At 37.4% G+C, this 72,089-nt stretch overlaps 2 protein-coding genes across 2 annotated transcripts; one reads left to right on the top strand and one right to left on the bottom strand.

The window, feature by feature from the left end:
- The first annotated feature begins 20,590 nt into the window (after positions 1-20,590).
- LOC101430697 (olfactory receptor 2T10-like) lies at positions 20,591-21,529 on the top strand. The gene has a single exon (XM_004465236.2). The coding sequence runs from the start codon at positions 20,591-20,593 to the stop codon at positions 21,527-21,529; it is 939 nt and encodes a 312-aa protein (XP_004465293.2).
- Positions 21,530-46,408: 24,879 nt separating this feature from the next.
- Positions 46,409-47,347, bottom strand: LOC101431140 (olfactory receptor 2T10-like). The gene has a single exon (XM_004465237.1). The coding sequence runs from the start codon at positions 47,345-47,347 to the stop codon at positions 46,409-46,411; it is 939 nt and encodes a 312-aa protein (XP_004465294.1).
- Positions 47,348-72,089: the final 24,742 nt, after the last annotated feature.

The following is a 72,089-nucleotide window of genomic DNA, read 5'->3' as shown; positions in this document are numbered from 1 at the left end:
TTTGTCTTAACTTACAAAATACTGTGAGACAGAGTGTAAAGTACAATGTAGACTATAATCCAAGTTAGTGGTAATGCTTCAATGTGTGTTCATCTATTGTAACAAATGTATGACACTAATGAAGGATGTTGTTAATGGGAAAAGTGTGGGAAGTGTGAGGAGTGGAGCATATGGGAATCCCCTATATTTTTTATGTAACATTTATGTAATCTAAAATATCTTTAAAATAAATTTAAAAATATACTTTAAAAGTTGAATAATTAAGTCTATCAGCCTGGTGGTGTGAAGGTTCAGTTTAATTTATTGTTGTGTGTTTTTAATATTTAGGATTATGAGGCAGTATTTGTGTGATGTTCTTTTGTTTGCTGAAGATTAATCGTTCTCCCATGATACTTTCCCTTTTAAAAGCACATATTTACTTTTATCTTCTATTCAATGTAATTTTTTTTGCAGCTATGTATACTGCAAAACTGCTTATGTCTTGGTCATGGAAAATTATATTTCTTGACCAAATGTTTGTTATTGGAAACTGAATTTGTTAGAATGTTTGTTGTAGAAAACATATAGAGCCATCTAATTTGTAATGTACTTTATGACCACCATTATTTAATCTACAAATCCACTGTTTGGTAAATGATTTTACTGAAACTAAGTCTCTTTGCCTTGGCTTTCTACCTAGAGAGCTATGGAGGAAAATTACATTATTTTAATTAAAATTTTAATATATTTTAATATAATTAAAATTACATTAAATTGATGCTAAAATTCATTTCTAAAGAGAAAGGAAATGATAATTTCCCTGTCATTATTATTTAAGTTATTTTTGAATTACTAATGCCTCTTGGAGCTAGATATTTATGTTATTTCTCATTCTTTGCTATATGATATACTGAAATATATAGCTTTTTTTTAAAATTATTTATTATTTTTTTTTAAATTACATTATGAAAAATATGAGGTCCCATTCAACCCCACCGCCCCCGCCCCCCACTCCCCCCACAGCAACACTCTCTCCCATCATCATGACACATCCATTGCACCTGGTAAGTTCATCTCTGAGCATCACTGCACCCCATAGTCAATGGTCCACATCATAGCCCAGACTCTCTCACGTTCCATCCAGTGGGCCCTGGGGGGATCTATAATGTCCCGTAATTGTCTGTGAAGCACCACCCAGGACAACTCCACGTCCCAAAAACGCCTCCGCATCTCATCTCTTCCTCCCGTTCCCCACACCCAGCAGCCACCATGGCTACCGTTCCCACACCCATTCCACATTTTCTCTGTGGACATTGGATTGGTTGTGTCCATTGCACATCTATGTCAAGTGAGGGCTTAGATTCCATATGGGTACTGGATGCACTCCTCCCGCTTCCAGTTGTAGACACTCTAGGCTCCATGTTGTGGTGGTTGACCTTCTTCAACTCCATGTTAGCTGAGTGGAGTATGAAATATATAGCTTTGAAGATAAATTTTTATTCACACCTTTGTTTTTTTAAAAAATAGGTGAAAAATTCCGGATCAATGTGTATGCATAGATTTAAGCATTCACGATGCTGTCCATTTGTATAATTTAAACAGCAAACTGGAATTATATATCTCATAGTATATCTACGATCTCACATAATTTGGAAAACAATTTTAAGATATATTTGCCATTGCATTAGAGAAAGTTTTTTCTCTTTGTTGGTTTAATTGGAATCCTAACTTTACTGTACAAGTAATTTGTGCTATTAGTAATAAACTTTGAAAAACTTCCTTTTTATGTTCTTTGCTTGGGTTCTAACTTTAATTTTCAAGCTTATTTGCAAAAACATTTTATATATTAAGCATACCAACTCTTTGCTACTCACATATATTGTGATTTTTTTCATACTTTTAATATACCTTTCAATTTGTTTAGGGAACCTACAAAATCAGCTTTTTTTCATTTTGTATGGATAATTCTAGATTTCCTCTCTTTGTTTTATGTTTTTGTCTTCTAAGGAAGACTTGCATTTAACCTTATATTCTTCTTTTCTGTATCATTCTTGGAGGGGAACTTATTTTTAGTTTAGATATAAAAAGGGAGAAACAGTATATATGTCACACCATAAGGATGATTTTGTGAATTGACCAAAACTATTGCAATCTCTCTCTTCATTAAGGGCTCAAGTTGATAAAAATAATTTTACTTTAAAATTCTAATTGACCAAATAAACCCTACAAACCAAAGAAATGTATAGGAAAATAAAAACATATTAAAAAACACTTTAAATTTTTTAAAAACTTAAGGAATTTAGATGCTGTTTTCTCAGTGCAAAATTGTCAATAAACAAAAAGACTAGAAAATAAAGTATAGACAAGATCAACACATACATAACCATTTGTTTTTTATAACAAGGTTGATCCTTCAATCAAGTAGAGAAAGGAAGGTCTTGTTAAAAAATGATTCTGATTCTACTGTATATAATAGAGAAAAAGTGAATCTTGATCTCCACTTCACATCATAAAGAAAAATATCCTGTACAGAAGGATTGCAGATAAAAGTATAAAAATATAGGAGAAATATATTTCTGATGATGGGGTTTGATAATCCTTCTTAAAAAGGTATGAAAGTACTAATCTTAAAGGAAAACATGATAAATTGGACCACATTAAACTTAAAATCCATCAAAACATGGAATTAATATTGTGAGAAAGCAACTCACAGACTGAAGGACAATATTTGCATTGAATATCTCTATGAGGTGTTCATGCAAAGAATATATAACCATTCCAACAGATCAGTAAGAAATCAGCTGAAAACCCAATACAAAAATGAGTAAGACTTGAGTAGGAACTTCAGAGAAAAGATAGTGATGTTTCCAATAAAGGTATGAAGAGGTTCTCAAATAGCTAGTCATAAGAAAATCCACTTTAAAACTAAAATGAGGTAACACAGCACATCCCTCATTATAGTTATGAAGATGTAAAACATAACTAACAGGATATATAAGTATAAAATAATACAAGCCCTCTGGAGAGCAGTTTGACAGTGTCTGCTAAAGCTGAACATCTGTTTATTCTAATACCCAATTAATCCATCCTTATCATATAACAAACAGAAATGCAAATATATGTCCTCTGAATTATATGTTATTTCATGTTTTATGGTGGTATTATAATAGTCAAAAATAAAAAAGAAACCAAGTCCATTACCAATTAAATAGAAAATTAATTGATTTTTATTCATATAATGGAATATTATACAATGTGAAAATGAAAAACCACAAGCCAAATCTGTCAACATGGCTGTATTTCAGGAAGTCAGAGACAAAAAAATGTACATTTGATGACTCCATTTACATATATTTCAAATCCAGGCAAAAACTAATCTGTGATATTAGAAATCAGAGCAATAGTTGTTTTGATGGAGGGTATTGTGACAGGGTGGCAGAATTCAGGGTCTACTTGGGTTCTGTAGAAGTACCTTGCAAGGTGTACCTTGCAATAATGTGTGTTCAGTATGTAAAATCTCCTTGAGATGTGGACTGATTTTCTTTTTTTGCATATAGGTTTCCCTCATTCACTAAAAATGTTCAGGTTACAATATAATTAGGGGATTTTATTGGACTGTTATCAGGAATTTCAACTATAGTTAGTGCAGAGCATGGTTTTGGAGGCATATTTGGGAGCTAAGTTAGTTAGTTGCTCAACTCTCTGATGCTGGGAAAGTTAATTTAAGTGTTTTGTGCCTCAGTTTCTTCATCTGCACTATAGGGTAAAGTGGATGTTGATTATGGTCTCCAAAGATGTCCATGTCCTAAACCCCAGAACCTGTCAATGTTATGTTATATGGAAAAAAGACTGCAGGTGTGATAAAGTTAAGGATTTGGGGATGGAGAAGATTATAATGGGTTATCTGAAGTCCAACATAATCACAGGGGTCCTTATAAGAAGGAAGCAGGAGGAGTCAGAGTCAGAAGAGAAGGCCATGCAACAACAAATGTAGGGGTTGGAGTGATGCATCTTGGAAATGGAGGAAGGGGTCAGAAGCCATGAAATACAGAGCCATTAGAAGCTGGAAAATTTTCAAGGAACCACACTATCCCTTAGAGCTTACACAAGGAGCCAGACCTTCCAATTCGTTGACTTTAGCCCAGTGAAAATGATTTCACATTTCTGGTGTTCAAAAACTGTAAGATAATTAATTTGAGTTGTATAGTCACTAAACTTTGGTAATTTGTTAAATGGCAATAGGAAAGTAATACAGGGAGTCTTATTACATTCCCTTCATAGCTGCTGAGAGGATTAATAACTGAACAGATGCCATATATTTGGAAAATATCTGTCCATGATAGTCATGCATACATTTGAGTTTGCTTCATTTTAATAATAGAGGCATAATAAAAATGTTTATGATAGTAGTTAAGCATAATAAAACATACTACTTCATTGCATATTCAATTTCTGTGGATATTTTCTAGATTTAAAAAGATGTACTTACAAATTTTCTAATATAAATATATTATTTTTGAAACCATAAATATTATAATGTTTTTATAGTGGTGACATATTTAAAGTAATTTACTTGAATTTTTAAGAGAGCCTGGATTGTGGAATTTCAGATTTTTAATTTAATGAAAATAAAGCTGTGGTACAGACAAGACTTTCCACTGAAACTTCATTCACATTAAAAAACTTGGGAATGTGCCATGATGATGAAAGGGGTTGTTGCTGTGGGAGGAGTGGGGTGAGGGGGGTGGGGGCTATATGTGGACCTCATATTTTTTTAATGTAACATTTTAAAAAACATTAAAAAAGAAAGAAGGAAGGAACGAAGGAAGGAAGGAAGGAAGGAAAAGAAAAGAAAGAAGAAAGACCAGGAAAAAAAAAAACTTGGGAAACACCATGAAACTTTGACAACACAAGAACAGCAAGAATAACAGGAACAACACAAGAAAGTCTCCTAATTTGTAGTTTGTCCAGGCAATGCACTGTATCTATTAATTATTTCAGAATCATCTGAGAGTTCAAAATTCAAATACTACCATACATTGAATTAAGATGTGATCACAAAATACTATTTTCAAATTCAAGTGAAACATAAGGACAAAATTCTATAAAGACACTGGTATTAATGATATTAAGGGGTAAAAATGGCTAAAAGGGAAAAATCCAAACTATTTGTTATCTTGGAATTCTGGCACATGAATTATTTTCCTTTTTATAATTGCAAAAAATCTCCAATTAGTCTACAATGCTCAGTTATTACTAATAAAATTAGGAAACATTTATAAATATATACAGTTTATTAAGCTTATTATCTCTAGTCTCATTTAGACTTGAGTTTCTCTAATTTCCCTCACAACAAGATGATGAAATAATTCCATGTTTGAGAAGTGATTTTACTGACATGGGATCCCAATTCTTTTTCATCAGAGAGACAAACTGTCTGCGAAACTTTTTGGTAAAGATATGGTAGACTATTAGGCTATTAGAAACTTCTTTGGAGGGTTATGAGATTTAGATAATTAGAAATGTCTAAAGAATCTTGTCCTGCAATTGATCAAAGACTAAAGACTGACTCCTCCAGGACTCTGCCTATGGAGGCCATCACAGTCCTCTGAGGGGATTTTGTGGAGAACATCATCCTTCAAGTTCGTCATCACCAGAACACACATGTTCAATTCGTCTGCATCTGCTGCTCTTCAAGAAAGCCTGTAAATGGTACAATTTCGTATTTTTTTGGCAGAAAAATAACCAGAGCTTCACTGTTTGTAAAATAAAAATAACAAGTTTGTAATTCAGTTAAAAGACTGTAAGAAAAGCACTGCAAATAGAGTTCTTTCTTGGAGTGTCACATATATCTTCCTTTGCTCTGGTAAGAAAGCAAAATTTTAGACATTGTATTTTTCATCACTGTAAGATCTGTTTTATATGTACAGTGGTATTTTCTTCTTTATATTCTTCCAGTGTCTTATTTTTTTTTCCATTTTATCTTCATAACAGCTTTAGAATACAGAAAATTCACATAGAGAATATAGGGGAATTCCATATACCCAACGCCTTCCCCCCTTTCTCCTCTTCCCTATTAGTAACATTTTACATGCAGATGGTACATTTGTTATAATTGATGTACAAATATTGGAGGATTGCTAACTACTAACCATGGCCAATGGATTACATTTTGGAGTGTACACTTTTATAGGTTTTGATGAAATTTGACATGGCCTGTATCTGTTATTGCAAGATCATGGTGAAAAATTCTAATGCACTGAAAATGCCCAATGTTCCACCTATGAGCAATGGGAGACGGTAGAAAAGGTATAGTGTGAGGACATTTTGGGAACATTGGAGTTGTCCTGCATGACATTGCAGTGACAGTTACAGGCCATTGTATATTTTGTCATAAGTTACAAAATTGTGTGGGACAGAGAGTAAACTATGAGTAAACTGTATTCCATGACTTGTAGCAATGTTTCAATATGTGTTCATCAATCATAATAAATGTACCACACTAATAAAGGATGTTGTTAATGTGGGACAGTGTGGGAGGGGGAGGGAAAGGGCAAATGGGAATTCCTTATCTATTTAGTGTAATACTTATATAATCTAATGCTTCATTAAAAATTTTAAAAAATAATTATAAAAGAAAGATAAAAAGTAACTTCAGATCTTGAAGATTTTCCTATGGGTAGTGCAATATTCCATCCATACCATTTCTCCAGGAAAGTCTGATTTTCAAACATGATTTTTCACTTTCTTCCTCTGAAAATTTGAACCATGTTTTATATGACAATGTTTTCCTTTTTTCCCTTCTCTTTTCTCCCCTTCATTTCCCTTCCCTTCATTCCCTTCCCTTCTCTTCTTTTCCCTTCCCTACCATTCCCATCCCTTCCCTTCCCAACTTCCCTTTCATTTCTTCTTCTTCTCCTTCCTTCTCCTTCTGCCTCCTTCCCTCCAACCTTCATCCCTCCCTTTCTTCCTTTCATCTTGTATAGGTGCAATCCATAATCCATACCTGTATTACCTGTTTCCTATAAAAGTACAATATTGATTTGGTTAAAGAATTTTTTGCTGGTGTTTATTATGGATTGTTATTATCTTTGTTTCTGTGCCTGTGAGGAGGTGCATCATGGAAACTGAACTTCTGTTTGTCTTTCTCTCTAGTCCACCAAGTCAAAACTGTACGTTGAACTACATAGTCAAGAAATGCCATATCCACTATTGATTTCATTCTGGGGATAATTCTTAGTTATAATAAGCTTTCATAGTGAATATCCATCTCACTATGAATTTACATAATCACACTCCTTATAAATGCTCTATTAATTGTTTTGGTCCAGGAATAGGTCTCAATTACAAACACCCACATACTATTGCTTTCACAGGCACAAGTCTTATCACTGTCGAAGTTCATAAATGGGGTATATTTGTGGGTGGGCATAAAATATGTCTAATTCTTTCTCTAAGGAACCACGTATTGATGCCTGCTATTCTCCTATCAATTTTGAAAATTCTCAATTTGCTTTCCTTCATCCATTTTCCAGATTTCCCTTTGAGACACGTTGGGATATCAATAGATGGTTCTCATTTAGATTGGGCACTTGTGTGTTTTGTTTCTGCACTCAGCATTAGTCCTGGTGTATGATGATCTTCTCATTATTTAGTTTCCTATTTTGCTTTCTTTCTCATTTGACTGGAGCAAGGTAGATAGTGAATTTTTGAAGCAGTTTATCTGAACTCTCTAGTTTCTAAATTTTTGGATATCTGACAAGACCTTCCTTTTAGATAGATGTAATATTCCTGGGCCACACAATTTCCTTTCAAAATTTCTAGGTATTGCTTCATTGTGTTTTGAGGAATTTTAGAGAATGTTAGCAATTCTTTATTTTGTCTTTATATAATTAGAAATTTATTTTCTGCCCTAAGAAATGTTAGACATTTAGATATTTGTCTAGTTATTTATTGAATACCATATTTTAGTTACCATTAAGTTGATCTCCCTTTTATTTTGGCCAGTGATGTAATGTTTATTTGTAAAGAATCAAAAGAGAAGAATTGATTGGTTCATGCCTTGAACAACTGAGATGGCATACAAAGGGACAGGTCTTTGATAGAAGCATGGACAGTTCAAGTAAGTTACCAAAAGGGAAGGTAGAGGTTATGGATAGGTACAGGTAGGTTGGTGGGAACATGTGGAAATTTTCTTCTGATTCTTTCATTCTTACCAGGAAAAAAGTCTCAGGGACAGATGCAGGACACTATATATCCCATAACCCACTGAATGGACTGGGAGAGAGTATAAGCTTACAACATAACCTATAATCCATGCTGTGTAGCAATGCTCCAAAATGTATTCATCAAATGCAATGAATGTACCACACTAATGAAATAAGTTGTCAATGTGGGAGGAGTGGGGGTTGTGGGGAGTGGAGTATATGAGAACCTTTTATATTTTTTAATGTAACATTTTGTGTGACCCATGTATCTTTTTTAAAAAAAGATAATAAAAAATTGAAAAATTTAAAAAAGGGGAGGTGGTATGAGACTTTTATGAAAGAGGTGAAAGAACAAGCTTTTCATCTTGGAAGGTAAAAATGTGAATAGAATAGGGCCATAGCAAAATTGCCTGGTAGCATTTGGGGCCACTTGAGTTTAGGAGTTACATATCTGATGAAGCAGCACCAGTAAGAGTGGTTTGTGGCTTTCCCTTTACTCTGTTGATAGGACATGCAGGAACAGAGTAGGCAGAAAGATGGGTTTGTCTAAGATTTTGGTTTGGCTAAGGAAGTGAGCAAGGGGAAAGGGAGTCTATGTAAGGGAAGAATTATAATTACTGAATATAGCATTTAATTTCACTAAATTGAGGAATTACATTTTCAAGGAGGTGAGAGAGAGGTACAAATTTGTAAGGTTAATGGATTGGAGGACTTAGGTGAGAAGAGGGAGAGCTGCAATTGGAGGACTGGAGAGGGGAAGATAAAAAACAAGAGGAGGTAATCGGCAAGTGGAATGCATATAAAGATTCTAAGCTCTTTCTCTGTGGGTGATGTTTTCCTTTCTCATGTTCTATAGCATTTTAATATACATGTTATACACAAACACTAGTAGTTGTTTATAATTACGCTAAAAAAATCAAAGCCAAGAGTAAAAGCATACTTCTTTCATACCCTCTCCCATCTCCACATAATTCATGGGAGGTTCAGCATACTCTTTACTCAGAAATACTTCCTAGGCTAATTTGATGAGGGTGTATTCTGTTTTAGGACTTTGCTTTGGTGGATTATGTTTGCATGGTGCTCTGGCCTGATGTCCTATTGTCTTGTAGTGTGTTTCTCCCCTGCACTGCTTCTCCAGCTCCAGCTCCCACCCTGATGATGACTATGGGACAGCTGCTCCCTGGAGAATGTGCTCCACTCTTTAGCTGGCAGCAGATTCTGCCATCAGCTTCTCCTTTTTTCACTTTCTTTCTTCCTTGTAAAGCAGAGACTCTCAGCTTTTACTTCAAGACTTATCTTGCATGCCAGGAGCACTTCCTTAGCAAACTCATCCTGTTTTGTTGAGAAAGTTGTTCTCTAGGCACTGGGGCCCAAAGCCATGGAGGAACCAACATTTCTATAAATAAGTCTTTAATGAATGAACCAGATAATTGCTCTCTGGTATTCTCTGATATTTATATTTTTTACCTCTGAATTTAGGGTTAATGTGAAACTATCTCAGTGATAACTTCTCATATCTCTGTGTAACCTCCTCATCATTGGGCTGAAATTCCTTTTCTTAATGTATCAATTTTGATCACCTTGCTACTTTCCTAAAATTACTTCTTTGTTAATAAAACCTTAGTTTAAAATTTTTTCATTTGTTTATGAGATTGCTATTTGTTTTGTATTTTCCATTTATTTTTAATTTTGAGGTGAAACAAGGTATGCAATTATATGCTGTCTGTTATCTTGATTCAGTATCCTTCATTGTCAAGAATGCTGATAAATGAGGTATAGATTATACAACACAAGTGGGTACAATTATAGTTAAAAGGCAATGTTTTAGGAAAATTTTATTTTAAGCTACAACAATGTAAAATTAATTTCATAATGTTAACTTTATTTAGGAATGCAAAATATATTTGAGTATAAAAGAAAAACTTTTCCAGCTCCATTTCCAAAGTGATCAATATAACATTATTGTACCAGGTGCCAATGCAGAAAGTCTGAATATTTGAAAGGATCTGATATGCCTATACAATGCATCAGACTTTTTACTTTTTGTCTATTTTTTTAGCAAATCAATTTTATTGGTACACATTAATAAAGTATAAATCCAAGTGTACAATCAGTGGTGTTAGGTATAATCACATTGTACATTTATCACTTCTATCATTTTAAAGTATTTTCATTATTCCAATAATAAAAAAAGAAAAAACAATTATACGATCAATGGCATTCAGTGTAATCAAATATTTGTGTATTTGTATTGTCAGTCATTCTTAGAGCACTTTCATTATTCAAATAATAATAAACAACAAATAAAATTCATCACCTTCAATCTCTCTATGCTTCCCCTGATGTACATAGTTGTTATTCTTCTTCCTTCCATGTAGTATAATCTTATTTATATTTAGTTAAAAAGAGACAAATATGCAATATTTCCCACATTTGTGTTTTACATGAGGATTTACTATCTCACACTATCCCATGTTCCAGTTTTTAGCTGTCCTTCTAGTAATATACATGACCTTAGACTTTCTCTTTCAACCACTGTCGTTCCCACGTAATAGGTGTGTTAGTTACAGACTCCAGATGTGCTTTCACCATTTTTCTTCATTTCCAAACAACTTTTTAACAATTCTGAAATTTTTTTTTTTTAATTTTTTTATTTTTTATTGACTTTGTAATAATATTACATCAAAAATATATATGTGAGGTCCCATTCAACCCCACCCCCCCACCCCCCCTTTCCCCCCCCCCCCAACAACACTCGTTCCCATCATCATGACACATCCATTGGATTTGGTAAGTACATCTTTGGGCACCTCTGCACCTCATATACATTGGTTCACATCATGGCCCATACTCTCCTCTATTCCATCATGTAGGCCCTGTGAGGATTTACAATGTCCGGTGATTACCTCTGAAGCACCATCCAGGGCAGCTCCATGTCCCGAAGACGCCTCCACCTCTCATCTCTTCCTGCCTTTCCCCATACCCTTTGTCCATTATGTCCACTTTTCCCAATCCAATGCCACCTCTTCTATGTGGACACTGGATTGGTTGTGTCCATTGCACCTTTATGTCAAGAGGAGGCTCAGATTCCACCTGGATGCTGGATGCAATCCTCCCATTTTCAGTTGTAATCACTCTAGGCTCCATGGTGTGGTGGTTGTCCTTCTTCACCTCCATCTTAGCTGAGTGTGGTAAGTACAATAAATCAGATTGTAGGTGCTGGAGTCTGTTGAGGCTCAGGATCTGGCTATCACATTGTCAGTCCAGAGATTCAAATCCCCTAAATATATCTTAAACCCCAATTTAAACTAACTCTGTAAGTTTAGACAATATATTTAGTTCATAATAGCACAATCATACAGTATTTGTCCTTTTATGTCTGGCTTGCTTCATTCAACATAATGCCTTCCAGGTGCATTCATGTCGTCATATGCTTCATGACTTCATTTCTTCTTTCTGTTGAATAATATTTCATTGTGTGTATATACCCATAATTTGTTTATCTTTATCAATTCAGAAATTGATGGACACCTGGATTGTTTCCACATTTTGTCAATTGTGAGTAACAACACTATGAATATTGTTGTTCAGATGAGTTTTTGTATCTCTGCTCTCATATCATCTGTGCATATACTTGGTAAGAGTAGTTCTGCTTTTGCATTGTCATATAGGATTTGGAATGTTCTGTTTCCATATTCATCCATCTTAAGATATTTGCTGAATTCCCTGCAATTTTTCCTTTTACCCATGGATAATTTAAGAGTTAATTTTTCATCTCCATATGTTTATGAATTTTCCTTTTTCCCAATCATTGTTCATTTCCAGATATATTCAGTTATTATCAAAGGAAGTGTTCTCTATAATTTCAATCTTTTTAAAATTTTTGAGACTTGTCTTGTGATGTAACATATGATCTCTCTTGGAGAAGGACCCAAGAGCTGTTGGAAAGAATGCATATCCTGCTGCTTTGGGGTACAATGCGCTATAGATGTCTGTTAGATCTAGTTCATTTATTATATTATTTAAGCTCTCTGTTTCCTCATTTATCCTCTTTACAGATGGTCAATCCAATATTGAGAGTGGTGTATTGAAATCTCCAAATATTACTGTAGAGACATCTATTTCTCCTTTCAGATTTGCCAGTTCATGCATCATGAATCTAGGAGCACTCAGGTGAGGTGCATAAATATTTAGTATAGTTCTTTCTTCTTGGTGAATCGTCCCTTTTATTAATATGTAATGGTATTATTCATCCTTTATAATATTTTGCATTTGAAATATATTTTTCACAATATTAATATTGCTAATCCAGCAAATATGGTTACTTTTTACATGGAAAATATTTTTCCAACTTTTCATTTTTAAACTGGTTCTGTCCTTACCTTTGAGGTGAGTCTCTTGTAGACAACACATATATGGCTCATAATTTTTTAATCCACTACATAGCTATGTCTTTTAAAAAAATTATTGAAGTATGTCACTCATACATAAATATACATAAACAATATGTGTATAGTAATAGTTGTGAACTTTCAGAACAAACATATATAACATCATGCAGAACTCTCATACCTCATCCTACCACCAATAGCTTGCATTGGTGTTGTTAAACACGTAACTAATGTTGTTGAACACTTTTAACTAATGATTAAAGAGCACTGTAAAAATATTACTACTAGTGAAAGTATTTCCCCCAACATACCCTATTAGTATTATTACAGTCTTTATATCATTTATATATGAACTTACATAAGCAATAAGTGTGGTAAAAGTTGTGAACTTAAAAACAAGCATGCATAACATCATACAGGGGTCCCATACATCAACCCTCACCCAACACCTTGCATTGCTGTGAGAATTTTGCTACATATTATGAAAGAATAGTGGCAAAGTCTTACTACTAATTATAGTCCTTATCTTATATTTGGTGTATTTTCCCCCAACCCGTCCTGTTATTTTTTAAATATATTTTTATGACAGAAGTTGTAAACTTACAAAACAATCATGCATGTTTGAATTCTCAAACAACAGCCCTCTATTAACACACTACACTGTGGTGGAACATGTTACAGATAAGATAATATCATGTGATTGTTATGATGTCCATAGTGTACATTTGGCACACGTTTTCCATATTGCCCCATTATCAACACAGTACATCCTTGGCATAGATACAAGAATAGTATCTTATTACTGCTGACCACAGTCCATAGGTCACTCCAAATGTATTTTTCCCATGCTTCTCCACATTCTCATCACTCCACATTAGTGATGAACATTTGCTCTAGCTACCAAAGGACACTCTTGCATCTGTACCATCAACCACAATTCTCATCCACCTCTTGGTTTCTTATGCTATTCAGTTTCTGGATTATTCTCTAACTTTCAGTCTATTGGCATTTCCATACATAGACTACTATTTTCAGCCACATTCCCACTTATAAACTAGTTGTTACTATGTGTTACCATGCACTCTATACATTTCCACACTTTTACAGTAAGGCTAATACTTCTACATACATTAATCATCAGTAGTCCATCTCAGTTCTCTTATCTCCTTTAAGACTCCACCACCTACCAACAGGTCTTGAAGATATTTTCCTACAATTTCTTCTAGGAGCTTTATGGTTCTTACATTTATTTACATTTTTGATCCCTTTTGAGTTAATTTTTGGATAAGATGTGAGATAGGGATCCTCTTTCCTTTTTCACCCATGGATATTCAGTTCTTTCAGCACCATTTGTTGAATGGACTCTTCTGCCTGAGCTGTGTGGGTTTGATAAGCTAGTAAACAATCACTTAACCATACATGTGAGGGTCTGTTTCTGAACCATCAACTTGGTTCCATTGGTTTAAGTCTCTGTCTTTATATCAGTACCATGCTGTTTTTACCACTATAGCTAGGTAATATGATTTAAAGACTGAAGATGAGAGTTTGCTTTTCCTTTTAAAGATGTTTCTGACTATTCAGAACCCTTTACCCTTCCAAATAAATTTGATAATTTTGTTTTCAATAAAAAAATCCTGATGGGATTTTTATTGGGATTGCATTGAATCTGTATACCAATTTGAGTAGAATTGACATCTTAATGATATTTAATCTTCCAATCCATGGACATAGAATGTTCTTCCAGTTGTTTAGGCCTTTTTTTATTTCTTTTAACACTGAATTGCAGTTTTATAAATACAAGTGCTTTATATTATTGGTTAAGTTTATTCCTGTCTATTTGAGTTTTATCTGTCGTATTTTATTTTCACCACTCTTTTTACAATTTTAGTTATTTTTATTGATATAATCTTCATTTCTAGACTCTCTTCCAGGCCTCTCTCTCCTGCCTTTTGTTTACAGACTGTAGCACACCATTTAATATTTCCTTAAAATCTGGTGTCTTGGTTAGAAATTCTCTCATTTTTTGTTTATCTGTGAATATTCTAAACTTGCCTTCATTTTTGAAAGAACAGTCTTGCCAGATATAAGATTCTTGGCTGGGATTTTTTTCTCTTGCAGTATCTTAAATATATCATACCACTGTCTTTTTGCCTCCATGGTTTCTGGTGAGAAATCAGTGTTTAATCTTATTGGTTATCCCTCATGTGACATGCATTGCTTTCTCTTGCTGTTCTCAGAATTTTCTCTTTGACTTTGGCATTTGACATTCTGATGAGTATGTGTCTCAGAGTTGTTCTATTCAGATTTTTTTTCAGATGGGAGTATGTTGTGCTTCTTGGACATGGATATCTATGCCCTTCCATAGGGTTGGGAAATTTTCTACCATTATTTCTTTAAATATTCTTTCTGTCCCTTTTCCATTATCTTCTTCTGGGACATCTTTGACACATATGTGTGTATGTCTTTTGCTGTCATTTAAATCCCTGAAACCTTGTTTGATTTTTCCCAGTCTTTTCTTCATCTGTTCTTTTATGTGTTTACTTTCAGAGGCCATTTCTTCAAGCTCACCAATCCTTTCTTCTGCCTCCTCAAGTCTGTTATTACACGATTCCAATATTTTTTAAAATTTCATGTATTGTGCCTTTCATTCCCATAAGGTCTGCTATTTTTCTACATATGCTTTCAAGTTCTTCATTGTGCTTATCCAATGTCTTAATATCCTTGATCTCTTTAGCCATCTCATTGAATTTATTAAGGAGACTTGTTTGAACATCTGTGTTTAATGGACCCAACTCCATTATGTCATCTAGATTCTTATCTTGTTCTTTTAACTGGGCCATATCTTCCTGTTTCTTGGTGTGGATTGCAAATTTTTTGTGGTTGTCTTGGCATCTGGCTTACTAGAGTATTCTGGGTGCAGATTTCTTTTTAGTTTAGGCCTTCCTGCCCTTTCTCCCTTGCTGGTTGTGCAGTGGGGGCCAAGGATGTAGTTGGTGTTATAAGCTGTGGAGGCTCAAGCTGCCCTCATTGCCTCAGGGCCCAATGAAGTTTTTCCCAAGGGTAGGGACAGGATGACAGCTGTGCGGAATAATACAAGTTGTGTAGGCCTAGTCTGTAGTAACCCAGAGAGACTGATGAAGCTCCCTTTATCCCCTACCTGGGGCAAGGATGGAGCTGCAGGTTTGGGCAGCAATCTATGCAGATGTTGATGACCAACATGACCACAGTTGCCCCAGTAGACTTCTGACTATTCAGACCATGCAGCGAAATATACCTGCAGTTACCTGGATAGGCTGGTGCAGGGTCTGCCAGCCTTATCCCTGCCAGAGGTGGGGCTGAAGCCTAGGCTAGGGCTGCAGGCTGATCTGGGTGAAAGAAACTGATACCTACTGTCACTGTGATTTTCCATCAGCCTGGCTTCCCCTCATGCTGGGAGCAGAGTTTAATGGCAGCTACTGGCCACTTTCCAACTTAGACATGTTCAAACTTTAGCTGTTCTTAGGGTTATATGTTAGTCAGCTGAATTTACCAATCAGTAGCTGAAATCAGTGACCAAACATCTCTTCCTCCCCTGTTTTGGGGAAATGGAGCTACAAATTCCAGTCACAGAATAGCTCCTGGGGTGGCTTGTGCCTGCAAAATAGGATAATCACTGTCCTCTGTGTCTTGGTCAGTAATTTCCTGGAAAGATCCCCCAGCTTCCTCCCTCCTGGAGGTGGGGCTGAGCCTTAGGTTAGAGCTTCAATATGGCCTGGATGCAAAGAAGCTGGTGCTTATCAGCACTGTGATTTTCAGTCTACTCTGCTTCCTCCCATGCCAGGCATGGAGTTAAGATGGTGACTACCAGCCTCTTTCTGACTTGGACAGTCTCAAGCTTTAGCTGTTTTCAGGATTATACTGTAGCCCACTGAGTTTCCTCATCAATAGTTAAAATTGATGTCCAACCATCTCTTCCTCCTCCATTTTGGGGAAGTGAAGCTTTCAATTCCAGCCGCAGAACAGCTCCCGAGGTGGCTTGTGCCTCCAGTGGAGAATGGGCACAAGCCTCTGTGGTGTGGATCACTCTACTTATGAGTCTTCTCTGCAGATGGGCAGTGTCCTACTTCAAAGACATTGCAGAATGCTCTTCTGACCTCCTGGAGCCTCCAAACAGGTGCTTCAGCTAGCTTCAGAGAGCTCTGGGTGTTTGCTAACTGCCCTGTAGCAGGAGCTGACTCTAGGAGCTCCTTACTCTGCCACCATCTTGCTGGCTAGCTGTTGGTTCTAGTGTTTTTTTAAATCTCATTCATTATGTTTTTCATTTCTGTAAGGTCTGTTAATTGTCATTGTTCTTTATGGTCACCCAGTATCTTCTTAATATCCTTTGTCTGTTTATTCATATTTTCTTTAAATTCTTTGAATTGATTTAGGAGATTTGTGTGATTATCACTGATTAATTGATCAAACGCAGTATCTCTTCAAGATATTTGGTTTGCTCCTTTGGCTGGCCCATCTCTTCCTATTTTCCAGTATGACTTGTAATTGTTTGCAGATATCTAGACATTTTAATATGTTGGTGAATTTTCTCTACTGGCTAATTTCTTTCTCTTGCCTATAGCTTTTTTCTCCACAGCTCTTTCATATTGGGTTCAACATATATTAAGCCCTTAAAATTGCCCACCTTAAGTTATCAAAATCAGGCCAGTCATATTCTAATGGGGCACAGATTTTTTTTATTGGTTAGGGTACAGAGAAAAACGTTTTTAGTCATGCAATTGCAAGACAGTCCAGCAGATAGCACTCATTGATTCATCTTTCCACTGAGATGTTTCAGTATAGGATTTCCTGTGTTTCTGTGTTGAATCTCCAGAACAGGGATTCAAGCTGGCTCTGCTGGCCAAATTTACTGAATAAATCTTTCCCAGTACTACTCCCTTTTCCCTTGAAACACTAACAGTGAAGAAGATGTCTGACCACTTTCAGTTAGCTGCTGTGAACCAGGGTTTTTAGCCCAGCTTATTATCTTGGGGTTGAGGGAGGGAAGCTGTTCCTGGCCACTGCAGGGGTTTGGTAAACTCATTTTTGCACTCTTCATCACTCTCTGTCCCTCACCACCTTGGGAGTTGTGTAGCTGTCCTGGTTTGCTGACCCCTAAAGCAGGCCCCTTGGACAGCATATTTCTCTTTCTTTAGTCTTTTTGTGAGAGAATTGAGCTCTGACTGCTAGTCTCATGTCATCTTCCTTCAATCCTCAGTGTATAAATTTTATGCAGATTTTAGTGTCTCATAAAAGGAACCTGATCCTTATCCAGGAGCTAATTATGTATCTTGGATCAGGGAAGAGAGGAAGGAAATAACAAAAATCAGACTGGTGATAAATGAAGTAGAAAAAAATAGAATCAACAAAGCCTAAAGTTGGATTATTAAAAAGATCAACAAAGTTGACAAATATTTGCAATGATGGAAGAGGTTGTTGATGTGGAAAAAATAAAAAAATAAAGTGTTGATAGAAAAAAGAGAGAGATGATATATAAAAAGTAAAAGGGGGACATTATTTCTTGGCCAGATCCATAGAGAACAGATATACTTTTCAAATTATTTAGAAGTATTGCTTCTAAACATTTCAAAGATACTCCTACTGGCTAGGCAGAGAAATTTTGAAATATCAAACAGGAAATGTAATTACTGATTTCAACAATTCTGTCTATAGGATTATGATTTAATAGTAATACTGAGGAAAGAAGAGTTCATATAAAGTATATCAAAAGGAATTTGCAATGAACAAAAAGGGAGAAGCTAATGTATATTTGATTTTTAGGTTGACAGTATGTTGGAATGAGTTAACTTATCAACATTTTTTTCTTAACTTTATACACTTTTTGAATGATAGAAATGTCTTTATGTAACTAGGGAAGAAGAGATAACAGTTAATTAGGAGTGAACCACTAAATTCTGCAAAAAGAGAGAACTAGAGCTAAGAAAAGGAAGGACTGATTAGAACCCATTGGTCCTACAAAATAATAATTTAGAAAAGTTTCCAACAGTCTGTTGCAAGGTGATGATTGAACAAATTAGAAGAAATTGGAATTTAGAGACTCTATCTTTCATCTACTGGGAGAAAAGTCAGAACAACCCTCCCCCATATAATGATATAGCAATATGCTATCATAAAGTAAATATATTAATAAATATAAGTATAGCAGTTTGGTATTATTTATGAATTTCAAAAATAGATATTGGATTATGTTCATAAATTGGTCTATTCCTCTAGGTACATTAGATTGTATTGGATTCAGAGGTTTAACTCTTACTTGATTAAATTATGATTATGACTTTGGGCCATGCCAGTAGGATGTTGAAAATGAAAAGGCAGAGGAGTTAGAGTTTTGGAGTTGGAACTCTGGGAAATAAATACACAGAGAAGCAGAAACATGGGGAGAGAGAGATGGCTCCAATAGACATGGCAGAGGCCCCAAGAAAAGAGATGAGCCATACACTTGGTAATTTACAGCTGGCCTTGTGGAGTGAGCAGAGCAGCTAAGCCTGTAGAGAATTGAGACCTGGGGAGGAAGAAAAAGCTTAGAGAGACTGAAATCCTGCAGCTGACCTTGTGGAGAGAACAGAGCAGCTGAGCTCAGAGAGAAAAAAGCAGCAGGAGAGAGGTAAGACTTATCCCAGCATACAGCTGATATTGGAAGAAGGTGGGACCATGGAGCCTTAAGAGGAAGAGGAAGGCTGAACCTTGGTAACTATCTTGCTCCAACATGTGACAAGAGACTTTTGTGAAAGAAATAACTTACACTTTATGGCCTGGTAACAGTAAGCTTCTAAACCAAATCAATACCCTTTATAAAAGCCAACAGTTTTCTGGTATTTTGCATTAGTACCCCTTTGGCTGACCAACAAAATAAGTAATTCTTTCTCTAAGATTTCATGAGAAAAATGGGGAAGTTACAAGAAATGTGGGATTGCAAAATACCATTAAAATTTTAACATAATTTTGGACATGAATAAAATGCAGTCTGAAAGATTCTATGGTCTAAATCACCCAGGAGAACCTGCAGACTAAATATCAATTGGTATATACAAATTTCATTGGCCCGAGGAAGACAAAATTTTCTTTTAGTTCTTGAATGATTGCCAAAATTTTAAAGGATTATATGGTCTTTATAAAGTTCATGAAAATATGAATAAAACTCACAGAATCTTTTAAATATTTGACGTGGGAGTGAGAAAATTATTTTCCTAATCATTTGTGCCTAAAACTATTTACATCATTTGGGAAAAATTGACAAATTGCATTAGCATCTTTAATGACATATTTTCATGAAATTGACTAAAAAATTTACTTTTTATAGATGTTTGTCAATCTCATGTATAAAATTTGTTTTGAATTATTACTTGCATATATGGTGTTTAAATTTCAAGAAAACTAACACATCAGAAATTCTTATATTTAAATTACTGAAAATTTTAAAAAATATTGCTATCCTTTCCTGCAAAAATGCCTGTTGAAAATCAAAGATATTCCAACAATTATAATATTGATGATTAGCTCTGCAAGATCTAATGAAAGAAGAATTCAAGCAGTAAGTGTACATACTCTGTATTATAGGTACAAACCTATAACTGCGTGTAAAATAAGGGAAAATGATGATTTTGAGTGCAATCTTCTGTAGGAAGTATTTTAACTTCAGTTATATGAAAACTTGCATTGAATATATAAATACTACTTTACCATTTTAGATGGAAAATCCATTTTCATCTAATATCCTGATTCTTTCAGTGCAATTTCATTTCTGATGCATGTACTCATTCTGACGGCAGGTAAAGATTGCCTTAACTAATTATGAATGATGTGTATTTATAAAGCATATATGTATATATTCATATATGTGTATATCAATACATAATATATATGAAATCAGGGACATGTTCTCATGTGCTATATATGGATATGTGCACAAGTGTATATAAATTTAATAAAGCTTCCCTTTGTTTCCCAGGTAGACTAATTCCAAGCAACCCTCCAAATATGTGGCTCACTAATCAAACCCTGGGTGGTAACTTCTTCCTATTAGGAATCTTCAACCGAAGCTCACACCCCGGCCTGCTCTGTTCACTCATTTTTGGATTATTTTTGATGGCTGTGACTGGGAATATCATCTTGATCCTTCTGATCCATACTGATCCCTGTCTGCAGACTCCTATGTATTTCTTTATCAACCAGCTCTCCCTCATGGACCTGATGTATATTTCTGTCACCGTGCCCAAAATGCTGGTGAACCAGTTGGCCAAAGTAAGGACCATCTCAGTCCTTGGGTGTGGGACCCAGATGTTCTTCTATCTACTGTTGGGAGGTGCAGAGTACTGCCTTTTGGGTGCCATGGCCTATGACCGTTATGTGGCCATCTGTCATCCTCTCCACTACTCTGTCCTCATGAACTACAGGGTCTGTCTCCTCCTAGCATCTGCTTGCTGGTTTGTTGGTTCCTTAGATGGAATCATGCTAACTCCTATCACCATGTCTTTCCCCTTCTGCCAATCCAGAGAGATCCGTCACTTCTTCTGTGAGGTTCCTGCCATGTTAAAGCTATCCTGCTCAAACACTTCACTATATGAGATTCTTATGTATTTTTGCTGTGTCCTTATGCTCCTTATCCCTGTGACAGTCATTTCAAGCTCTTACTACTTCATCATCCTCACCATCCACAGGATGAAATCAACAGAGGGTCGGAAGAAGGCCTTTGCCACCTGTTCCTCCCACATTATGATTGTCACCATCTTTTATGGAGCTGGCATCTACACCTACATGCTCCCCAACTCCTACCACACCCCTGAAAAGGACATGATGGTGTCCTTCTTCTATACCATCCTTACACCTGTGTTGAACCCTATCATTTACAGCCTCAGGAATAAAGATGTCACAGGGGCTCTGAAGAAAATGCTGAGAGCAGGCAAAGTTTCATACTAATGCATGAAGTGATCCAAATGTTTCCTTTTTTATTGCCTCCCTCTTCACTTTAGTTGCCATTTACCAAAATGCCAGTATTTTATGGTGATATCTATGTCCTTGAGTTGACCTTGCAGTGATTTCAGGTAATTTTCCTCTCTCACATACTCAGTATCTCTTACTTGAGATTATGCTCATGTTTCCTTCTTTTCCTTTCTTTTGATTTTTTTTTTTTTGTTAGAAAAGTCATGGGTTTATAGAACAGTCATGCATAAAATATAGGATTCCCATTAACTGCCTCACCTTCAATACCTTGCATAGGTGTGGAATGTATGTTAAAATTGGTATAGCACTTTTTAAATAATTGTACTATATTTTCTCTTAGCCCTTTTATTTTTGGTAAAACTTTTATTGAGATATAATTCAAATACCACGTAATACATCTATATTAATCAGCCAAAGTACCAGAAATCTATTGGCTTTTATACAGGCTATTCATCTAACAAGAAAGATTATAGTTATAAGGCCCTAAAAGGTCCAATTCAAGGTTACTCCCTTACCAAAATCTGTTGCATCTTGTTGAAGTAAGAAGGTGGGTGACATCTGTGAGGGTTCAACCTTCCTCTTCCCTCTTAAGCCTCTGTGGGTCCAGCATCTTCCAGTCTCAGGTGTAGGCTGGCACAGGGCTCATCTCTCTACCCAAGGCTCATATATTTCTAGGCTCAGTTGCTCTGTGCCTTTCATAATGTCAGCTGTAAACTATCAGGTATGTGGCTCATCTCTCCTCCTGGGGCTGCAGGATCAAAGATCATTCCTCTTCCATGGCTATGGAGCACTCTCTATTTCTGTGTATCTGCTTCTGTGTTCTTGATTGAGTGTCCTTTTATATATCCCACCAAAAAGGTGGGGACTCAACCCTGCACAACCTAATGACACGAGCAAATCAAGCACTAATCTTGACTGAAACCTTGTAAATGTAAAGTCTTTGAATTTAAATCAATCAAAGGGTATCACGCCCAGAAGAACAGACCACTTTACAAACATAATTAACATCTCTTTTTGGAATTCATAAATAATATAAAACTGCCACAAAATCCAATTAAAGTGTACGATGTAATTTTTAAAATATATTCACAGGGTTGTGGATCCATTATGAAAATGTTATAAAATTTCATCACCTCAAAAAGAAAACTTTTATGTTTTAACTCTAACACCCCAACTTTGTAACAAACCCTTGCCAGACCTAATCTACTTTGTCTCTCTGTATTTTTACTATTTTTAACAGTAGTAGCCAGCGCTTATTGATGGAGTCTATGTTCAAGGCACTGTGTGAAGCAATTTACATGGATAAGCTCATTAAAACCCTAATAAACAGGACTGTGAAATATGTCATAAAATAATAACAATAATTTTTTATATTAGAGAAGTTATAGGTTTACAGAAAATTCTGGAAAAGTACAGCATTCCCATATATCCTCTCTATTGTTGGCACTTTGCATTAAGATGGTATGAGATGAAACATTATTAAAATCATTATGATAATTATTGTTTAGTATAGATTAAATGCATTGTTCTCATATACCGTCCTATTGTTAGTATGTGGTATCAGTAGGGTTCATTTGTTATATTAATGAAAGAACATTCTTATAACTGTACTATTAACTATACTCAATTGTCTTCAATATACAGTTATACAGTTATAAATGTTATCACTTATTTTTAAAATATATTTTTATTAGAGCAGTGAACTTATAAAACAATAAAATAAATGTACAGAATTCCCATACAGCACCCCTCCACAAACACATTATATTGTTGTGGAACATTTGTTATACAGACGATAGCCACTAATTATGGTCTATAGTGTATATTCAGTGTACATTTTTTCAATTCCTGTTATTAACACAGTACTTTTTGACATTGATGGATGAATATTACAATATCAATGTTAATTATAGCCCATAGGTTACATTAATGGTATTTTCCTATGCATCTCCATACACTTACCACTTTTTTGTCTTTATTATTTTAATGTTACATTAAAAAAATATGAGGTTCCCATATACCCCCCACCCGCATCATCCTTCCTTATCAGCAACATTTTTCATCATCATGGGACATTCACTGCATTTGGTGAATACATTTTTGAGTGCTGCTGCACCACGTGGATAATGGTTTACATTATACTTTACACTTTCCCCCAGTCCAAACAGTGGACCATGGCAGGACATACAGTGTCCTGCAACTGTCCCTGCAGTACCACCCAGGACAACTCCAAGTCCTGAAAATGCACCCACATCATATCTCTTCTTCCTTCTTCCTACCGTCAGCAGCTACCATGGCCACTTTCTCCACATTAATGCTACATTTTCTTCTATTACTAATCACAATAGTTCCAGAGTAGAATATCAGTAAGTCCACTCTATCCATACTCTATTCCTCCATCCCGTGGATCCTGGGATGGATACGTCCACTCCATCTCTATACTGAGAGGGGACTTAGATTCCACATGGATGATGGATGCAATTCTCCTGTTTTCAGTTGTAGGCACTCTTGGCTCCCTGGTGGATGACTTTCTTCACCTCCCTGTTAGCTTGGTGGGGTAAGTCCAAAAACCCAGAGGGTAGGAGTTGCAAGTCTGTTGAGACTCCGGGCCTTGCTATCACATGGGTGGTCCAGAGATTCAGGTACCCTGCATATACACCAAACCCCAGTGCCAACCACAGGGTTGTGAACAGGAGAGGCTTGTGAACAAAGATCACATCTGAGTCCAACTATATTACACTCAGGAACACAAACTCCAAAGTAGGGTCAACTGACACGGCACTGAACTCCACCTGCCATGACCATAGAACCTATGAGTCTCTGTAGGTTTCAGAAAAAACAATACCTGGGCTTCTATCTACTTTGACTGTCTCTGGGATTCTGCTGAGGCTTGCGTAAGGGCAACCCCACTGGTGACCTCCCAACTCTTTTTTGGAGACTCATAGCCATATAAAATCATTTGTCCTTTCCATTTCCCCCCTTTTATTCAAGGTCAAAAAACATTTTTAACACCTGATATGACATGTAGGCTGAGATATTCTGCTGGTCTGAGTTGTTTTCTAGTTACATCATCAGCTGGTACTTGGTACTAATCCCTCAGTGCCAGGGGGGCTTATCCCCAGAGTCATGTCCAATGCTGTCGGGAAGGTAATGCATTTATCCTGAGTTTGGCTTAGAGAGTGGCCAAATTTGAGCAACATGGAGGGTCTCAGGAGGTAACTCTTAGGCACCCTGCAGCTCTAGGCCTAGTTCTTATTTCAGGTGCACAGGCTCGCAACAATAGTCATTAGTATCAAGGGCTCATTGCATCCAGCATCCATGTGAAATCTAAGCCCCCTCTTGATATAGATGTGGAGTGGACACAACCATTCTAAGGTCCACAAGATGGAGGAATAAAGTATGGATTAGAGTGGACTTATGATATTCTATTCATGAACTATTGTGATTAGTAATCAAAGAAAATGTGGCAATGGTGTGGAGAAAGTGGACATGGTGGCTGCTGGAGGTAGGGAGTGGGAGGAAGAGATGTGATGTGGGGGCATTTTGGGGGGTTGTTGTCCTGGGTGGTGCTGCAGGGACAGTTACCAGACATTGTATGTCCTCCCATGACCCACTGGGTGGAATGTGGGAGAGTGTGGGCTATGATGTGGACCATTGGCCATAAGGTGCACCAGTGCTCAGAGATGTGTTCACCAAATGCAATGAATGTCTCACGATGAAGGAGGAGATTGTTGTTATGGGGGGAGGAGTTGGGTGAGGGATGTGGTGGGTATATGGGGACCTCATATTATTTTTAATGTAACATTAAAAAATTAAAGACAAAAAAAGAAAAAAAAAGGGCTCATTGTTGGACGATCCTTCTTTATTGGTCTTAGCCATTGCACTTGGGGGATTGTTGCTGTTCCATTGGGGAATGTGATAGAGCTCCCCTGGCTAGGAACTCAGCACTCCCTTAGTTGTCATTTTTAACTGAAACCATTGTGAAAATATCCAAACATTTTTATGTACATTGTATATATTCCCTGGAGAACTCTGTCCCAAAAATGTGCACCCTATCAATAACACCCCATGCCAGTGTTCCTCCGCTGCCTCTCTGTGGTCCAAAACTTCTTCAAAAATGAAGTCTAATATATTGCCAGATTCCATTAATAGTAAAATGGAATATAGTGATGGGTCTAAAGGTTAGGCATGGAATACATACTAATTTAGAAAAATTAAAGTAAAAATAAACTGGGGATTCAAAAAATTAAAAAATTAAAAAGCTTAGTTTTTGATGTTTTGCTTTTATCACTGTAAAAAGTGTTGCCTTGTATATACAGTGGGAAGGCAATTTCTTCTATTTATTCCTCAGTGTCTACATCATTTCTTTTTCTTTTATTTATCTATTATTTTTTATTTTATGTATTTTCTAATTTTTAGGTTTGTCTTCAAAAAGTTTTAGATTATAGTAATTCATATATACAATATACAGTACTCCCACATATCCAACATCAAACACTTTGTCCCTTCCCCAGCAATGATCTTTTTACATGTTCATATTATATTTGCTGCAACTGATGTACAGATTTTGAGACAATAGCTTTGAAACATGGTTACACTTGGGTTTACATTATTTTTTATATTTTAGACTATACAATTTTCTAAATTTTAATTATCTTATGTTTTACATTATGGTTTACATTTTAACCTATAGGCTTTTATACATTTTTGGTGTAATTTAACATGTCCTATATCCATCTTTGCATAATCTTGTGGAACACGTCCATTGCTCCACAGTTACACTGATTCAATCTATTCAATACCTCTTTCTCCCTCCCCTCAGGGCCCACAGTGACTATCAATCTTCATTAATTGGTGGATCATATTCAGAGATACTTGTAACAATGTTGAGAGCTTGACATACTCTACTGCCTTAACCCATTGGGAGTCACCATTTCTCTCTAGACATATAATTCCTTCTGTTTGAGAACATCAGTCCTCCCCAGAATGTGCGTATACCTTCACTCTCATTGTATGGGTCTCCATCCAATTATATAACCCACTATGACAAAATGAGCACTCACACACTCCCTAAAAGCCTGTCCTATGTCAGATTCTCCCCTTTAAGCATCTTAAACAGGTAACCTTCGTTATTATATTTTCAAAAGAGTTTTCTCAACATTATAGTTTCAACCACATACCTGACAATCTCCTCTGTTCAAATGTTCCCCCCATCTTCTCCCCAATTTCTTGGGCCATCTTACCCATTCTTCCATTCCTAGTTCCCCACAAGCCTGCAAAACCCCACCCAAGGTCTCTCTATGCCCCCATTTTATCCCATCTGTGTACAAATACTTACTTCCAAGTTATCACAGATTTCACTCAGGTAGGCGTCAGCTTGCAAACTTCCTCTCCTCACCCCCAAATAACTTTAAGCCTGTCATCTGCTCTCTAGCTCACTGAGACAGCTTGGTCTACTTATTTCATATCAGTGAGGTCATGTAGTATTTGTCTTTCAATGCCTGGGTTGCTTCACTCAACATAAGGTTCTCAAGGTTCATCCATGTAATCACGTGTTTTTACTGTATTGGTTCCTATAGCTGAGTATCATTCCACTGTACTCATATATCACATTTTATTTATCCATTCATCTGTGGATTGGCATTTGGGTTGATTCCAACTTTTGACAATAGTGAATAGTGCTGCTATGAACATTGGTGTGCATATATCAGTTTGTGTCCTTGTTATCAGTTCTACTGGGTATATACCCAGCAGTGGAATTGCTGGGTCATATGGAAAATCTATAGGTAGTTTTTTGAGAAACAGCCAAACTATCATCCAGAATGGCTGTATACTCTGCATTCCCACCAGCAGTGGATGTGTGTTCCCATTCCTGCACATCCTCTGCAGCACTTGTAGTCTTCTGTTTTTTTCATAGCTGCCAATCTCATAGGAGTAAGAGGGTATCTCATTGTAGTTTTGATTTGCATTTCCCTAATAGCTAGTGATTTTGAGCATTTATTCATGTGCTTTTTAGCCATTTGTATTTCTTCTTTGGAGAAGTGTCTGTTTAAAACTTTTCCCCATTTTTTGACTGGATTTTTTTTCTTTTTAATTTTGAGATATAGGAGTTCTTTATATATGCAGGATTTAAGCCTCCTATCAGATATGGTTACCAAATATTTTCTCCCATTGTGTAGGCTCTCTTTTCACTTTCTTGACCATCTCCTTTGAGGTGCAGAAGGCTTTAATTTTTAGGAAGTCCCACTTATCTATGTGTTATTTTGCTGTTCATGCTTTTGGTGTGAAGTTCATGAAGCCATTTCCTATTACAAGGTCCTGTAGATGGTTCCCTACATTGCTTTCTGAAGTCTTTATGGTCTTGGCTCTTATATTTAAGTCTTTGATCCACCTTGAGTTGATTTTTGTATAAGGTGTGAGTTTGGAATTCTCTTTTATTCTGTTACATATGGATATCCAGTTCTCCAGGCACCATTTGTTGAAGAGGCCATTGTCTCCCAGTTGAGTGGGCTTGGTGGCATTTTCAAATATTATATGACTGTACATGAGGATCTATATTGTACTTTCAATTCAGTTTCACTGGTCAGTGTGTCTATTCTTGTGCCAATACCATGCTGTTTTCACTACTGTAGCTTTTTAGTATGTTTTGAAGTCAGGTAGTGTGATTCCTCCAATTTCATTTTTCTTTTTCAATATTTCTTTAGCTATTCGGGACCTCTTTCCTTTCCAAATAAATTTCATAACTAGTTTTTCTAGTTCATGAAAGAATGCTGTGTTGAATTTTATTGATATTGCATTGAATGTGTAGATCAGTTTTGGTAGGATAGACATCTTAATAATATTTAGTCTTCCTATCCATGAACAGGGAATTTTCTTCCATTTATTTAGGTCTTCTTTGGTTTCCTTGAACAATGTTGCATATTTTTCTGTGTATAAGTCTTTTACATCTTTACATGAATTTATTCCTAGGTATTTGATTTTTATTCACTATTGTAAATGATATTTGTTTCTTCATTTCCTCCTGAGATTGTTCATTATTGGTGTACAGAAATGCTAATGTTGGCATCATAGAATGAGTCAGGCAATGTTCCTTTTATTTCAATTTTTGGAAGCATTTAAGCAAGATTGGTCTTAGTTCTTTCTGGATTATTTGGTAGAATTCACCTGTAAGGCTTTCTGGCCCAGGGCTCTTCTTAGTTGGGAGGTTTTTAATGACTGATTCTATCTCCTTACTTGAGATTTGTTTGTTGAGATTGTCACTTTCTTCTTTTGTCAATCAATGTAGGCTGCTTCTCTGTTTCTCGGAATTTTTAAATTTCCTTTAAATTGTCATTTTTTTTTTGGAACATAGTTTTTCAAAGTATCCTCTTATGATAGTCTTTCTTTCTGTGGGGTCAGTGGTGATATCTCCTTTCTCATTTCTTATTTTGTTATTTCCATCTTCTCTCTTTTTTTCTTTGTTAGTCTAGCTAAGGTTTGCCAATTTTCTTGATCTTTTCAAACAACAAGCATGCTTGGTTTTGTTCATTTTTTTTCAAGTGCTTTCTTATTTTCCATTTCTTTTAGTTTGCTCTTATCTTTGTTATTTCTTTCTTTCTTCTTCCTTTGGGGTTAGTTTGTTGTTTTTTTCTAATTCCTCCAAGTGTGCAGTTAGTTCTTCAATTTCAGCTCTTTCTTCTTTTTTGATGTGTGAATTTGTGGCTATAAGTTTCCCTTTCTGTACTGCTTTTGCTGCATACCATAAGTTTTGATATGTTATGCTGTCATTTTCATTAGTTTCAAGGTATTGATTTCTTTTAAGATTTTTCTCCTTGACCCACTGTTTTCCTAAGAGTGTGTTGCTTACCTTCCATATCTTGGTGCCAAATCTGCGTCTCTGGCCCTTGCAGATTTCCAACTTCATTCCACTCTGGTCAGAGAAATTATTTTGCATGATTTCAATCTTTCTGAATTCATTGAGACTTTCTGTGGCCTAGCATGTGGTCTATCTTGGAGAATGATCCATGTGCATTTGAGAAGAATGTATATCCTGCTGTATTTGGGTGTAATGCTCTGTATATGTCTATTAGGTCCAGCTCCTCTTATACATTTTTCAAAGTTTTTGTTTCTTTATTGATTCTCTTTTGAGATGGTCTGTCCAAAATTGATAGTGGTGTATTAAAACCCCCACTAAAATTGTAGAGGCATCTACTCCTTCTCTTAGTTTTTCCAGTGTTTTCCTCACATATTTGGAGGTGCCCTTGTTATGAGCATAAATCTTTGTGATTGTTTTTTCTTCTTGAAAGATTATCCATTTCACTAATATGTAGTGACCATCTTTGTCTCTCACAATTTTTTTTTTTTTTTTTGCATTTAAAGTCTACTTTGTGTGTTGTTAATATAGCTACTCCTGTCCTTTTTGGTTATTGTTGGCTTGTAAGATTGTTTTCTAACCATTCACGTTCAACCTCCTTGAATCCCTGGGTCTAAGTTGTGTTTCTTGTAAACAGCATATAGATAGGTTATATTTCCTTATCCAATTTTCCAGTCTGAGTCTCTTGACAGGTGAGCTTACTCCATTGTTATTCAGTGTTATTACTTTCAAGGAGTTACTTATATTAGCCTTATTTTCTTTGGATTTATGTTTGTCATATTTTGTTTAATTATTTCTCTTGTATTTTTAGTTACTCTTACACTCTCCTCCAACTCTGTCTCTCTTATTGTTTTCTTTTTTCCTGCAGAACTCCCTTTAGTATTTCTTGAAGGGCATGATTCTTGTTGGCATACTCTCTTAGGTTCTGTTTATCTGTGAATATTTTGAACTCTCCATCATTTTTGAATGCCAGCTTAGCTGGATAGAGTATTCTTGGTTGGAAATTATCTTCTTTTAGTACCTTGACTATGTCATACCACTGCATTCTTGTTTTAGATGAGAATTCAGCACTTAATCTCATGGTGCCTCCCTTGCATGTGATGGTTCTCTTTTCTCTTGTTGCTTTTCTTATTTTGTATTTGTCCGCAGTGTTGGATAATATGTTAAGTATATGTCTTGTGGTAAGCCTGTTTGGTTTATGCTGTTTGGGGTGCATTGTGCTTCCTGGACATGTACATCCATCTCCCTCAATAGATTTGGGAAATTTTCAGCCATTTTTTCCTTCAACACCCCTTATCTCCCCTTTCCCTTCTCTTCTTCTTATGGGATGGCTATAATACTTATATTTGAGCATGTTACATTGTCATTCAAGTCCCTAAGTCCCTGCTGGATTTTTTCTGTCTTTTTGTTGATCTGTTCTGCTATCAGTTCAATTTCAGATGTACTGTCTTCCACATCACTAATTCTTTCCTCTGCCTCATTGAATCTGCTTTTATTTGCTGAGAGTGTATTTTTAAAAATTTTATTCATTTATTTCTTTCTCTCCCCTTCCCCCCAGGTGACTGCTCACTGTGTCCATTCACTGTGTGTTCTTCTGGGACTGCTTCTATCCTTATCAGCAGCACCAGGAATCTGTATTTCTTTTTGTTATGTCATCTTGTTGTGTCAGAGCTCTGTGTGTGCAGTACCATTCTTGGGCAGGTTGCACTTTCTTTTGCACTGAGCAGCTTTCCTTACAGGGTGCACTTCTTTTGCATGGGGCTCCCCTATGTGGGGGACACCCTCATGTGGCAAGGCACTCCTTGTCCTCATCAGCACTGCACATGGGCCAGCTCCCCACAAGTCAAGGAGGCCTGAGGTTTGAACTGCAGACTTCCCATGTGGAAGGTGGATGCCCTATCCATTGGGCCAAGTCTGCCTCTGAGAGTGTATTTTTTTTTAATTGATTTTGTAAAAATATTACATTTAAAAAATATGAGGTCCCATTCAACCCTACCACCCCTACCCCACCACTCCCTCCCCCCCCAGCCACCCTCACTCCCATCATCATGACACATCCATTGCACCTGGTAAGTACATCTCTGGACATCTCTGCACCCCATGGTCAATGGTCTACATCATGGCCCATACTCTCCCACATTCCATCCAGTGGGCCCTGGGAGGATTTACAATGTCCGGTGATTGCCCCTGAAGCACCATCCAGGGCAACTCTAAGTCCCAAAGGCTCCTCCACCTCTCATGTCTTCCTGCCATTCCCCATACCCATCAGTTTGAATTGTGCTGTTCATCACCATAATATCCATTATGTTTTTGGGAATGATTGCAATTTCTTCTGCATTCTCTCAAAGTGTTTTCTTCATATTCTTAATCTCTTCCTTCACTTCCTCAAAGTGGTCCTAATATATGCTTTGAGATCTTTAATTACTGGTTCAGTGTTCTGCTCCTTTTCCTGGTTTTCAGTTTGTTCATTGGATTGGGGCATGTTTTCCTGATTATTGGTTTCTTTTGTATTTTTTTGTTGCTGTCTGGTCATCATTTTATCTTGATGGGTTTAATCTGTTGCTTAGCTTCTTTGTCTAGTCTTAGGGTTTAATTATTTGTTATTTTTGCATGCATGTGAAGTCTTCTCTTTGTCACTTTGTTCTTATTCTATTTCCTTGTTGTTGGCTCAATTCACTTGAAGGAACATATTAGGGCCAGAGAAAGTAAAAGGAGTAAGAAAAGAAAATGTATAATAGTAGTATTGAGAGTAAAGTTAACAGAGGCACCATGTTTGGTCTAGGAGGATGCATATTAGACTCATGTAAGCTGTGTAGGGTTATAACAGTAAGTAAAGTAGAGTACCTATAATGAGACAGTAAACTGAATATAGGGAGGAATATAGTATGAATTAAAAGGCCAGTGTGGTCAGGAGAGAGGGAAAGAGAAAAGAACAGACAATAATATAAAGAATGAATAAAAAAAAAAAACAGAACGAAGGTATTAGCAATAAAAAGTCAGAAAAATTGGGGACCAAACTAAATGAGGTGGCATGTAATAGAAACAATAAATGATGGAGGACAGGAAGGTGTAGAGGAACGGAAGTAGTGTTGGTGGTCAAAATCAATACACACAGGAAAGAGGAAATGGAGGATGAGGAATCAGAGCAAATGTGAAGTACTCCCTGCAGCACCTGATATTAAAAAAAAAAGAAAGAAAAAAGGGACAAAGTGGTTGAAACAATCAAGAAAAAGAGAAAAAACAAAAGAAAAGAAAAAAGGGCCCTGGGGGGATAAAGAGGAAGGAAAAGCAAGAAGACAAACCAATAAAAAAGACCAAAGGTTCAAGCAAGGAATCCTCTTTGCAATTAAATAAAATGCTTAGGAATCTGATGTTACCCCTTTCTCCCTTCCTCACTGCCCTTTCTCCCAGGGCAGCAGGAAAGCGACATGAGAGGTCTGGTAGGAGATTCAAGTGGGGTCTTGGTGAACCAGCTCCACACAGAAAATAATGACTCTTTATTTCCAGAGAGAGAGCACCCACACTTCACCAAGAACCTCAAATATGCTATTGGAAGCTTGGAAAGCACGTCCTACAGTCCCTCTCCCTTAGGTGTGTTACAGGAGGGCTAGTTGATTTTCTGATTCCACCTTCTCCCAGACCAAGTTTCCTATCCCAGGGCATTTAGGTAAATTGGGCTTTCTCAACAGATTCACCTCTACTTTCTTTCCAGGATCTCCGAATCCAGCTGATATGCTCTTCCAAGCTCAAAAAAAAAAAGGGGAGGGGGACCAGAAATTGTACCCACACTTGTTTGACCCCTCTTCACCTCCCAACAAATCCCTCCCACTCATGGAGTCAGCCCCAAACCAGAGGGCTTGGGTAATCTTGGGCCTCAGGGAGCACTGGATTCCGGAGAGGAAAGTAAGGGATATTGCAGACTCTGGGTATGTGGGTCTGTGGAACATGGGCTACAGGGGCTTAGGGGATATGGACCTAGGGACCACAAATCTGGGGAAAATGGGGCTTGGTAATACCATCACACAACCAACAGTTTTCAGGGAAAACTGTGGCCACCATCCTAGGGTGAAGGGTCCTGCCTCCCTACAACTTCTGACCTCTGTGCTAGAAACCTGCAATTCTACCTTTAGCAAGCACTACTTCTGTCACAGTCTCTCCAAATCGAGGTCCAGACACCTCCTGCCTTGCAAACTCCCAAAACACCTGCTCTGGCAACATTCCAACCCTACTCAGCTGCTTCTTTGCAGGAGAGATTATGAGATGCACTCACTCAGATGCCATCTTGCCCCACCTCTCTCTTATGTTTTTTTTTATTTTTTATTTTTTGACTTAACCACTAAATCTTTATTAAGTGAATTTTATTACATCAAACAGCAACACAATTTTAGTAAGTAGTGAGAAATATCAAGAGGTACAGCAATAAAATGAGCAAAATTTCACAGGGGAAGGGTAGGAGGTAGGACAGGATGAGGGAAAGAGGCAGGAGTAAGGAGGAGGGCTACTGACAGGGGCAGCAACAAGGATTCTTATTCATCACTTTCTTATAACTTCCATAAAAAATTACCATACATCATTATCAATTTTATTTCCAGCAACAATTTTTCAAAGGGTGCCTATCCATCCTTTAACTCTCTTTCTAAAGGTTTTGTTCACAGCCTCAACCCCTGGAGTTAATACTGAGGGCAAAGCAGCCTCTATTAAATTCTTTATCCAATCATCTTTTAACTTTCTGCCACTAGGGATTTTTCCATGTCCAATGAACCCTAAAAAAGTTGATCTCTCCACTGTTCCCTCTGAGTTCATGTGAAATCTTTATTAAGAGGTGCAATCACAGGGTAAAGGGTCACAAGTAAATACACACATCCATCTACAGAGAGAATACATAATATTCTAATTTTCTAACTAACCCCCCACTTAAGATTAATAGTCCCACCCACCACTAAAATACTTATGATTACATATATCCCTTATTACTTAAACTGATTACATGAAGAAATAATAGACAATGCAATTTTCCACAGACCAGTGTGACAATATTCTACAATCTGCAACAACAAAGAACTTTTCATTCCCACCAGATGCTTCATCTTTAGGTGAAAACGTAGCACGGCTCTCAGCACTCTTCACTTCTGCAGGTGGTCCTTCACTTCTGCCCTGGTCTGTCCAGCAGAGTGTTCTCTGTTGCCAATGTTGGAATTGTATCCGATGCGAGGTGTCTGTGGTGGGTGACTACCGGATCAATTCAGGAGTCTGACAGGTACCTGCAAACTTAAACAGAAATCCAGACCGCACCGCATAGATGTGCCTCATTAATTTGTGTACCTGCCAGTTTATCATGCTATCACATGATTTAATTAAACAAGCTCTCAATTTTCCAGTATCTAATACAAACACCTCACTGCTTAAACGAAATTGACCCTTCAAAAATTTATGTAAACTTCCTGTTTCAATATCGTAATATGATAACCTTAGGTAGCTCTCTCCAAACTCATCTAACAATGGGAGCTGTTAATTTCGCTCATTAACACTGCAAACTTGGGTCAATATTATATACATTTTGTCAGTTTGTTTCCAAGAATTGACTACTGGCTTTGCTTAACAATTCTGATGTTTTATTTATCTATCTCCTTCATATTTTGTGTGATCTATTTACTTTAAAAAAAGATAATTAAAAAATTAAATTTAATTTAAAACAACTTTATAGATAGACCCATTAAATCTTACTCAACTCTATCCACAGAAATTCCTTTTTCATAAACCTTCTGTTCTTTCTGTATTCATTCAGGTTTTGTCCCACATTTTACTCTTTCTTAATAACCAGGCATTTTATCTTAGGACAAAATTATTTTCTGTTTCTGTAATAAGAAATACACATTCTATACACCCTACATACATAAGTTAGCAAAATGATTTTGGAAACTGTTTCCAGTCAAACTTTTTGCTACATACAATTACCATTAACACTAAACAATCTTGTTAAAATGATGATTCAGTTTGGTTATATGCAAATATAACTTTTCTTTATTTCAAATACCTAGTAGCATGCAATACTTGAAATAATCTTTTAGTAACAAGTTGGCAGGTGAGGCTGGCTGCTAACAAGTTTTCCTATTTTAAAATTACATTTTGTTGTTATTATCAATTCAGTTATTGTTTAATAATGGCTTCTTGGAATTAGCCATTTATACACTTTAATTCAAACAATGCTTCCACAAACTTTTTACAATTATTTATAACCTTAGTCTATAATTACATTAAGTCAAATTTCACCTTCACAGAACACATGCCCTTATTTAAGTTACCACAATACATTCCACAACATGCCACATGCATTCAAGTCCTGTCCTGCATATGGTCATTCTGATTTTATGAAAACCAGACATTTTATTTTATGACAATACTCACTTTTTTTGAACAAACTTATTAAATTTCAGTCAGCACTCCCACAAACATTTTACCTTTCTTTTTATTCATTTAAGTTTTACATCCTTTATTTTATTCTTTGAAGAAAAATAAACTATTCATTTTAATTTAAGCAAGAACTATTTTTTATGAAGTGACTTACAATTTTTATTATTGTAGAGATGTTATTAACATTTAAATTTATGTATTAATAGAAGCATTTATTTAATTTTTGGCCATTTGAATAGAGCTCTTTTAGACATTTTTATTTACCAAATTATATTACCATCTGGAGTAATCCAAATATACAGTGACATTGAACAAATAGACAAACATAAAACAATTACAACACAACAGAAACATAAAGTTTACAATTTGACTCATAATTCTTACTTTTTTGGCATAACTGTTTTTAAGCTCTCCATCATTTTACATCTTAGATTTTACTGCTTTTAAGATATCTTCTGGCACTGAACTCCATCTGCCAAGACCATAGAACCTGTGGGTCTCTGTAGCCCACAGAAGAATCAATAACTGGGGTTGTATATACTTTATCTGTCTCTGTGACACTGCTGAGATGTGCATAAGGGCAACCCCTCTGATAATCTTCCGGCTCTTCTTGGAGACTCATAGTCATATAAATTCATTTGTCCTTTCCATTTCCCCCTTTGATTTAGGTCAAAAAACATTTTTATCTCCTGGTATTATATGTAGATTGAGATATCCTGCTGGTCCGAGTTGACCCTTTTATTCAAGGTCATTTTCTAGTTACATCATCAGCTGGTACTTGGTAGTAAACCCTTGGCACCAGGGAGGCTCATCCCTGGGAGTCATGTCCCATGCTGGGGGTAAGGCAACACATTTCCATGTTGAGTTTGGCTTTGAGACTGGCCACATTTGAGCAACATGGAGGCTCTCAGGAGGTAACTCTTAGGCACCCTGCAGCTTTAGGCCTTGTTCTTATTTCAGGTGCACAGGCTCACAAGCATAGTCATTAGTATCAAGGGCTCATTGTTCGACCTTCCTTCTTTTTTGGTCTTTGCCATTGGACTTGGGGGATTGTTGCTGTTCCTTTAGGGACTGTGATAGAGCTCCCCTGGCTAGGAACTCAGCACTCCCTCAGTTGTTGTTTTTAATTGTAAGCACTATGAAAATATCCAAACATTTTTATGCACCCTGGATATATGCCCTGGAGAACTCATTGCCAACCATGTGTCCCCTGTCAATAATATCCCACACCAGTGTTCCTCCCCTGCCATTGTTGAACCTCTCTGTGATCCAAAACTTCTTGAAAAGTGAAGCCCAATATATTGCCAGGTTCCATTAATAGTAAAATGGAATACAGTGATGAGTTTAAAGGTTAGATATAGAATACATATTAATTTAGAAAAATTAATGTAAAAATAAATTGGGGTATTAAAAATTTAAAAATGCAAAAGCTTTGCTTTTGATGTTTTGTCTTCCATCTCTGCAACATGTTGCCCAGTATGCAAATTGGCAAGGCAAATTCTTCTCTTTTCCTCAGTGTCTACATCCTTTCTTTTTCTTTTTTTCCCCCTAATTATTAAGCTTATCTTCACAGAATTTTTAGATCACAGTAATTCATATATGCAATATACAGTACTTCCACATATCCAACATAAAGCCCTTTCCCTTCCACAGCAATAATCTTTTTACATATTCATACTATATTTACTGAAACTGATGTACAGATATTGAGACAATAGCTTTCAAACAAGGTAACGTTTGGGTTTACATTGTGGCTCATATTTTAGACTATACAATTTTCTAAATTTTTAGGTTTCTTATGTTTACATTATGATTTCCATTTTAGCCTATCAGCCCCTATATATATTTGGTGTAATTTAAGATTTCTTATATCCATCTTTGCATAATCTTGTGGAACACTTCTATTGCCCACACAGTTACATTGATTCCATCTATTCAATACCTCTCTCCCCCTTCCCTTATGGCCCACAGTGACAGTCAATCTTCATTGCTTGAAGCGTTATGTTCAGAGATATTTGGAACAATGTTGAGGGCTTGACCTGCTCGACTTCCCTAATGCATTGGGAGCCACCATTTCTCTCAAGAGATACATTTCCCTCTATTTGAGAACATCAGTCCTCCCCAGGATGTGGGTATACCTTTACTCTCATTATATGGGTCTCCATCCAATGATATAACCCACTATCACAAAATGAGCACTCACACACTCCTTAGAAGCCTGTCCTGTGTCAGATTCTCCCCTTTAAGCATTTTAAACAGGGAACCTTCCTTATTATATTTTTGAAAAAGTTTTCTCAACATTATACTCTCAACCAAATACCTGACATTCTCCTATGTTCATATGTTCCCCCCCCTCCCCCTAATTTCTTGGGTCATCTTACCCATTCTCCAATCCCTAGCCCCCCCCAAGCCTGAAGCCCCACCCAAGTTATCCCTATGCCCCCATTTTATCCCTTCCCTGTACAAATATTTACCTCCAAGTTATCACAGATTGCACCCAGGTAGGTGTCAGCTCACAAACGTCCTCTATCCCCCCAAATTCCTTTAAGCCTATCATCTAGTCTTTATCTCTCTGAGACAGCTGGTTTACTTATTTCATATCAGTGAGGTTAAGTAGTATTTGTCTTTCAATGCCTGAGTTGCTTCACTCAACAGAAGGTTCTTAAGATTCATCCATGTTCTCACACGTGTTTGTAGTGTACTCATTGTTAAAGCTGAATAGTACTCCATGGTATGTATATACCACATTTTATATATCCATTCATCTGTTGATGAGCATATTGGTTGATACCAACTTTTGGCAATATTTAACAATGCTGCTATGAACATTGGTGTGCATATATCGGTTTATGTCCTTGTTTTCAGCTCTATTGGGTATATACGCAGCAGTGGAATTGCTGGATCATATAGCAAATCTATAGCTAGTGTTTTGAGAGAAAGGCAAAATGTACATCAGAATGCCTGCATCCTTCTGCATTCCTACCAGCAGTGGATGAGTGTTCCCATTCCTTCACATTCTCTCCAGCACTTGTAGTCTCTGTTTTGTTTTGTTTTTTCATAGCTGCCAATCTTATGGGAGCAAGATGATATCTCATTGTAGTTTTGATTTGCATTTCCCTAAAAGCTAGAGATTTGGAGCATTTTTTCATGTGTTTTTTAGCCATTTGTATTTCTTCTTTGGAGAAGTGTCTGTTCAAAACTTTTCCCCATTTTTTAAATGGGTTGTTTATCTTTTTATTTTCAAGATATAGGAGTTCTTTATATGAGCAGAATATAAGCCTCCTATCAGATATATGGCTACCAAATATTTCCTCCCATTGTGTAGACTCTCTTTTCACTTTCTTGACAATCTCCTTTGAGGTGCAGAAGGCTTTAATTTTTAGGAAGTCCCACTTATCTATTTGTTCTTTTGCTGCTCATGCTTTTGGTGTGAAGTTCATGAAGCCATTTCCTATTACAAGGTCCTGTAGATGCTTCTCTACACTGCTTTCCAAAGTCTTTATGTCTTAGGTCTTATATTTAAGTCTTTGATCCATCTTGAGTTGATTTTTGTATAAGGTGTGAGTTTGGAATCTTCTTTTATTCTGTTACATATGGATATCCAGTTCTCCAGGCACCATTTGTTGAGGAGGCCATTGTCTCTCAGTTGAGTGGGATTGGTGGCCTTTTCAAATATTATATGACTGTATATGAGGATCTATATTAGTACTTTCAATTAGGTTTCATTGGTCAGTGTGTCTATCCTTGTGCCAATACCATGCCGTTTTCACTACTGTAGCTTTTTATTATGTTTTGAAGTCAGGTAGTGTGATTCTTCCAATTTCACTTTTTTCATATATCTTTGGCTATTTGGGGCCTCTTTCCTTTCCAAATAAATTTTATAGCTAGCTTTTCTAGTTCCTTAAAGAATGCTGTGTTGGTTTTTATTGAGATTGCATTGAATGTGAAGGTCAGTTTTTGTAAGCTAGACATCTTAGGAATATTTAGTCTTCCTATCAATGAACAGGGAATACTCTCCCATTTATTTAGGTCTTCTTTGATTTCCTTGAACAGTGTTGTGTAGTTCTTTGTGTATAAGGTTTTTACATCTTTAGTTAAATTTATTCCTAGGTATTTGATTTTTTTATTTACTATTGTAAATGGTGTTTGTTTCTTGATTTTCTCCTGAGATTACTGTTTATTGGTGTACAGAAATGCTATTGATTTTTGCACATTGATATTATAACCTGCAACTTTTCTGAACTCATTTATGAGTTCTAGAAGCTTTCTTGCAGACTTCTGAGGGTTTTCTACATAGGATCATATCATCTGCAAATAAATACCTGAAATTTTGACTTCTTCCTTTCCAATTTGGATGTCTTTTATATCTGTTTCTTGCTTGAGTGCTCACATGAGTGTTTCTAAGACAATGTTAAATAGAAGGGGTGATAGTGGACGTCCTTGTCTTGTTCCTGATCTTAGAGGGAAAGATTTTAGGATTTCACCATTGTAAACGATGTTGGCTGTGGGTTTCTCATATATACCGTTTATCATGTTCAGAAAGTTTCCTTGTATTCTAAGCTTTTGCAGTGTTTTTATCAAGAAAGGGTGCAGTATTTTGTCAAATGTTTTTTCTGTATCTTTAGGTATGATCATGTGATTTTTTCCCTTCAATCTGTTTATATGGTGTATTACATTGATTGATTTTCTTATGTTGAACCATCCTTGCATACCAGGAATGAATCCCACTTGGCATGGTGCATAATTCATTTAATGTGTTGTTGAATATGATTAGGAAGTATTTTGTTAAGGATTTTTGCCTCTTGGTTCATTAGAGAAATTGGTCTTTAATTTTCCTTTCTTGTGGTGTCTATTTTTTTTCTTTGACAGTAGGGTAATGTTGGCATCAAAGAATGAGTTAGGCAATGTTTCTTTTGTTTTGATTTTTTGGAAGATTTTCAGCAAGATTGGCATTAGTTCTTTCTGTAATGTTTTGTAGAATTCACTTGTTAAGCCATCTGGCCCAAGGCTCTTCTTAGTTGGGAGGTTTTTAATGATGGATTCTATCTCTTTACTTGTGGTTGGTTTGTTGAGATCATCAATTTCTTCTTTCATCAATATAGGCTGCTTATGAGTTTCTAGGAATTTGTCCATTTCCTCTGAATTGTCAGGGAACCTCATAGTTTTTTAATGTAACATTTTTTTGATTTATGTATCATCAAAAAATACAATATAAAAAATTGATTGGTGTGGTGGGTGGGGAGTGGGATACAGGGAAACCTCATATTTTTTAATGTAATGTTTTGTGTGATATATCAACTTTAAAAAAGATAATAAAAAATTAAATTAAATTAAATTAAAAAGAGAAGAAGGAGCTAAAATTGAAGATCTAAATGCACACCTGGAAGCACTAAAAGAAGAATAGCAAACTAATCACAAACCAAGCTGAAGGAAAGCATTATTAAAGATCAAAGCAGGAAAAAATTGAAATTGAGAAGAAAAAAAATATAAAGAGAATCAAAAAACTACAGGTTGGTTCTTTGAGAAGATCAACAGAATTGAAAAACACTTAGCTAGACTAACAAAGAAAAAAGAGAGATAAGGCAAATAAATGAAATCAGAAATGAGGGGGAGGACATTACAACCGAAGCAATAGATATAAAAGAGATCTTGCAACTCTGCTAAGGCTCAGAGCCCAGCTGGCACATGGACAGTTGAGATTCAAGTCTCCAGAGTATACACCAACCCTAGTGCCAACCACAGGTTCAGTAATAGAGACAGAAGAGGCATGTGCAGAAAGGTCACATCTGAGTCCAACTCCATCACACTCAAGAACACAAATTCCAAAGTAGGGCCAACTGACATGGCACTGAAATTCAGAGTCATCTGCCATGACCATAGAATGTGTGGGACTCCATAGCCCTCAGGAGAACCAGTACCAGGGGTTGTGTCTACTTTAGCTGTCTCTGGGGTCCTGCTGAGGTGTACATAAGTGTGACCCCTCTGATGACCTCCTGACTCTTTTTTAAAGACTCTTAGCCATATAAACTCATTTTTCTTTGTCATTTCCCCCTTTTATTCAAGGTCAAAAAGCAGTATTTAACACGTGATCCTAATGTAGGCTGAGATATTCTACTGGTCTGAGCTGACCCTTTTATTCAAAGCCTTTTTCTTGTTACATCACCAGTTGGTGCTTGGTAGTAATCCCTCAGTGCCAGGGAGGCTTGTCCCTGGAAGTCATGTCCCATGCTGTGTTTGTTGGACTTACCCAGGTCAGCAAACAGAGAGGTGAAGATGGTCAACCACTACACAAGGGAACCGAGAGTGCCTATGACTGCAAGCAGGAGAATTTCATCTATCATGCACGTGGAATCTAAGCCTCCTCTTGATATAGAGGTGGAGTGGACATCACCATCCTAGGGTCACACAATGGAGGAATAAAATATGAATTAGAGGGGACTTGCTGATATTCTATTGTGGAACTGTTGTGGCTGGTAATGGAAGAAATTGTGGCATTGATGTGGAGAGAGTGGTCATGGTAGTTGCTGAGGGCAGGGAGAGGGAGAATGAGATGTGATGTGGGGGCATTTTGGGGACTTAGAATTTCCCTAAATGATATTGAAGGGACAGATGCTGGACATTATATATCCTTCCATAACCCACTGAATGTACTGGGGGAGAGTGTAAACTACGATGTAAAGTATTATCCATATAGTGCAGCAGTGCTCCAAAATGAATTCACCAAATACAATGAATGTGCCACAATGGTGAAAGAGGTTGTTGATGTGGGAGGAGTGGGGTGAGAGGGCATGGGGGGTAGATGGGAACCTTTTATATTTTTTGAATGTAACATTATAAATAATGAAGGAAAGAAAAAAATTTAAGGAGGAAAAAAGATCTTAAAAGGATACTATGAACAACTGTATCCAATAAAACTAGAAAATATGCATGAGATTGATAAATTCCTAGAAACACCTGCAATGACTTTAGAAGAAATACAAGACCTCAGCAAACCAATTACAAGTGAGGAGATTGAAACAGTCATGAAAAGCATCCTAAAGATGAAAAGCCCAGGATCACATGGATTCACAGGTATATTCTACCAATCTTTCAAAGATGACCAAATAGCAATTTTGCTTAAGCTCTGCCAAAAAAAATTGAACAGGATAGAACCCAACCAAACTCATTTTATGAAGCCAACATCACTGTAACACCAAATCCAGATAAAAATATTACAGAAAATAATTACAGACCAATACCTCTAATGAGTATAGATGCAAAAATCCGCAGCAAAATACTTGCAAACAAAATCTAAAAGAATTATACACAATGATCAAGTGACTTTTATTCCAAGTAAGCAAGGGTTCAACACAAGAAAATCAATTAGTGTAATAAACCACACTGATAAATTGAAAAAGAGAAATTATGTGATCCTCTCTATTGATGCAAAAAAGGCATTTGACAAAATAGAGCACTACAAAAATTAGGAATAGTAGGATGTCTCTCAATATGGTAAAGTGCATATATGACAGACTTACAGCTAACATTGTACTCAATAGCGAAAGACTGAAAGCTTTACCATTGAGATTAGGAACAAGACAAGCCTGCCCACTAAATTTGCTAGAAATTCTACCTAGAGCAATTAGGCTAGATAAAAAAGACACTAAAATAAGAAAGGAATAAGTGAAACTTTCACTATTCGCTGACGACATAATCCCCTATAGAGAAAATCCTAAAAATTCCACACCAAAGTTACCACAATTAATAAAGTTCATCAAAGTGGTGGGATACAAGATTAATATGCTAAAATCAATAGTGTTTCTATGCATTATGATGTGCAATCTGAGGAGGAAATCAGAAAAAAATGCACTTATAATGGTTACTAAAACAATCATATATTTATGAATAAACTTAACCAAGGACATAAAGGACCTGTATTGATAAAACTTCAAAATGTTGCTAAAAGAAACCAAAGAAGACTTATATAAAAGGAAGGATATTCTCTGTTCACAGATTAGAAGAATAAATATCAATAAGATGTCAGTTCTAACCAAACTGATTTAGAGTCACACAATCCCAATAAAAATCACAACAGCCTTTTTTTACAGAAATAAAAAAGTGAATAATCAAATTTATTTGGAAGAGTGAGGGGCCTGAATAGCTAAACATGTCTTAAAAATGAGGAACAAAGTTGGAGGACTCTCACTTCCCTGACTTTAAAGCAAAAACACAAAAAAACAGTATGGTACCTTACTGGCAAAAGGACAGACAGATTGCTCAATGGAACTGAATCAAAAACTCATAAGTACACCCTCACATCTACAGTCAAATGATGTCGACAAAGCTGTTAAGCCCACCCAACTGGGTCAGAACAGCCTATTCAACAAAAGGTGCTGGAAGAACTGGATAGCCATTATCAAAAGAAAGAAATAAGACCCTTATCTCACACCTTACACAAAAAATTAACTCAAAATGGATCAAGGACTTCACTATAAAAATAGCAACCATAGAACTTCTAGAAGAAAATGTAAGAAAATACTTTCAAGATCTTGTGGTAGGTGGTAGTTTCTTAAACCTTATACCCAAAGCACGAACAACAAAAGAAAAAATAGATAAATGGGGCCTCCTCAAAATTCAACTCTTTTGCACCTCGAAGGATTTTGTCAAAATGGTGAAAAGGCAGCTGACCAAATGGGAGAAAGTATTGGATAAGGGTTTAATATCCATGATATGAAAGGAGATCAAACAACTCAAATATAAAAAGACAAATTATCTCTTTAAGAAATGAACAAGTCTTGAAAGACAACTGTACAAAGAAGAAATACAAATGGTGAAGAAACACATAAAAATTTTTCAACATTATTTGGATTAGAGAAGTGCAAATTAAAACAACAGTGAGATATCATATCACTCCAATTAATCTGGATGTTATTTTAAAAGTCAGAAAACTGTAAATGTTGGAGAGGATGTGGAAAGATAGGAATGCTTATTAAATGTTGGTGTGAATGTACAAACATACAGCCACTGTGAAGCACTGTTTGGTGGTTCCTTAAGAAGTAGAATATACTGTTGCTGTGAGACCCAGGAATGTAATTACTAGATATACACCCAGAAGAACTGAGAGCAGTAACACAAAGAGACATATCCACACTGATTTTCATACTGGTGTTATTCATGATAACCAAAAGTTAGAAAGAACCTTTGTGTCCATCAACTGAAGAATGGTTAAACAAATTGTGGAGTATACATATGATGGAATATTATGCAGCGGTAAGAAGAAATGAATTCATGAAACGTATGACAACATGGATGAACCTGGTGAACATTAAGTTGAGTGAATCAAACCAGACACAAAAGGAAAAATACCGTATGATTGCCCTATTATGAACTAAATATATTATGAGAAACAGAGACATATTTTGTGAAATATGAATATGTGTTTTTCTCTGGAGCTGAACAAATGTAAGGTAAATCTAAAAAATATTAATATCAGACCAAAAACATATTCTACATATTGAAGAAGACCAGGCACAGAGTTCTACACATTTTATGATACCCTTTATATAAAATATAAATATATATTAATTTATAAAGATAAAATTAGATTAGTGGTTATATAGATCTGAGGAAGGAATGTTAAGGGGTGTGGAGTCTTTTTGGGGAGGGTAATGAAATTGTTCTATAATTTTTGAGATGACGAATGTACAACATTGTGATTATAGTAAAGCCATTGATTATACACTTTGGATATATCATATGAAATGTGAATATAGCTCAATAAACCTGCTTAATAAATAAATAACTGCAAGAATAGCCATATAAACCAGCTATGTACAGGAGGAGAAACATAGATTAAAAGGTAAGGAACTTCCTTGTCTGTTTTTTGTTTATTTTTTTTACTGAAATAATAAAAATGCTCTAATAATGATTGGAAGGATAAAAACACAAAAATATGGTTATAAAAATTGTACATTTTGGATGAATTGTGTGCTTTATTAATATGCATCAATTAAATTGAGTTGTTTAAAAAAATAGGAGTCTAATTGAAAGTCCATTCCTGATGTATTGGTGGAAGAAAAATCTACTGGTAAATTTGTGGTGTCTGAGACTCTGCAAGTTTTAAATTTGTCACAAAAGCTTGGGTTCTTGCCTTTAGGCAACCTTAGACTCTATCACAATCAAATGAGATAGTGAATGAAAAGTGCTTAAAACAGATTGAATTTCTCAGTAATCAATCAGAATGGGATTATCATTATTTCATAATGATCACCCAGCCCCTGATGATGTCAAAACATAAGAACTTATTGTAATGGATAACCGCTTAAGGATTATAAACCCAAGTTTAGTTTCACATTACTTAATCTTAATCTACAAAAACTTTAATTGACTCAAGAGGATGGAAAATAGATTCATCCAATGAGATAAGGGGGATATGTGAGCATAATCTCAAGCATAAGAACTGAGTATGTGAAACAGCATAATTAGCCTGAAATCTCCTCAAATACAACACAAGATTCAGACATCACCTGGAGGCACCATTTGTTTGGAGAAATGACACCTAAAGTGAAGAAGGAGGCAAAAACAGAGAGGACTAGTTTAGATTGCTTCGTGCATTAGTATGACACTTTCCCTGCCCTCAGCATTTTCTTCAGAGCCCCTGTGACATCTTTATTCCTGAGGCTGTAAATGACAGGATTGAGCACAGGTGTGAGGATGGTGTAGAAGAAGGACACCATAATATCCTTCTCAGGGGTGTGGTAGGAGCTGGGGAGCATGTATGTGTAGATGGCGGTCCCATAGAAGAGGATGACAACCATAATGTGGGAGGAACAGGTGGCAAAGGCTTTCTTCTGGCCCTCTGTTGATTTCATCCTGTGGATGGTGAGGATGATGAAGTAGTAGGAGCCTGAAATGATTATCACAGGAATAAGGAGCATTATGACACAACAAAAGTACATAAGAATCTCGTATAGTGAAGTATTCAAACAAGAGAGTTTCAGCAAGGCAGGAACCTCACAGAAGAAGTGATGGATCTTTCTGGACCGGCAGAAGGGGAAGGACATGGTGGTGGGAGTGAGCATGACACCATCTACAGAGCCAACACACCAGCAGCCAGATGCCAGGAGGAGACAGACCCTGTAGTTCATGAGGACAGAGTAACGGAGAGGATGACAGATGGCCACGTACCGGTCATAGGCCATGGCACCTAAAAGGCAGCACTCTGCACCCCCCAACAGTAGATAGAAGAACATCTGGGTCCCACACCCAAGGACTGAAATTGTCTTTACCTTGGCCAACTGGTTGACCAGCATTTTGGGCACAATAACAGAAATATACATCAAGTCCATGAGGGAGAGCTGGTTGATAAAGAAGTACATGGGAGTATGCAGATGGTGTTCAGTGTGGATCAGAAGGATCAAGATGATATTCCCAGTCACAGCCATCAGAAATAAACTGAAGATGAGTGAGCAGAGCAGGCCAGGGTGTGAGCTTTGGCTGAAAATTCCCAACAGGAAAAAGTTACCATCCAGGGTCTGATTCGTTTGCCACATATTTGGATGATTGTTGGAATGACTCTAACCCTAGGACAAAAAGAAGCTTTATTTAATCTATACACATGTGTGCACATATTCATACATATCACATAAAGATGTTTCCCTTATTTTCATATATATAATTTATGCCCATATAATTATATATATGTGTATATTTACATGCACACATTTAGAGATACATTACAAGTATATCTCTTTCACAAGTAATGAATATTATTTCCTGCCCTTAGAGGGAATGCATGCCCTTGGAGTTTTATTTTTAGCAGCAGAAATAAATTTGCACTGAAAAAGAGATAGTATATTAGAATGTGAATTGGATTCCTCACTTAGAATGGGTATGTAGGATTTATATTCTCAATGATAGTTTTCATATACCTGAAGCAAAATATTTCTGACAGGGAATCATAGTGATTTCAAACCACACGTAGTCTTCAATTTATTACCTTATTCTTACTTGCAAAGATCATACATGTAATATTTTGGGTTCTTAGTATCACAGATGACCATATTTCCTGTGTTCTCTTATAAGATTTCACAGACTAACTATAAATATTATAGTTTTTTACCATATCTTTTTCTTTCAACAATCATTTTTCCAGTAAAGGATAGGACTACTACTTATGCTTATTCAAGAGTCAATATATTAAATATAGGAATAAACTAAGCAGATCTTTTCTAAATATTTAAACACTACTTAGTCAAGCAATAATTTTAAGTAAATTGTATTCATGAAATTGATTATCATTTATTCACCAGTCACAATTTTCTTCACATTTCTTTAAATGTGTCAATAAAGATGCTATTCTAATGCATCAATTTTCTAAATATTTCAATACTTTTAATACCATTGGTTATAAATTTTCTTTTTACACTTCTGCTTAAGCTACTTCAAAGATCTTTGAGTTTTCTACATATTTCATGATCTGTATAAACATTTTACACCAAATTAGGGTTACAGCCAACTTTCAAAAACTCAGAAAATTATAACTGCCTCAGACCAATGAATCTTGGAGGTATCAGCATTATTTCCTAGTCTGTTTTCTTCTGGGTTATTTAAATCACAGCATTTTTTCAGTCTGCTTCTTTATATCCAACATTAAGTTATAATTTTAATGGAATTTTGCAAGTCTACATCTTTTTTTGCAACCTCCACATTTTGTCCATCAAATCTTAGTCAGAGGAAGTATTCCCAAAATTTAGATTTAATTTATTACACCATTTTGTTATATCATATATATGGGAGGGTGTCCCAAGGTTTTTTTCACCAGTAGATAACTGGTGGAGTCTTTAGGTTTTCATTTCTTCTCATTTAACCAATCTACCACCTTGTAAAAGACTATTTGGCCCTGTCCTAGCTGGTTAATACATGTGACTGGCTGGTTCTCAATAGACCTTCCTTTTCTTAGCACTACTCCTCTCTCTTTCAAAATTCAGTGGCTTACCCATGGATATCTACTCTCTCTTCTCTGAAAGAAATAAATCATCAAGAGAAATTAACTCTACCAACAATCCAATATGAATTTTAAAAATTAAATATACATAGATTTATCTTTCTTTTTCCTTGCAACTTCCCTTTAGTACCCATTATGTTAGTCATTCTCTCTTTAAGTATTACTATTAACTCAAAATTTTATAGTCAAGAATTATTGCAAATAAACATTATTTCCTGTTAGATATTTCAGAATGTTTCAACCATTAGTAGTCCTTTGAGATATTTCCTTTGCTTTTTAAATATTATCCTAAATATTTTGGAAATTGTCTTTGATTTATGGCAAAGAAGGACAAGATGTTACTGGTTGATCTAGATTTTTCCCTGACCAATGTGTGGAAGCAACTTCTTGCTAAGGCTCAGGTTCATTTTATGGGACACTAAATTCTGAGATAAAAGTCTATGCACGACCAGGAAATATCAAATGCTTTCAAATATCTGGCCTTATCAACACTGCCACCTTTTATAATAATGTTACCTTAATAATCTTATTCATGGCACTGGAAAGGTTTTTCTTTTCTCTTATGATCATGACTTCACTTTAAAATTTCCAAATAAATATTAACATTATTAATCTTTTCTAAATTTGTTCTAATTAAAAATAGTATTTTCCTACATCAGTGCTGTTAAATAATAATTTTATTCTTTTGTGTTGTATAATCTCTATGTCCCAATGATCATTTTGGGGCACTTTATTGACGGTATGGGATATTGGATCAAGCAAAGCCTGAATATACCTACACCCTTTGTATTCATCTCAAAATTCAAATGAAATCATGGGAAAATATACAGCAAATGATAATATCATAAAACAATTGACTTTTAAATAAATTTTAACCGATAAACAACTTTAGGAATGTAACAAAGACATTAAATTATATTCAGCAAAGAATAGATTTCATCACAAGTATCAGGAGATTACTGCAGAGGTAAGAGCACTTATCCATGAATCAGCTCCACAGTAACACTGAACTCAGAGACATCATGTAAAGGTAAGAGGAGACCTAGGTTCATGCATTAAAACTTATTTTACACACTTTTTTTATACCCCCCCATCATTGACAGTATATTTTTGGCATTATGCAAGTACAGAAAAAGTGTGACAAACGTACAATATGGGCAATTGTGAGATAATAGTCTCACGATATTATCACATAATCTATAACAAATATTCTACCATGGTGTAGTTTCTTGGTGAAGGGTTGTTGCCTCAGAATTCTACACATGTACATGATTTTTTAATATAGTCACAACCTCTGTAATAAAAATATATTTTAAAAATAATAGGATGGGTTGGGAGAAATATACCAAATGTAATATATGGATTATAGTCAGTACTAAGACTTGACAATGTTTTTGCATACTTTGTAACAAGGGTTTCACCACAGTGCAATGCAGGGGCTCCCAAGCTGGCCGAGGGAGTACCAGCAAGTAAACAGTATAATGAGCCCCATGGCTTGTTTGGGGAGGGGAGAGGATATGAAAGAATGACCATTTTAATTTTGGTGTTCTTCTTTACTTTGGACATTATTATAAATAACCTACCTGTACCTGTGTCTATAATATCTCCCTTCCTTTTATTTATTTAAAAAAATTTATTACCTGAGCGTATGGGAACATGGTGTCATTAGCAGATAAGACTCAGCTCAAAACAACAGAGAAGAAGTCTAAAGCTGTCAGAGGGAACTGCTCTGGGGGACAGCAGACCAGAACAGCACTTCACAACTTCCAGGAGCTTGAGGGACAGAGAGACAAAGACGCCCAAGCAACCAACCGTAAAGTGCTAAACCTCCAGACCACAGAGAAGGACTCCTCTCCGCCCCCACCACCAAGATATTCAGTGGAGGTAACAGCCACAGCACCCTGAGGTTGACAGGAGTTGTCTTCCTCCCTGCCAGTTGTTACAAGAGAAAAGAGAAAGGTACTGGGGGCCTTTTCTTCAGTGAATTCGGTGAGTGGAGCCCACTTTAAATCTCTGTTCTGGCCAGAGGAAAACAGCGGAATGCCAGGAGAGATACACCTCTGTGGAAATGTGCACCACCAAGCGCCATCTACTGGCTGTTCTTGAAATTACATGAACAGAAACTGCTCCTGGGCATGGTTTTTGGTAACTTTACCTGGGCAATTTTAAAGACAGGATAAGTTGAACCAAATATCAAACAGCTGTGAAAAAATAATAACAATAGGCAAGAGAGAGAAATTGGCCATTAGAGTGAATTCACCAATATATCAGAGTTCTAGACATCAGAAAATATTATGAGCCGTACTAGGAGGACATGGCCCAGCAAAGTATCAAACCAAATACCTTGAAGACATTCAGGATTTGGAACAATTAATCAATGATAATCATGCAAATCTCAAAAAATCAATTTAAAGAATAGAAAGAGTAAATGACTAAAGAGAAAAGGATATTAAGCAGACAATAGGTGAGCATAAAGAACAATTTTAAAGTTTACAAAGAAAAGTAACTGACTTTATGGTAATGAAAGATATGATAGATAAGATTAAAAATACATTAAAGTCACATAAGAGTAGGTCTGAAATGCTTGAAGGCAGAATTAGTGATTTTGAAGACAGAATACCTGAAATGGAAAAGATAGGAGAAGAGAATGGAAAAAATGGAAAAGGGTCTCAGGGAATTGAATGACAATGTGAAATGCATATATATATATACACATTATCAGAGTCACAGAAGGAGAAGAGAATGGAAAAGGGACAGAAAGAATATCTGAGGAAATAATGACAGAAAACTTCCCTACACTTATGAAAGACATAAATATCAATATCCAAGAAGGACAGTACATCCCAAGCATAATAAACATGAATAGTCCTCCCTGAGACAGCTACTATTCAGAATGACAAATATCAGTGACAAAGAGAAGACTTAGAAAGCAGCAAGAGAAAAGCAAAGCATCACATACAAGGGAAACTCAATAAGATTAAATGTTTACCTCTTGTATTAGTCATCCAAAGGGGTGCTGATGCAAAATACCAGAAATCTGTTGGCTTTTACAAGCTTCTACTTGGGGTAGAAGCTTACATTTACTAGGTCATAAATCCTAAGTTATTTCCCTCTACATAGTCTATTGCCACGTGTTGCCAAGGTGTCTGCCAAGGTCTTCAAGTGTTCAGTCTACCTGGGTTCCTCTCTTCATGGGACTTGTTTCTCTTTGGGCTCAGCTGTTCTGCTTTCTCCACAAGGCCAGCTGTGGACTATCAGTTGAATAGCTCTTCTCTCTTCCCGAGGCCTCTGCCTGTACTTAATGGAGTCTTTTCTCCTTACTCACATATCTAGTTCTCTGTGTGTTTATTTCAGGCTCCAGGATCAAAACCCCAAACTCCCTTCTCTGCAGTGTGGTTTCTCTATGAGATCTGTCCACCAAGGGCAAGGGGATGCAATGTCCTACTGACATGGCACAATTAAAGCCTTAATCATTATTTAATCAAGAAAAGTGAAACCTCTAAATCGAATATAATCTAATATGCCTGGAGGGACAGACAAGTTTACAAACATAATCCAATTTCTATTTTTGGAATTCATAGACACTATCAAACTACCACACTCTCTGAATTCCAAAAAAAAAACATTACAACATTCAAAAAACCATATTTCACTAACAATACTAAATATAAAATCAAATCATAATCAGCTTAAAGAAATACAGTTTTTCTTACGGTAATATCCTGACTGCTGTAGACCTCTGAAACTCACAGAACCATTTATCTGCTTCCAGTACACAAATGGACAGACATAGGATAAACATTTCAATTATCATAAGGAGATATTGGGAGGGAAACATGAGTTATGAGTCCTCTACAGTTCAGTTAGCCTGCAGGGCATTCTTCATTAGATATCAAAGACTGAGAGGCATTCTTAAAATGATGGTTTCTTCTCCCTTGGGCCACCGGGGGACCCACCCTTTCCACAGTTTTGCCCAATGGCCATTTTCTTAGTTCCAACTTCATCAAGCATCTGGGTGTCTACAAAGCTCAAGACTTCACCCTCCAAGAACATTGGGATGATTGCCACACTTTACCCAATCTTTGAATTAAAGTCTTAACCTTCATAGGACAGTGAAGAGAAGACCACATCCTCCCTAACACTTGGAATATGGACACAACCCTTTTAGAGCAATGAGTTGATTACCTGGCTTTTCCCAATACATGGTGGGACAGGTCCAACCCTGTCACATCTATGGGGTAGTGATCTTAACCTCCCTAATCACTGCGGAATGTGCTCCACCCTCTCTGTACCCTGGGACAGCAAAAATCTCCCCAAACATTGGGCAGTAATATCCACCCTCCTCAAATGCCAGGGTAAATTCACCCTTTCTGAACATATGTGTGGGATTCCACTCTTGTCCCAAGGTGATGTCTTAATTCCAGATCTCAGCTTCTCTGGTTTTCCTCTTAAAACTGTTTCTCCTTCAATTTCTCCTCTCCATGTCCCTTTTGGTTCAAGCTGACAGTGGTTTGGTTTATACTGCCCTCTCAAAAAGCTTGTTGGTTTTAGTATGCCAGAAGCAGTGTTCCAAGGTATCAGACAATAAGACTTTCCACAATTCTTTTCTAGACAACTGCATCTTCAATCCTGATTTACAAGTTCCAAGTTTAGTTAAGTCCTCAAATGGGGCATCAATTTCCAGAGGCTTGAAATGAATTCCAAAAATAGTTATTGGATGTTTGTGTGTTTGTAAACTGGCCCATCCCTCCAGGTATATTAGATTATATTGGATTCAGATGTTTCACTTTTACTTGACTAAATAATGTTTAAGGCTTTGATTGGGCTACATGAGTAGAATGTTTCATCCCTGCTCCCTTGATGGAGAATTACAAGAGATACTTAAGGACATGCTGCAGCCTGAAAGGGAACAACAAGGGCAAGAAACTTGGAGAAGAGTGTAGAAATGAAGAATATTAGGAAGGGTAAATAAAATAGACTGTAGTATGATATGGTAACTGGAAGTCAAAGGTCAAAATGAAATGAAGTAAGTAATGCTTTTACAGTCATAATATTGAACGTTAATGGCTTGAACTCCCCAATCAGAATAGATTTAAAATTATGACCCATCTATATGTTGTCTAGAAGAGACTCACCTTAGACATAGGACAAAACCAGGCTAAAAGTGAAAGTTTGGAAAAAGCTATTCCATGCAAATAGTAGCCAAAAAAGAGCTGGAGTAGCATAGTAATATCAGAAAAAAAGATTTAATTTTTTTTTCCAAATTCTACTCAATTTATTCTTTTTTTTTTAAAGATATTACATTAAAAAAATATGAGGTCCCCATTTGCCCCCACCGCCCCCACCCCACCACTCCCCCACCAATGACACTCTCCCCCATCATCATGTCACATCCATTGCGTCTGGTGAGTACATCTCCAGGCATCGCTGCACCCCATGTCCCATGTTCCACACCATAGCCCACATTTTCCCACGTTCCATCCAGTGGGCCATGGGAGGACATACAACATCCGGCAATCGTCCCTGGGGCACCACCCAGGACAACTCCAAGTCCCGAGAATGCCTCCACATCTCTTCTCTTCCTTCCCTTCCCTGTACCCAGCAGCCACCATGACCACTTTTTCCACATCAATGCCACATTTTCTCGATTATTAACCACAATAGTTCATGAATAGAATATCATTAAGTCCACTCTGATCCTTACTGTATTCCTCCTTCCTGTGGACCTTGGCTTGGTTGTGTCCATTCCACATCTATGTCAACAGGGGGTTTAGATTCCACATGGATAGTGGATGCAATCCTCCTGCTTTCAGTTGTAGGCACTCTAGGCTCCATGGTGTGGTGGTTGACATTCTTCAACTCCATGTTAGCTGAGTGAAGTAAGTCCAATAAATCAGAGTGTAGGAGCTGAAGTCTGTTGAGGCTCAGGGCCTGGCTATCATATTGTCAGTCCAGAGATTCAAATCCCGTAGATATATCTTAAACCCCAGCACCAACTACAATTACAGTAAAGTAGCATGAAAGTCTTGTGAAAAGAGATCCCATCTGAGTCCAGCTCCATCATGCAGAAACACCAGCTCCAAAGAAGGGTCAACTGGCATGGCAGTGAACCCCATCTGCCATGACCATAGAACCTGTGGGTCTCTTTAGCCCTCAAAAGGACCAATATGTGGGGTTGTATCTACTTTATCTGTCTCTGAGACTCTGCTCAGGTGTGCATAAGGGCAATCCTTCTGACAACCTCCAGACTCTAGAAAAAAAGATTTTAAATGCAAAACTATTATATGGGATGAAGAAGATCACTATATATTAATAAAAGGGGCTATTAAACAAGAAGAAATAACTATGCTAAATATTTATGTACCTAACAACAGTGTCCCAGGACACACAAAAAACACAGGGTCAAGCCTGAAGAGAGAAATAAATGTCTCTACAATGATAGTTGGACAATCTAATACACCAACCTAAGTAATGGAGAGAACATCTGGACAGAGGATAAATAGAGAACTTGAGTAATATGATAAATGAACTAGACCTAACAAACATCTATAGAGCATTGCACCCCAGAAGAGCAGGATATACATTCTTTTCAAGTGCTCATGGATCCTTCTCCAAGATAGAACATAAGTTGGGTCACAAGACAAATCTCAACAAATTTAAAAAATTGAAATTATATAAAACTATTTATCTTGTCATAACAGAATGAAACTGAAAATCAATAATGAACTGCAAAAGGGAAAATTCATAAATATACGGTGATTAAACAACACACTCTAAAACAACTACTGGGTCAAAGAAGAAATTGCAAGAAAATTCAGCAAATACCTTGAGATTTAAAAAAATGAAAACACACCATACCAAAATCTATAGAACTCTGCAAAGGCAGTGCTGAGAGGGAAATTTATAGCCCTCAATGCTTGTATTAAATAAGAAGAAAGAGCTAAAATTGAAGATCTAACTGCACACCTGAAAAAACTAGAAAAAACAGCAAACTAATCCCAAACCAACCCAAAGGAAAGAAGCAGTAAAGATCAGGACAGAAATCAATAAAATGGAGAACAAAAAAGCAATACAGAGAATCAATAAAACCAAAATTTGTTTCTTTGAGAAGACCAAAAATATCACCAAATCCTGAGCTATACTAACGAGAAAAGACACAAATAAATAAAATCAGAAATGAGATCAAGGGGACACTGCCACTTGCGGCGGCTTGCTCGGTCGGTAGAGGTGGGGTTTGGCTGCGGACGAGGGGTCGGTCCAGCTCGGGACGAGGGGTCGGTCCCACTTGGGACGAGGGGTCGGTCCAGCAGCAGACGAGGGGTCAGTCTCACAGGGGTTGCACGGTTTGGCTGACGGGGTCGCCCGGCGAAGCCGGTGACAAAGGGGTCGCCCGGAGAAGCAGGCGACAAACTGGGGACAAGGGAGGCCAGGCCCTTGTCGGGGGCTCTCAGGACTGGAGGGCGCACGGCAGAAGAACTACCGCAGAGATGAGGTAAACACGCAGGTCCACTTTACTGAGGGAGAGGCAACAGTTTTATAGGGGCTGGGGAAGGCTGATTGGTCGAAGCCATGCCCTGTTCTGATTGGTTGCTAGTGAAAGGTCAGTGGGCGGTACTGGATGGGGGAGGGGTGGTGGTTAGGGATTGGCTGTCGCTGTTGCTGGGGGAAGGGGCAGGGTTTAGGGATTGGTGGCTGCTGTTGCTGGGGTGGAGGGCAGACTTGAGTTTCCTGCCCACGCCTGGCTGTTGCTGCTGTCGGGGGAGGAGAAAAGGGCAGACTGGATTTCTCCGCCCACGCCTGGCTGTTGCTGCTGTCGGGGGAAGGGAAAAGGGCAGACTGGAATTTTCCGCCCTGCGCCTGCGCAGGGAGAAAGAAGAAGAAGGGTGCCGCCCCACAGGCATCGTGTGGCGCCATCCGGGAGGAGGGGCGGCCGCGGAAGCATGGCTGCCAAGAAGGGGAGACCCGAGGGCACTCTGCGCCCATGCCGAGCTTCCTTCAGGGGTGGCGGTGAGTCCGACCAGCCACCCTATTATGGGGGCAGCGGCTTGGCCTGCCGCGGCTGCTCCCCCGCCAGGCCAGCAAACCACACTTCAGCCCGAGGGGTGACCGCAGCCACTAACACCATAGAAATAAGAGTGATCATGACAGGATACTGTAAACAAATCTATGCCAAAAAACTATAAAATGAAGTCAAGAAGGACAAATTCATATAAACACATAAACCACCTACACTGACTTCATAAGAAAGAGACCTCAACAAATGAACCACAAGTGACGAGACTGAAACAGGCAGTCAAACCTCCCAAATATGAGAAGCCCAGGGCCATATTGCTTCACAGGTGAATTTTACCATCATTCAAAGATGTATTATTACTGATCTTCCTCAAGCTCTACCAAAAAATTGAATAAGAGAGAATGCTACCAAACTCATTCTGTGAAGCCAACATCATCCTAATACTAAAACCAGATAAAGATACGACAAAAAAAAAAAGAAAACTACAGACCAATATTTCTAATGAATATAGATGCAAAAATCCTCATCAAAATACTTGCAAACAGAATCCAAAAGCACATTAAAAGAATTATACACCATGATCAAATGGGTTTTATCCAAGTTATGCAAGCTTGGTTCAACACAAGAAAATTAATTAGTGTAATAAACAACATTAATAAATTGATGAAGAAAAATCACATGATCCTCCTAATTGATTCAAAAAAGGCATTTGACAAAAATACAGCACCTTTTCTTGATAAAAACATTCCATAATATAGGAATAGAAGGAAGCTGTCTCAATATGGTAAAATGTATATATGAAAATCTAGACCTAGTATTGTACATAATGGTTAAGACTCAAAGTTTTCCCACTGAAATCAGACAAGGCTGCCCATTATCAACATTATTATGCAGTATTATGCTAGAAATTCAATCTAGAGAAATTAGGCTAGATGAAAAAAATAAAATAAAAGGCATCCAAATAGGAAAGGAAAAAGTGAAACTTTCACTGTTCACTGATGACATGATCCTACATCTAAAAAATCCCGAAGATTCCACAAGTCTACTGTTATTACTAAGTGAGTTCAGCAAAGTGAAATATTACAAGGTTAATATGCAAAAAATAGTAGCATTTCCATACACTACTGAAGTGGAATGTGAGGAGGAAATCAGAAAAAAAATCATTTTATAATAGTGATTAAAACAAGTATTTATGAATAAAATTACACAAGGACATGAAGGTCCTGTATTCAGAAAACTACAGAATATTGCTAAAAGACACTAAAGAAGACTTTAAAAGATGGAAGGAGATCCCATGTTCATGGATTCAAAGACTAAATATTCGCGCCAAGAGTGCCTACAACTGAAAGCAGGAGAATTGCATCCAGCATCCACATAGAATCTAAGCCCCTTCTTGATATAGGTGTGGAGTGAACACAACCATTCTAAGGTCCACAGGATGGAGGAATAGAGTATGGATTAGTGCGGTCACCCCTCGGGCTGAAGTGTGGTTTGCTGGCCTGGCGGGGGAGCAGCTGCGGCAGGCCAAGCCGCTGCCCCCATAATAGGGTGGCTGGTCGGACTCACCGCCACCCCTGAAGGGAGCTCGGCATGGGCGCAGAGTGCCCTCGGGTCTCCCCTTCTCAGCAGCCATGCTTCCGCGGCCGCCCCTCCTCCCTGATGGCGCCACACGATGCCTTGTGGGGCGGCACCCTTCTTCTTTCTCCCTGCGCAGGCGCAGGGCAGAAAATTCCAGTCTGCCCTTTTCCCCTCCCCCGACAGCAGCAACAGCCAGGCGTGGGCGGAGAAATCCAGCCCGCCCTTTTCCCCTCCCCCGACAGCAGCAACAGCCAGGTGTGGGTGGAAAAATCCAGTCTGCCCTTTTCCCCTCCCCCGACAGCAGCAAAAGCCAGGCGTGGGCGGGAAACTCAAGTCTGCCCTCCACCCCAGCAACAGCAGCCACCAATCCCTAAACCCTGCCCCTTCCCCCAGCAACAGCGACAGCCAATCCCTAACCACCACCCCTCCCCCGTCCAGCACCGTACCGCCCACTGACCTTTCGCCGGCAACCAATCAGAACAGGGTGTGGCTTCGACCAATCAGCCTTCCCCAGCCCCTATAAAACTGTTGCCTCTCCCTCAGTAAAGTGGACTTGCGTGTTTACCTTGTCTCCGCGGTAGTTCTTCTGCCGTGCGCCCTCCAGTCCTGAGAGCCCCCGACAAGGGCCTGGCCTCCCTTGTCCCCAGTTCGTCGCCTGCTTCTCCGGGCGACCCCTTCGTCGCCTGCTTCTCCGGGCGACCCCTTCGTCGCCGGCTTCGCCGGGCGACCCCGTCAGCCGAACCGCGCAACCCCTTGTGAGACCGATCCCTCGTCTGCTGCCGGACCGACCCCTCGTCCCAAGTGGGACCTACCCCTCATCCCAAGCGGGACTGACCCCTCGTCCAGAGCTGGACCGACCCCTCGTCCGCAGCCAGACCCCACCTCTACCGACCGAGCAAGCCGCCGCAGATTAGAGTGGACTTACTGATATTCTATTCATGAACTATTGTGATTAGTAATCGAAGAAAATGTGGCATTGGTGTAGAGAAAGTGGCCATGGTGGCTGATGGGGGTAGGGAGTGGGAGGAAGAGATGTGATGTGGGGGCATTCTCAGGACTTGGAGTTGTCCTGGGTGGTGCTGCAGGGACAGTTACTGGACATTGTATGTCCTCCCATGGCCCACTGGGTGGACTGTGGTAGAGTGTGGGCTATGGTGTGGACCATTGACCATGAGGTACAGCAGTGCTCAGAGATGTATTCACCAAATGCAATGAATGGCTCATGATGATGGAGGAGGTTGTTGTTATGGGGAAAGGAGTGGGGTGAGGAGGGTGGGGGGTATATGGGGACCTCATATTTTTTAATGTAAGATTAAAAAATCAAATAAAGACAAAAAAAAGACTAAATATTATTAAGATGTCAATTCTAACAAAATCAGTTATACAGTCTGTACAATCCCAATAAAAATCCCAACAACCTTTTTTGCAGAAAATGAAAAGCCAATAATCAAATTTATTTGGAAGGTAATGAACCCCAAATAGCAAAAATTGTCTTAAAATAGAAGAATGAAGATGGAGGTCTACAAACCAAAATATCTTACAACTGGTGAATTTTTCTCAAATGAAGTTGGAGGACTACTAACCAAATATATTTGGTGAATTTATTCCCTACCCACCCTGTTGTTATTGTTGTTATTATTATTATTTTATATCATACATACATGAACATACTTAACCAGTAAGTGTATAGTAAAAGTTGTGAGCCTACAAAGCAGATATGCATAACATCATAGAGGGGTCCTATACATCAGCCCACCTATACAATGCAACACCTTGCATTGTTGTGAAATATTTGTTATGAACTATGCAAGAGCATTGTCAAAATATTACTACTAACTGTATTCATAACTACAAATTGGTATATTTTCCCCCAATCTATCCTAATATTATTTTCAAATATATTTTATTACAGAAGTTGCGAACTTTACAGAACAATCATGCACATGTGCAGAATTTCCATACAATAACTCTCCATCAACACCTCTGCCTTCCTTTTTGTTACTTTACTTGCACTGTCCATGTGTCTATCAAAGACATACCCCTTACCATGCCATCTCAATTACTCAAAAACATCAATTAATCAATTGTCTCCTCTCAGTTTTTACAGAAAAACATCACATCACTATCCAAAATAAATGGCAGATCAAGTTCTTTGTCTTTTAAAAATTAATAAATAACAAGACATATATTTAAGGGACTAATTTTCCTTAGAGAAGAAAGTAATTTTCTCAGTATAAAGACAAAATAAAGAATTCCCAAGTCTTCAAAAATCCCTTGAGTAAATTCCAAAAGACAATGAAGCAACATCTAGTAATTTTGAAAGAAAAAAAGGTGACCCAAAATGCTGCATCTAATCAAAAGAAAGGCAGCATAGAGGCTCTCTCAGATATCCAATTATGTAGAAAGTAAAGAATCCATATAAAGTGCTTGAAAAATTAATGATATGCTTTGCACCAGTAAAATGAGGGGGTTGGGAAACCAACTAATACAAAAATCACGGTAAAGAAGGACTAATGATGAGAGCAGAAATAAATAAAGCACATGTGTCCAATGGAATTAAAACCATTTAGTGATATCCTACAATGACTCACAGGGAAATCAGAAAATACAATTTAGAAAACAGGTGAAGGAAAGTAAACTCAGAATTTTGACAATTAGAAGGAGAATAAGCGTCATCACTTAGGGATTCTTTAGTGAAAGCATGAAATATATTTCATGCCCACCCAGAAGAGTAAAGCCTATTTAGGGAGAGTGGTGATGATAAGGCTCTTGACTCTGAGGGCATCGTATGTGAGGGTTTGCACCTGAGAACTCTGCCCAGATCAGAACAATTAGCAGGTCATTTCTAAGCAGTGTCCTTATGCGTCTCAGTAGTAAGATGGAAATCAACTATTCAGAGTGACTATAACGAAATATTACCCCCGGAATATGAAATCAATAGTGGGTATTATGCTTCCTAGCTGCATAGTTCAATCTACTTTATTGGCTTGGCAGACCTGATAAATACCCTAACACTCCTAACAGACACAGAAGAAAAGATACTCTCTCCATAAAGATGCCTAGCAGAAACATTCTTTTACCAAATCCACTTTGTACTTTTATAGGAGACAGATGGCACAGTTAGGATTTTTGCAAGACAAAAAAATAGCAAAAACAAAACAGTGGTTAGGTCAATTCTACAGCAATTTAACAATTTGAAAGTTGAAATGACATTCCAAAACCAAACCATCCACGAGGAAACAGCAAAATGGATTTGTCATGAGTTCCAGATTAGAAATATCTATACTATATGAAGGCAAATTTAAAAAATGCTTCTCCAGTGGGTGGGAATTTAAGCTGCAAAATTAGGAATTATGCTTCACTGAGAAAACAAGAGGGTTTCTTTTTCACTGCTCTGCTTGAGACTATTGACAATCTCTCACCATCACTTTCTGTATTTAGGGTTCTTGATAACAGTTTTTAAGAATGAAAGAAATAAGGGAAGGAAGGAGGGATGGAAGGAAGGAAGGAAGGAAGGAAGGAAGGAAGGAAGGAAGGAAGGAAGGAAGGAGAAAAGGAAGAAGGGAAGAGGAAAGTTTGCAAAGGGAAGGAAAGGGAAGGTGGGGCAGGGCAAGACAATGCAAGGCAAGGCAAGGAAATGAAAGGAAAGGAAAAGAAAAGGCAAAGAAAGGAAAAACTGCCATATTTAACATTGCTGCAGTTTTCATAGGGTAAAACAAAAACTGAGCCATTACTTGGCTTGGGTCCCTTCTATCCTTTGGAGAAACATTTGAGCTTTTTTCTTTTTTCCATATAAAAAGTGGAGATATATAATATTTGTAAAGTGTCATTCACATAGGATTGTGAGATTCAGGTATATATATGCAACAAGAACTTTCTAAATTGTATCTTTGTATCTAACAATTATCTTAGATATTATAATAATAAATATGTCATTATATAGCATATATATCTATATGAAAAAGTAAATTTTGCTTTCTTACCAGGTCAAAGGAAGGGATATATGATATTCCTTTCAAGAAGAAACTCTATTTCCAATAAGATGCTTCTCTTAGAGATTTTTCAATGAAATAAATACTGTCATTTTCATTTTCCTCCTTAAACTTTGAAAATAGTGAAGCACTGGTTGCTTTTCTGAAGAAAGAAACATGAAATTGTACCACTTACAGGACCTGATGAACTTGTCTGAAGAGCAGTAGACATGGCTGAGTCCAGCATGTGTGTTTTGGACAAGCTTAAAGGATTATGCTCTACTCAACGTATCCCCCAAGGGCTGTGATGGCCTCCATTGGCACAGTCCTGGGAGAGTCTGTCTGCAGTCCTTCATAAATTGCAGGATGTGATTTTTTAGACATTTCTAATTACCCAAGTCCTATAATCCTGCAAAGGAAAAAAAAGTTTCCGCTAATTGCCTGCAATTATTTCACCAAAAGTTCCTACTAACAGTTTGACTCTCTGGTGAAAGAGAAACAGCAACTTATGTCAGTCAAATCACTTCTCAAACAAATGAAATTATTTCATCATCTTGTTTTGAGGAAAAATATTGAAATTTAATTCAAAATAACAAATGTAATAACAAGCTTAATAAACATAAATGCATTTATGAATGTATCTTGATTTTTTCTTGTAATAATAAACTATATTTAAAGAAGTTTTTGATTTACAGAAAAATCAAACAGCAAGTATAGGGAATTTTCATATAACCCCATACAAACCCACACATGTACACAATTTCCCCCATTGTTAACATCTTACCTTAGTGTGCTACATTAGTTATAATTGATGGACCAATAGGGAAGCATTGCCACTAACTAAAGTCAATAGTTTATGTTTTGATTTACACTTTGTTCTGTACAGTTTTATAGGCTCTGACAAATGTATAATATCATGTGTCCATTATTTCAATATTATACAGAACAATTTCAAAAACCTAAATATGCCTTGTGTTCCAACTCTTCATCCCACCCCCTCCCTTCTGGTCCCCTGGCATCCACTATCTTTATATCAATGTTTTAAGTTCATCCATTAATACAAGAAAATAGTTTCAATAACAATAAACCTACTTTGGTCCATATTTGCACTCCCTCTTTATGTTGTTTCTCAGTCTTGAGGGATTTGGAGTGATGTCATCTCTGATAATTTCTGGCTGAGGGGGGTCTTAGATATTTTGGTGCAGATGGAAAGAATTGTTTTGCTTGCAGTTGTATATATGCCATGTGTTTGAGGATGGTGTTTATCCATTATCATTTTGTTGGTTGTTCTGGGCAAGCCCAAAGAACAGGACAGCAAGACTTGGCTACAACTCTGCTGGGATTCAGGATTCAACTGGTATATGAACAATTGAAAGATTTAAGTCTCTGAGAAATATGATTAATAGGTATATTGAAAATTATAGATTCAAATAATACATGTAGCACATTGCATGGACAAATCACATATTATGTGACTTTCCTGTATCATTAACACCTCAGGGTATTTATCAAGTTTGCTACTATGAGTGAGACTGCAGTGAGAAGCTCTTTCTGTTACACATCTTTATTTTGGTTGAATTGCAAATTAAAACTGCAGGCAAATTAAAAGTCACCATAAGAATTGTGGGAGGATGACATTGGACTAGGCAGGCAAGGCTCAACTCTCTTACAAAAACAATGGTAAATCACATACAAGGGAAGCTCCATAAGATTAAGTGCTGATTTCTCATCTGAAACAATGGAGGCAAGAAGGCAGTGGTATGATATAGTCAAGGTACTAAAGGAAAAAAAATTTCCAACCAAGAATACTCTATCCAGCTAAACTAGCATTCAAAAATGATGGAGAGTTCAAAATATTCACAAACAGAAACTGAAAGAGTATATCAACAAGAAACCTCCCCTGCAAGAAATTCTTAAGGGAGTTCTGCAGGAAGAAAGGAAAAAACAGGACAGAGATGGAGGAGAGTGTAAGAGCAACAAAAAAGACAAAAATAGAAGGGGAAAATAAAATAATACAAACAAAATATAACAAACACAAATCCAATCAAAATATGGCTACCACAAATAATTCTCTGAATGTAATAACACTGAATGTCAACAGATTAAACTCACCTATCAAAAGATTCAAGACTGGGACACTGGATAAGGAAATATGACCCATCTATATGCTGTCTACAAGAGACACATCTGAGACCCAGAGACTCATGTAGGTTGAAAGTGAATGGCTGGAAAACAATCATACAAGCAAACAACAACCAAAAAAAGGCAGGAGTAGCTATATTAATATCAGACAAAATAGACTTTAAATGCAAAACAATTGTGAGAGACAAAGAAAGATACTACATTTTAGTGAAAGGGACAATCTGTCAAGAAGACCGAACGATCATAAATATTTATGCTCCTAACAAGGGTGCCTCTAAACATGTGAGACAAACGCTGGAAAAACTAAGTGAAAAAATAGATGCATCTACAATTATAGTGGGGGATTTTAATACACCACTATCAATTCTGGACAGAACATCTCAAAAGAGAATCACTAAAGAAACAAAACATTTGAACAGTATATTAGAAGAGCTGGATCTAATAGACATATATAGATCATTACACCCAAACACAGCAGGATATACATTTTTCTTAAGCGCACATGGAACATTCTCCAAGATAGACCATATGCTAGGCCACAAAGAAAGGCTTAATGAATTCAGAAAGATCGAAATCATACAAAACAATATCTCTGACCACAGTGGAGTGAAGCTGGAAATTTGCAAGGGACGGAGGTCCAGACTTCACACCACAATTTGGAAATTAAACAGCACACTCTTAGAAAAACAGTGGGTCAAAGAGGAAATCTCAAAAGAAATCAATGACTACCTTGAAACAAATGATAATGATAACACAACATACCAAAATTTATGGGATGCAGCAAAAGCAGTACTGAGAGGGAAATTTATAGCCATAAATTCACATATCAAAAAAGAAGAAAGAACAAAAATTGAAAAACTAACTGCACTTTTGACGGAATTAGAAAAACAACAACAAAGTAACCCAACAGGAAGAAGAAGGAAGGAAATAACAAAGATAAGAGCAGAACTAAATGAAATAGAAAATAAAAAAGCACTTGAAAACATAAACAAGACCAAGAGCTGGTTTTTTGAGAAGATCAACAAAATTGACAAACCTTTAGTGAGACTAACAAAGAAAAAAAGAGAAAAGATGCAAATACACAAAATAAGAAATGAGAAAGGTGATATTACCACTGGCCCCACAGAAATAAAGACTATCATAAGAGGATACTTTGAAAAACTATATTCCAACAAAAATGACAATTTAGAGGAAATGGACAAATTCCTAGAAACACATAAGCAGCCCATATTGACGAAAGAAGAAATTGATGATCTTATCAAACCAATCACAAGCAAAGAGATAGAATCAGTCATTAAAAATCTCCCAACTAAGAAGAGCCCATGGCCAGACGGCTTCACAGGTGAATTCTACAAAACATTCCGGAAAGAACTAACACCAATCCTGTTGAAACTATTCCAAAAAATTGAAACAGAAGGAAAATTGCCGAACTCCGTCTATGATGCCAGCATTATCCTAGTACCAAAGCCAAACAAAGACACCACAAGAAAGGAAAATTACAGACCAATTTCTCTAATGAACCTAGACGCAAAAATATTAACAAAATACTTGCTAATCTTATTCAACAACACATTAAATGAATTATACACCATGACCAAGTGGGATTTATTCCAGGTATGCAAGGATGGTTCAACATAAGAAAATCAATCAATGTATACACCATATAAACAGATTGAAGGAAAAAAACCACATGATTATATCTATAGATGCAGAAAAGGCATTTGACAAAACACAGCACCCCTTCTTGATAAAAACACTCCAAAAGATCGGAATACAAGGAAACTTTTTGAACATGATAAAGAGTATATATGAAAAACCTACAGTCAACATTGTTTACAGTGGCGAAATCCTGAAATCCTTCCCTCTAAACTGAGGAACAAGCCAAGGATGCCCATTGTCTCCGCTCCTATTTAACATTGTCTTGGAAGTACTTGCTCGAACACTGAGGCAAGAACCAGATATAAAAGGCATTCAAATTGGAAGGGAAGAAGTCAAAATTTCATTATTTGCAGATGACATGATCCTATACATAGAAACCCTGAGAGATCTACAACAAAGCTTCTAGAACTCATAAATGAGTTCAGCAAAGTCGCAGGTTATAAGATCAATGCGCAAAAATCAGTAGCATTTCTGTACACCAATAATGAGCAAGATCAGGAGGAAATCAAGAAACAAATACCATTCACACTAGTAAATTTAAAAAATCAACTACTTAGGAATAAATTTAACTAAAGAGGTAAAAAACTTATACACCGAGAACTATACAAGACTGTTCAAGGAAATCAAAGAAGACCTAAATAAATGGAAGAAAATTCCTTGTTCATGGATAGGAAGATTGAATATTATTAAGATGTCTATCCTACCAAAACTGATCTACACATTCAATGCAATCCAAATAAAAATCAACACAGCCTTCTTTAAGGAACTAGAAAAACTAACTATGAAATTTATTTGGAAAGGAAAGAGGCCCTGAATAGCCAAAGACGTATTGAAAAAGAAAAACAAAATCGGAGGAATCACACTTCCTGACTTCAAAACATACTACAAAGCTACAGTAGTGAAAACAGCATGGTATTGGCATAAGGAGAGACACACAGACCAATGGAATCAAATTGAAAGTTCAGATATAGAACCTCATGTATATAGCCATATAATATTCGATAAAGCCACCAAACCCTCTCAACTGGGAGAGAATGGCCTATTCAAAAAATGGTGCCTGGAGAACTGGATAGCTTTAGGTAGAAGAATGAAAGAGGATTACCATCTCACACCTTATACAAAGATCAACTCAAGATGGATCAAAGACCTAAATATAAGAGCCAAGACCATAAAGATCTTGGAAAGCAGCGTAGGGAAACATCTATGGGACCTTGTAATAGGAAATGGATTCATGAATATCACACCAAAAGCACGAGCAGCAAAAGAACAAATAGATAAATGGGACTTCCTCAAAATTAAAGCCTTCTGCACCTCAAAGGAGTTTGTCAAGAAGGTAAAAAGGGAACCCACACAATGGGAGAAAATATTTGGCAACCATATATCTGATAAGAGATGTATAACTTGCATATATAAAGAGCTCATATATCTTGAAAACAAAAAGATAAACAACCCATTTAAAAAATGGGAAAAAGATTTAAACAGACACTTCTGCAAAGAAGAAATACAAATGGCTAATAAGCACATGAGAAAATGCTCCAAATCTCTAGCTTTCAGGGAAATGCAAATCAAAACTACAATGAGATACCATCTTACTCCCATAAGATTGGCAGCTATGAAAAAAAACAGAAGAATACAAATGCTGGAGAGGATGTGAAGAAAGGGGAACACTCATCCACTGCTGGTGGGAATGCAGAAGGATCCAACCATTCTGGAGGACAGTTTGGCGGTTTTTCAAAAAACTAACCATAGATTTGCCATATGACCCAGCAATACCACTGCTGGGTATATACCCAGCAGAACTGAAAACAAGGACACAAACCGATATATGTACACCAATGTTCATAGCAGCATTGTTCACTATCGCCAAAAGTTGGAATCAATCTAAATGCCCATCAACAGATGAGTGGATCAATAAAACGTGGTATATACACACAATGGAATACTACTCGGCTGTAAGAACAAATACACTACAATCACACGTGATAACATGGATGAACCTTGAGAATCTTATGTTGAGTGAAGCAACCCAGGCATTGAAGGACAAATACTACATGACCTCAATGATATGAAAGAAGCAAACTGCCTCAGAGAGCTAGAGTCTGGAAAAGAGGCTTACAGGAAATCGGGGGGTGGAGGAAGGATGTGAGTTAACATCTGCAGGGGTGGAATCTGTGATGAGCTGGCGGTAAGTATGAGCACAAAGAAGGGACAAAATGGGGGCAAGGGGTTGCCTTCCGGTGGGGCTTTGAGGGTTTGAGGGGGGCTGGGGATGGGCAGAGGGGTAATATTGTCCAAAAATTGGGGGGAGGGAGGGGCAACATACGAACATGGGAGAGTGTCAGGTGTTCGTTGAGAACAAAATGTTGAGAAAATCGTATCAAGGTATAAGTAGGAGGGTTACCTGTTTAGGATGCTCAGGGGGTATGGTCTGATGCGGGACGGACTCCGGGGGAAGAGCTGAAGGCTCATTTTGCCAAGGTGGGTTGTACCATTGGGAAGAGACCCAAGAAGTGAGAGTTGGGCTGGACCCACATCCTGGGGAGGACTAATGCCGTCAAATAGAGAGAACTGTATCTCTCGTGAGAAAGGATGGCTCCCAGGGCATTAGGGCAGTTGAGAAATTCAGGCCCTGAATACTGCTGCAAGTATCTCTCGACATGGCTTCTTGGGAAATGGAGATTGGCTGGCATTGTGGGCCCCAAGGGGAGGGGAAAATGGATGTGGAATGGATGGAACCAAGGTAAATATGGGGGCAAGAGAGGAGTTTTGTGAGAGTACACGAGGATGAATATAAAACAGGTAATATTACACCAAAAACATATAGGGGATGACAGACTAATAATGTAAACCATAAGGCAAAGCATAGGATAACTAAAAAACTTAGAAAACTGTACAACCTAAAGTATGGACCACATAGTAAGCACAGATGTCACCTTGTTTGAAAGCTATCGTCTCAGAATCTGTACATCAGTTTCAGGAAATATGATATGAACAAGTTAGAAGATTATCGCTGTGGAAGGGAAAAGGTTTTATGGTGGATCTGGGGAAGTACTCTATATTGTATATATGAATTTCGGTGATCTAAGACTCTTGGGAAGCTGACATTATGTTGGGATTCACTTTACAGGAAGTTTTGGATCACAGAGTGGTTCAACAATGGCAGCGGAGGAATACTGATATAGGATGTTATTGACAGGATATATATGGTTGACAGGGAGTTAAACAGGGCATATGCTCAGGGTATATAGTAATGTCTAGATATACTCATAGTGGAAACAATTAAAAACAACAGCTGGGGGGTTACTGGGCCCCTGGCCGGGGGGTCACTGTCGTGGACCCTGGGGAGCAGCGGCAGTCCCCCAGTGCAACGGTAAGAACAAGAAGGAAGGAGGGCCCAACAGTGGGCTCCTGATACTAATGGCTATGCTTTTTGAGCCTATACACCTGCAACAAGAACAAGGCCTAGAGTAGCACTGTGCCTGGGAGTTTCCTCCTGACAGCCTTCTTGTTACTCAAATGTGGCCACTCTCACAGCCAAACTCAGTATGTAGATGCAGTACATTCCCCCCAGCGTGGGACACGACACCCGGGGATGAGCCTCCCTGGCACCGAGGGATCACTACCACATACCAGCTGAAGATGCAACTAGAAAATGACCTTGAATTAAAGGTTCAATACGGATCAGCCGAATATCCCTGACTACATACAATAACATGACTTCAAAATGCTGTTTGACCTAATGTAAGGGGGAAATGGAAAGGAGAAATGAGATTATAAGGCTATGAGTCTCTAAAAAAGAGTCTGGAGGTAGTCAGAACGAATGCCCTTATGCACAACTGAGCAGAGTCTAAGAGACAGATAAAGTAGATACAACCCCAGGTATTGGTTCTTTTGAGGGATAAAAAGACCCACGGGTTCTATGGTCATGGCAGATGGGGTTCACTGCCATGACAGATGGCCCTTCTTTGGAGCTGTTGTTTTTGTGTGATGGAATTGGACTCAGAGGGGATCTCTTTTCACAAGACTTGCATGCTACTTTATTGGAATTGTAGTTGGTGCTGGGGTTTAAGATATATTTAGGAGATTTGCATCTCTGGACTGATAATATGACACCCAGGCCCAGAGGCCCAGAGCCTCAACAGACTTCAGCTCCTACACTCTGATTTATTGGACTTACCCCACTCAGCTAACATGGAGTTGAAGAAGGTCAACCACCACACCATGGAGCCTAGAGTGTCTACAACTGAAAGCAGGAGGAGTGCATCCAGTATCCATGTGGAATCTAAGCCCCCACTTGACATAGAGGTGCAATGGACACAACCAATCCAATGTCCACAGAGAAAATGTGGAATGGGTGTGGGAAGGGTAGCCATGGTGGCTGCTAGGTTTGGGGAATGGGAGGAGGAGGTGAGAGGTGGGGACGTTTTCGGGACGTGGAGTTGTCCTGGGGGGTGCTTCACGGACAATTACAGGACATTGTAGGTCCCCCCAGGGCCCACTGGATGGAGCGTGGGAGAGTGTGGGCTATGATGTGGACCGTTGACTGTGGGGTGTGGTGTTGCTCGGAGATGTGCTTGCTGGGTGCAGTGGATGTGTCACGATGATGGGAGAGTGTTGCTGTGGGGGGAGTGGGGGGTGGGGGCGGTGGGGTTGAATGGGACCTCATATTTTTTTAACGTAATTTTTAAAAATAAATAAATAAATAAATAAAAGAAACTTTAAAAAAATAAAAAATAAAGTGATGAGACAAAACAAAAAACAAACAAAAAAAAAAAAACAATGGTAAAAGAGCCCAAAGCTATCTGAATGACCCGCTTTGGGGTTCAGAATACCATGACAGTACTACACAACTCCAAAGAGGGTGGGGGATAGAGAGATAAAGAACCTGAAATGACCAAACTCCCATGGTGGTGAGAAGGGCTCCCCTTCCCCACCAAGATGACATTAAATAGGGGAAAATACATCTGGCTTGCAGCAGCTGTTTTAGAGGGAAACAAACATTCTACTCCTTGTAAACTGTTACAAAGGAAAAGGGAGGGGAAATCAGGAGTCTTTTGGTCAGTGAATTATGCCAGCAGAGCCCACCTTGGATTGGGCTCTGACCAGACCAAAACACAGAAAAATGATTTCTTCTGCATGGAAAGGTGCACTGATGGGTGCTGTCTTCCAGCAGGCCTGGAAATTGCATGTCAAAAAACGTCTTTGGTTCTCTCTGTTTCCTAACTCCTGGGAGAAAGACTGTTTCCTATTAGTGAGCCCCTGTCCCAATTCTGATTAACTTAAGCCGGGCAATTTTAAAGATAGAATACATTGAAGCAAATATCAAAGAAGAGCTATGAAAAAAAACAGACAAGAGAGAGAAATTAGATATCAGAGTATATTCATCATCTTATTCAGATGCCTAGACCCCAGCAAAAAATTACAAGCCATACTAGGAAACAGGAAGAGATGGCCCAACCAAAGGAACAAAATTAATATCCTGAAGAGATACATCATTTAAGACAATTAATCAATGATAACCCTAAATCACATCTCTCCTAAATCAATTCAAAATATTGCATGAAAATATGACTAAAGAGATGAAGGATATTAATAAGACCTGGGTGAGCATAAAGAACAATTTATAAGCCTACAAAGGAAAATAGCAGAATTTATGGATATGAAAGACAGGATGGATGAGATGAAAAATACATTATAGGCATATAAGGACAGGTTTGGATTGTTTGGAGGCAGAATTAGTGATTTCAAAGACAGAACATCTAACCTGGAAAATTCAGGAGAATAGAAAGGGAAGAGAATGGAAAAAATGGAACACGGTCTCATGGAGCTGATTAACAATACAAAGGCACAAATATACACATTAACAGTGGCCCAGAAAGAGAAAAGAATGAAAAAGAAGCAGAAAGAATGTGGGAGGAAATAAT

This window comes from Dasypus novemcinctus, chromosome 25 (assembly GCF_030445035.2).
Source record: "Dasypus novemcinctus isolate mDasNov1 chromosome 25, mDasNov1.1.hap2, whole genome shotgun sequence".
Lineage (NCBI taxonomy): Eukaryota > Metazoa > Chordata > Mammalia > Cingulata > Dasypodidae > Dasypus > Dasypus novemcinctus.
Note: the sequence above shows the minus strand (reverse complement) of the source record. Positions and strands in the feature narration are given on the sequence as shown.

Excerpts from the sequence above, each read along its gene's own strand:
- LOC101431140 (XM_004465237.1), bottom strand. The coding sequence starts at position 47,347 with ATGTGGCAAACGAATCAGACCCTGGATGGTAACTTTTTCCTGTTGGGA.
- LOC101430697 (XM_004465236.2), top strand. The coding sequence starts at position 20,591 with ATGTGGCTCACTAATCAAACCCTGGGTGGTAACTTCTTCCTATTAGGA.